This window comes from Haliotis cracherodii, unplaced genomic scaffold (assembly GCF_022045235.1).
Source record: "Haliotis cracherodii isolate W230 unplaced genomic scaffold, xgHalCrac1.p SCAF_20, whole genome shotgun sequence".
NCBI lineage: Eukaryota > Metazoa > Mollusca > Gastropoda > Lepetellida > Haliotidae > Haliotis > Haliotis cracherodii.
The window spans coordinates 1,577,471-1,649,559 of NW_027266276.1; the positions used below are offsets into that span (position 1 = coordinate 1,577,471).

The 72,089-nt window shown below is 42.5% G+C and overlaps 2 protein-coding genes across 2 annotated transcripts in view; both read left to right on the top strand.

Moving 5' to 3' along the window:
* The first annotated feature begins 6,314 nt into the window (after positions 1–6,314).
* Positions 6,315–48,695, top strand: LOC139470186 (telomere-associated protein RIF1-like). Its single transcript, XM_071252498.1, has 33 exons — positions 6,315–6,399; positions 8,277–8,405; positions 9,296–9,460; positions 11,083–11,224; positions 12,396–12,490; positions 14,301–14,487; positions 15,387–15,476; positions 15,800–15,935; positions 17,406–17,557; positions 18,774–18,858; positions 19,821–19,997; positions 20,430–20,540; positions 21,308–21,465; positions 22,273–22,356; positions 23,276–23,349; positions 24,120–24,300; positions 25,111–25,215; positions 26,118–26,267; positions 26,762–26,861; positions 27,107–27,249; positions 28,140–28,328; positions 29,487–29,689; positions 30,228–30,333; positions 31,358–31,543; positions 32,906–32,985; positions 34,088–34,174; positions 34,487–34,574; positions 35,106–39,509; positions 42,957–43,052; positions 44,586–44,776; positions 45,799–46,034; positions 47,111–47,248; positions 47,618–48,695. Exons 2-33 carry the CDS (start codon positions 8,290–8,292, stop codon positions 48,007–48,009), a joined length of 8,847 nt encoding a protein of 2,948 aa, XP_071108599.1. The 5' UTR covers positions 6,315–6,399; positions 8,277–8,289; the 3' UTR covers positions 48,010–48,695.
* Positions 48,696–56,245: 7,550 nt separating this feature from the next.
* The window catches only part of LOC139470009 (dipeptidase 1-like), a 25,775-nt gene continuing 9,931 nt past the window's right edge, over positions 56,246–72,089 (top strand). Inside the window, exons 1-2 of the mRNA XM_071252295.1 lie at positions 56,246–56,757; positions 69,889–70,030. Of these exons, the coding sequence (XP_071108396.1) occupies positions 56,516–56,757; positions 69,889–70,030 (384 nt within the window). The 5' untranslated portion in view covers positions 56,246–56,515. The remainder of the gene's footprint in view (positions 56,758–69,888; positions 70,031–72,089) is intronic.

The following is a 72,089-nucleotide window of genomic DNA, read 5'->3' on the forward strand; positions in this document are numbered from 1 at the left end:
GTTTGTAGACTGAAGAAGTCTCCTTTTTTATTAATATCTGCTACATAATATATCAAATATCCATAAACAAACAAATTAATATAACTCATAAAATACAATTTACAATATTGTTGCAAAAGGTTATAATATTGCTTTTTTAAGCATTCGCGACACCTGGGAAGTGTAAAAATGTATCACGGACTTTTTTATTACATAGTTGTAATTTATATTGGAAACAGAGGCTACCGTCAATCTAGAATATCGGTTGTCATTTAATAGCGGAACATAGTATTGGATCCATAAACTGAAATATCCGACATATTTGTCTATACTCATTTATGAGACCGTTTGTTACGAAAATTATAATAGGATAGAGAAACATAATGAATCAGTTAATCGATATTGTCAATGATTTACCTGGGTCTATCAATATATTTCGAGTCCCGTGGGATCTGTGAGAACAGACATTATTGTAGTTGCAAGATGAAAACGTCGAGCACCAATTAGATCCATAAATATAAATATCCGACATATTTGTCTATAATCGTTTATGCGAGTGAGTGTTACGAAAATGAAATGCGTGTATAATACTTTTTAAGACTTAATTCTTCTGAGTTCACACAACTAAGTAGCTCGTGGGGATTCTAGGTTAGAATACGTCCCCGTTACGAAATGCTTGTTGTGCCAGACGACTAAAAGCATAGGATGGTCGGTCTCGGTGATTGGATTGATTGCGTGTCATCGTACTCCGACAGCGAGGGTCGTTGCTCATAGTATCGATCACTGGATTGTCTGGTTCAGCCTCGATTGATTACAGACCTCCGTCATATAGCTTGAATATTGTTGGATGCGGTGTTAAACAACAAACAAACAATAGTCATGTACATTCAGACAGGGGTACAGTGAGCACGTACGCATTGAATAATTCTCTTCACGGGCTTCGGTCAGTTATTTACAGTTGCTGTAATTGTCATTGATAACATTGATTGGATCACGTGACTTCATACAACTGTCACCATGTCGAAGGAAAATATAGCTCCAAGAATGCAATCCATAGATGCGAAATCGGGATTTCTTTTCTTGCTATAGAAAAAATCACGTTCCATACGCGGAACGTGAAATTGTTTTATTTGTTTTTGTGAAACAAATGTAGATCTAATGTTTTAACAAATTGAAACTGATATCGTGCACGCATTCTTTAAAAATAATAGCACGTGTTCCACAGATGAACACACTGTGATGTCGAAATCTCATAACTTTGTTAATATGTTGCCTAACACTTATTGTATAATATAATTATGTATACTTCCTATGCACTTAAATAAACTGTTCCTGTTCGCACAACTAAAATATAATAATAAAACATGCCCACAGTGAAAGATTCGATTTTACAGGTGCAGAGCGGTTCATACTCAGATACCAGCTCACACAAGAAAACAGCTTCACGGAGCCGGCAATGCAATCGGTTAGTGGTCTAAGGGCAGGTAAATCGTGTCTGATTATTTAAAAGTCGGACAGAGTTACTTCCCTTAGACCATAAGTGTTCGACTACTGTTCGCGTGACAAACAGAACAGTTTTGTTTGTTTAACGTCACACTCAGCAATATTCCAGCTATATGACGGCGGTCAGTAAATCATCGAGTCTGGACCAGACAATCCAGTGATTAATATAATGAGCATCAATCCATGCAATTGGGATTGATGAGATGCATCAACCAAGTCAGCGAGCCTGACCACGCGATCCCGTTAGTCGCCTCTTACTACAAGCATAGTCGCACTTTACGGTAAGCATGGGTTGCTAAAGACTTATTCTACCCCGGATCTTCACGGGTCCTGCAGTTTCACTTTTGGGAATATTCACGGAGATATCTGGCTGAAAGAAGTAAACAAAAACGCAAGAATTATGCAAATCGGAGAATAAAGTTAATAGTTTAATCACGAGAAAAGCAGGTTTTGTCCGAAAAACAGCAACCGAGAACCATACTGACATCACCACAGTTCATCATTCATGCAGACGACCGACACAAAGCAAGAAAATGGTGAAAATAGTCGAATACCATGAAAAGTTAAATCAACAAATTATTTTTAGGAAACATCTTACAAAACAAAACCTGCTTTGTCAAATTGGTGACTTGAAATTATACAACGCGCATAACGTAATGGTTTAATATAGATGTGAAGCGTCCCCCCCCCCCCCCCCCCCCCCCCCCCCCCACAATAATATGTTATTACATAACAGCCTTCGTCTCGTTCCGTCTAACTTCGTTAAGTTTCTTCTAAGCAATGTCGATGCAGCAAGGAGCGTCGTCATGGCGCCAAGGGCGAGTGTTCGGTTTTGCCATAATAATCAATTCAAACGTGCAGGTCGTTTATGACGCACATTCTGAAAATTGTTAGCAATTGTTGTGTGAAATTGTGATTGCTTCTGGTACATGTAATTTATATAATCATGAGATACTTCTACAACTTGGGATCGTCAATTAAATATTCTGTGTGTGTGTGTGGGTGTGCGTGCGTACGTGCGTGCGTGCGTGCGTGCGTGTGGTGTGTCTGTGTGTTCGCGTACGTGCGTGTGTGCATGCGTGCGTGTGGTGTGTGTGTGCGTGCGTGACTATTGCTTGAGACATATGTTAGTCAGTGCTTCAAGACAAACTATTTTCCAGAGAGCTAGTATGTAAGGGTAAGTTGTAAGTATCTAGCGTTAGAACAGTGTGCACACGCCTCCATTTTTCACAATCATATCTACACTTCTGACTAAGAGTATGCACAGGCGTTTTTCGAAAAGGTCAAAATTAAGGGAAAACCAGTTTTGAACCATTGAGGTGAATACTTAAATTTGTTAACGTTTTGGCACATATCTAATAAAATAGACAACTTTTCAGCTGCATTCTCAAAACACAATTATCTACTAATTTCCATGTCTCTTATATCGCATGCCCGCTCCCCCGGAAGCTGAGGCGAGAATCACACAAAATATTATCACGGACAGCCTTTTATATACGTGAACGTTAAAACATTAATATTAAGTTTGTCATCTGTATATGGGAAAAATTCGATATTGATAGAGAGCGTGGAAACATCTCGATGCACTTACACAAAGCTACGTTATTCCATGCATCCTACAGGTTACACACAACCAAATGTTTTCCCATAGACTTCTATAGTAACGTTATATTTTGTTTTTAAATAACTAAGCATTCAACAGCTATTACCTGTACGTGTGTGCACAGTTTGGCCTTAGAGCAGCAATAAAAAAATAAAAAATGACTAGCTTAGCCAGCTCCTTTTCCGAAGACCGGAAGCTAAACACACCACCCCTAGTTTCGCACCAAATGTCACCTACTTGAAAATAGCTGTGGTCACATTCAGCACAAGTCAGTTTTAATAACTGGATGGATGTACATTTGAAAGACATACAAATCTTACACAATATCCTCCATTCACTGCCTGCAGATATCTCTCGATCTGCATTGAAGGCTTCCTACGAAAACCGCACTGTCCAAACTGTTCTGATTTGGTGTAGTAGAGCCTGTATGTATATATATAGGGGTAGTGGGGTAGCCCAGTGGTTAAACCTGTGACCCGTAACGTCGAAGGTCGGTTCAGTTCCCCTATAGTACGATGAGTGAAATCCATTCTTAGTGTACTTGTTGTTACCCTGTCTGGCGCTCGACATTAAGGGGCTAAAACAAGGACTGGTCGGCGCGGAGTCAGTATACTGTGTCTGAATGGGGTATTCATGATAAACTGCGGCATGGTATCTCAGTGGCTAGCACTATCAAAATCGGCATCAGTCCGGACTAGAACAAACAGCCACACACGCTATATAAGAGCAATAATCTTGGACGCGACGTTAAACGTCATTTCACCTCATCTCACCTTTGATGTTAAGTTGAATTTTTCTTGCACTGTTTCAGATGCTCACTCAATATTTCACCTGATTCAGCCCTGAGATCCAAAATAGCCAAGGCGTTTCCCTTGTAAATGTAGCGGCCATAATATTTCCAAGTCCCGTGATGGGATTCGAACGACGGGCCTTCTGACGCCTTGTCCACATGACCAAAGAGGTTAACCCCGTCATCAAGCTGACAAGGTGAGGATGTCATCTGTGGGATGACTCCACGCCCTGCTACATACTCCCCCGTCGACAGAAGGCACGTCCCGGGCCGCATAGTAGGGTACTGAGATTTATTTTGCTCAAATCTAATATGAGCGTGCCGAGACCCACGTTGGGCGCCAATGTAACGGCCAAAAAATTTCCAAGTTCCGTGATGGGATTCGAACCACGGACCTTCTGACGCCTTGTCCACATGACCAAAGAGGTTAACCCCGTCATCAAGCGGACAAGGTGAGGATGTCATCTGTGGGACGACTTTCTTTGGAGCTGCATCTGATTTGATTCTGTTATTATGTGTACTGAAGAGACTGTTGTGGATTTCCGTGCACGTCTTTCATTAGAATACCAGCTTCAACAGAAGACCGATGGTAGTTCATTTGGTCATGAGTAGCCTATTAAGAACTCCATCCTTTTAGCTTTTGAAAATTTCATTGGCTCATGCACGAGGACTCCGGTCTTCATACGCCCATCTTCTGGGGGACACAGGACACAATTCTTATGACGTGCACCCTCCACGGAGGGACTGTAACTTAGCCATTCCTTCAGTCAGCCACGAATGTTGAAACGTGTCTTTTCTCACTTTGTTCGCTTTTGTCAGCAGAGAACTTGTAGGTTGGTCCAGTTTAGAATTTGTCTTCAGCAACACATGCTTGTCAATTCGTTTCGTTTGTTCGTTTGTTTGTTTGTTTGTGGTTAGATTGTTAAAGTTTAATTATAGTCACTGTCACTATGTTTTTACTTGGCGCTACGGAGAGGGTTTCAGAGAGGGTAATATTTCCTTGTGCATGGATGCAATTTATAATCATGCATATTTAAACCAACATTTGTATCATTACATGTAACATATTTTGCACAAGTCACGCAATTGTTTTTTATCAATAACATCAAATTTACAGTGAAGCGGTGCTTGTTCAATAGCCTCACTTTAACGTCAGATCATACGATCAAGATGATTTAAACTAAAATTGTGATTTTTTTTTATTTGTTTATTGTTTAACGCCGCACTCTGCAATATTCCATGCATCTATATGACGGTGGTCTGTAAATAATCGAGTCTGAGCCAGACAATCCAGTGATTGACATCATGAGCATCGATCTACGCAATTGGGACGACATGATTCAACCAAGTCAGTGAGCCTGACCACCCGATCCCGTTTGTCGGACACCCAATGTGTTTCAATATATACCTTTTCGCCTTGAGTTGCATCCCTTGATCTAGCATCATAGGAATATCAGGTTTCGTGTGAGCAAGACAGCTGCCGCGACTGGGACGATGTGTGCTCAAGTTTCATTACTAACGTGAGGACCATAGGCTCAGTTGTTGTGTTTGGAAGTATGGTTTTAAGTATTGTGGATGGATACTAGTAACGTCTACGTCATACACACGTAAACACTTTTTTATGTATAAATCGCTGCTACTCTTTTTCAAAAGGGGTCGGGGGAGGGTGGGGTCGACGGAGGGTGGGGTCGAACCTCCTGATCCCCCCCCCCCCCCCCCCTTCCTGATCCGTCACTGACTTTGTCTCTAAGTGTAGGCTAGTCGTCGCTTGTGAAATGAATTAAAGTGCATGTCTCTATTAACAGTGTATTTTCCTTGTAAAATGGGAATAGATAACAGAAGGGTTATTCAAAACTAGAGAAGATATACCAGCCATGTTAAATGATATTTATACCGGTATTTAAAGTATGGTATACTTTTCATCATCATCAATGTTTTTTAATCATTAAATGGATCGGGTGGCCATGGTGGACTATAAAAATGTAAAATGGTTGACTGGGCGTTGTTCCCGGACGGCATACGGCCTTAAATAAGTCGTACGTTATGAGAGAGGACAATATACAACAAATATTAGTATTTTTATTTTATGCGGCTTTATCCAGCAAACAGCAACAATTATTATTATTATTATTATTATTATTATTATTATTATTATTATTTATTGCATGTCAATTCAGACATACAATGAGTCACTGATTAGAGGCCCACATAATCTTGACCCACTCAACAGCTTATGTAAATCTTTCAAGGGGTATGTACACTTATTAACGCTTACTAATCATATTTAACTATCGCTACTATTTCTCAATTGACGCGAGTTACAGCCTGTCCGATGTAAACACGACCACGTCATTTCCATTTTTGACAGCCAATCCGCTGCTGTTTCCGGCGCGCGCATGACAATTTCCCGCGAAACTCTTTCATGGCGGAGTGTTGAACCGCGAAAGGAAAATAGCAGTAATACGTTGTCAATGGATGATGTTTGGTGAACGAAGATATACAAACGGGTACCTAGGATACTAAGGTATATATCAACTGTCTGCATCGAGAATATTGTTGTCGAACTTTGTCTGAATGTCGAGTTGGTTGCTGACGGTAGCCACCTGATGCTGAGTTTGCGAGTTCTCGTTTTGTTCCCGACATCAGTTTATACGCAACCACGTCTGGCGTGTTCCCGATCACGATGAGCTTGTCAGCATTTCAGACTGAAATGTCGAAGACTTTTAAACTTTTTCTACCAAATAATTCAGAATGACATTGTTTATCTTTTTTATGCCCTGGCCCAAACACCCCAGACAACGTGCTCTTGAATTGTAAAGGGCTCTAAATTAATGTTTTATTTTGTAAAATGTGTTATTTATGACATATTGCGATTGTTTCTGTTTGTCTTTTGTACTGTTGTAGTTGTCGAGATGTAGTCACTTTTTTACATGCCATCACAATAAAACAGTCTTTCACATTACATCATTAGATGTAAAATACATATTTCAATAAATAGCCCAATATAGCATGATATAGCCTACCTGTATTAAACACTGCTCTTACCCCACTCATGAATGATGTAAGTCGTCATGGAGACAGAGAAACAAGGAAAATTTGCATATATTGTCCAGTATGTTCTTTCAAAACGTACAAATATGCAACTTCAGTTATGGTGTTAGTTATTTTCTTAGAATAGGCCTTTTGTAAAAGTAAAAGGCGACTATGGTTTTTGTAAGTGGCGACTAACAGGATTGGGTGGTCAGGCTCGCTGACTTGGTTGATGCATGTCATCATTTCCCAATTGTGTGGATCAATGCTCATTTTGTCAATTACAGGATTGTCTGGTCCAGACTTGATTATTTACAAACAGCTGTCATATAGCTGAAATATTGCTGAGTGCGACGTTTAAACAACAAACAAAACAAACCTCCAAAATGTTTAAATGTGTGAAGGGGGCAGTCGGGTAACCCAGTGGTTAAAGCGTTCACTCGTCACGCCAAAGACCTGGGTTCAATTCACCCACATGGGTACAATGTGTGAAGTCCATTTCTGGTGTCCCCCTCTGTGATATTGCTAGAATATTGCTAAAAGCGGCGTAAAACCATACTCACTCACCTACTCCATCACTCCAAATGTTAAAATGTTTTGGATGCTTCAAATAGGCACAGCCCAGCGTCTGCCTCTGCATCTATGATGATGGATGCTATGATTCAGTTGTTGCCTACATTAGAAATGCTGTGATACCCTGATTTTGTTTTTTTTTATTCCCAGATAAATGGCAGGTTTATTGACACTTCATGATAAACTGAAATAGTGTACAATGATCAGTTAAGCCCTATATTTGCTCTTTGTCATCGTTGAATACCCTGGGTGTGTAAGCTGTCATATATAGCTGGAATATTGCGGAGTGGGGGTTAAACATCAAATAAACTTAAATACACTGTGTGATCATTGTGATTATTAATTGTGAAACTGATTATTATCTAAAATGGTGCAAATTATATAAAAAGAATGCTGATGAAATTCGGAACGTTGTGACTATTTTATGACCGATTGTTTTAGGGGTGAAACGATCCTGCAAGGTAACAATACCATACGTATCACGATTAAACAAATTGCGTGGGAACTTTCATAGCTATAAATATTTCGGAGCATGTTCTAAAGGAAAATCTTGCTGAAGATACATGTTCGTAGCTGCTTATTTTAGTAGTGAACTTTAATCACTAATTACAACACATTTTGTAACATGTGACTGACAAAATCCCTGGGCATCATTGAACAAGTAGTAAGTAATATATATTAGCAAGTGTATGGTCTTGTATCGATACAGAAGAAAACATATTTCGTATCATATCGTCGTATGAAAACTTCCGATGCACCTGCGCACTGATGTATATTTTGACCCCTCTATTGTTCCAGTTAATGTCAGATTATGATGGTAGCTGCTTCCACGCCGAGCAGCATGGATCTGACGGTCCTCTTGACAACGCTCGAGTCCAAGAAAAGCAATCTGGATGATAAGATCGAAGCCTACACAACTCTCTCAACGTAGGTGCCAAGCACATGTTTAAATGACAATAAATTATTCTTCAAAACATTTATGTTGTAGGTTTTGAATTTATATATTCTTGACCCATGAAAATCAGGGTACGTCTTCGGCAACCCATGCTTGTTGTAAGAGGCGAGTAACGGGATCGGGTGGTCAGGCTCGCTGACTTGTTTGATGCATGCCATCGTATTCCAAATGAGTAGATCAATGCTCGTGATGTCAATGACAGGATTGTCTGGTTCAGTCTCAATTATTTACAGACCGCCGTCATATAGCTGGAATATTGCTGAGTGCGGCGTTAAACAACAAACAATTTTGCGTTATTATTCTTAAATACTCGTCGAAGGGAAAGTATGCTATTAAATTCTAATGGTTGTGAGTTCAAGTCCACTGTTTGTTATTAAGAATGAAAATCATGTCATTGTCATAACCCAGATGTTAATGCCCAAAGATGCCTTAACTCTCAAATCCCGGCCACATCATACCAGAGAGCAGGTCTGTGTTTCAATTCACGTCCGCGTCATAACAAAAGACGTTTAAAGATGGTATTTGTTGTTACCATGTCTGGGGCTCGGCACTAAGGGGCTAAAACAAGGACTGGTCGGATCGGAGTCAGTATACTGTGTCTGAGTGGGGTTTTCATGTTAAACTGCGGCATGGTATCTCAATGGGCTAGCACTATAAACCTGCATGAGTGTGGACTAGTACAAGCAGCCACGTGCATGAAAATAGCTTAGTACGTCCAATAACCTAGATTGTGAATTATACCCTGTTTTAATGAGATTTTAGTAGAAGTAATATAAATTATAATGCTGCAGAGCGGGGTGGTCTAGTCATGCTGATTGGATTGCTAAACATGCTAAAATATGAATACACATTGATGTTCCAGACACTTGCGAGAAAATGAGTTGAGTTTTATCAGCCTTGACCTGACAAAACAGACTGACCGAGTGTTGTCAGTGTTGAAGAAGGATGTTCAGAATGAGTCCAACGCTGTCCGCCAGGGGGCGCTGCAGGTGCTCGGCTTCTGTCTCCACGATGCAGAAATAGTCAGGTATGTCTGAAAACTTACACCCTCAAAATATGTTACAGATTTATCAAACTACCTTGGGGCATGGGTGGCCCAAACGTCTTAGGTGCTGTGCAATTTGCTGTGCATGCCAGAAACCTATGATTGTGGGTTCAAATCCTGCTTAGCCCCGATAATGTTTCTAGGTTTGTCAGCACTATACCCGTGCTCGTGGGTTTCGTGAAAGTCGTAAACGTCTGAGACCTGCATCACTTCGGGCTTTCCTCCCACATTAAACTGACACGCTGTGATATAACTGGAATAAGGTTCAAAGCGGCATTAAACCCAACTCACTCACTGCCAACCAACCCTGATGTGTAACCTTCAATTCCAAACCATTCTTCTTCTTTAGTTGTTTATACCATCCTGACATTGTCTGCAGGCCTCCAAGTTTAAATTTTTTCCAAGTAGCCATATGGCTACAAGTATATTTTTTTTCCAGGTCGCCATTGGTAAGATCAAGAAGTCAAGCCAATATTTTGGGTCGCATTGGTGACCGTTTTAGTTGTAAATTTGAGGCCTGGTCTGTGTTAGTTCAGTAGGAGTGTCATTGATTGAATTTTAGTTTTGATATATATTGATTCAAATATCACAATTAATAATAAAATATATTCTTCTGTATGCCTATTGACAGAAAAAATACCTGTATGATCTGACTTATACTTATTACGAACTATCATAATCATGTCTATCTTAAAAAATATGTATGTGCCATTGAATTATTAATTTAGAACTAATGTTTATAAATTTGTATCGAAAGAGTATCAGTAGTACAAATTTATTGATATTGTGAGATACATTGATGTCCCCAGGACTCGGGCTAGCATCCCTGCGTTAACTCTCCCTTGACCATGTTTACCCAACCACAGCCATTGCAATTCACACTGGTCTGCGACTACCAAATATGTGCCTGACAAGTAAAAATCCATTTACAGTGTTCCCGTTCATCAGTAATTACCAGTTTTTTACCGGTAAAATTAGTCTTGGAACGGTAATTCATATTACTGCCAGTCCCTGTGGACTGGCAAATAAAGTACCTTATAAATCTTGTTGAACAAAACATCGGCGATATTCATATAAGATTGTCAGTTGCCATCTGGGTTCCCCTTGTCTATTTTTAGTGCAAGGAAATAACATTTTGCTTTGCTTCAAGGTTAAATATATATTTGCAGCGATTTAGTCTTGAATTTTTTTTTATTTTTATTTTTTAAAAAAGGAGTTGAAAGAATTAAAATGAGGTAATTTTCATACATATTTTCATTTGCTGAAAGTTGGGGATGACAAAAATTGTTGGGAAAGGGGTGGTGGGCTGGTAATTTTAAGAACCTGGTGGAACACTGTAATAGTAGTCATAGACAAGTAGCATTTGAGGGTTATTATTCTGAACCAGTTCTCGATGCTTGAATTTTGCTATAAATTGGAAGGGAATAAACTATATGTAGGAACATGATTGTCTTGTTCAGGCAGGACTTGCTACAAACTCCGAGGAGTAAAATAAAGTTGTCACTAGTCTCCTCGAGTCATCTTCAAAAAATGAAATTCTAAGGCATGGCTTGTTCTGTGCCTGTGATAAACTCTCCCTTTACCCATGTGCCATTGCTTGGTAGGTTCCTGACTCCGGCCACCAGCTGCGAGCTCCTCACACTGCTGCGACAATGTGTGGAGAAGACGGAGGACAAGACGACCGCCACTCGGGCACTGTGGTGTCTCAGCAAACAGACTTTAGCTGAAGCCGTCGTCGTCAAGGAGGTGAGGTGGTCTGATTACACTGTAGCCTCTGTCTGGGTCAGAATAGGTCCCTGGCAGTCAAAGCTGGTCTACATTACAGGGATCTTGTGTTAGAATAGGTCCCCCGGAACCTATGCTGTTCTACATCACAGAGAATCTGGGTTAGAATAGGTCCCCGGCAACCTATGCTGGTCTACAGCACGGGGATTCTGTGTTAGAATAGGTCACCGGCAACCGGTGCTGTTCTACATCACAGAGAATCTGGGTTAGAATAGGTCCCCGGCAATCCATGCTGGTCTACATCAGGGGGATCCTGTGTTAGAATAGGTCCCCCGGAACCTATGCTGTTCTACATCACGGAGAATCTGGGTTAGAATAGGTCCCCGGCAACCTATGCTAGTCTACATCACAGGGATTCTGGGTTAGAATAGGTCCCCCGCAACCAATGCTGGTCTACATCACAGGGATTCTGGGTTAGAATAGGTCCCCGGCAACCTATGCTTGTCTACATCACAGGGATCCTGTGTTAGAATAGGTGCCCAGCAACCTGTGCTGGTCTACATCAGGGGGATCCTGTGTTAGAATAGGTCCCCGGCAACCTATGCTGTTCTACATCACAGGGATTCTGGGTTTGAATAGGTCCCCGGCAACCCATGCTGGTCTTCATCGCAGGGATTCTGGGTTAGAATAGGTCCCGGCAACCTATGCTGGTCTACATCACGGAGAATCTGGGTTAGAATAGGTCCCGGCAACCTATGCTGGTCTACATCACAGGGATTCTGTGTTAGAATAGGTATGAGGCAACCTATGCTGGTCATAAGAGGCATCTCAATGGATTGGATAAAGCTGATGTCAAGCTGGCTAAAAATGCAAATAAATTCGATTTTATCGTACCAGGTCCTTTATTTAGTCTGTATTGGTGCTGACAGCCTCCGTGGTCTAGTGGTAGACGGTCCACCCAGAGAGCGGAAGGTCAGGGATTCAACCACAATGAAAAACTGACAAAGATGAGATGACCATTTGATATTTTCTAAGTGGACACTTTCTAAAATCCATGATATTATTCTGGTCTGATTAGTCCTCTGTATGTTCTTCTAAATGTCGCTCGTGACCCATAGAACTAAATCTGTAGGGTTGGTCCTCAGCAACTATTGACCTGTGATCGCCCTGAATGGCTGGATCCTCGTTTCAGCTGCCGATGTTGCTGGCCACGTGTGACCTTGCCTTCACCAAGTGGAAGAACCAGTCGACTGCCGTGGAATACGAAGCCCTCAATGTTGTCACGAGGTAAGACACTCACCAGGTGAGCCAAGTCTTCAGCTGGCCCGTGAAGAACCGGGGTAGGATAAGTATTCAGCAACCCATGCTTGCTGTAAAAGGCGACTATGCTTGTCTTAAGAGGCGGCTAACGGGATCGGATGGTCAGGCTCGCTGACTGAGTTGATCCCATAGCGTGGATCAATGTTCATAATGTCAATCACTTGATTGTCTAGTCCAGACGCGAATGTTTAAAGACCACCGTCATATAGCTGGAATATTGCTGTGTGCAGCGTTAAACAGCAAACAAAAAAACAAAAATAACAAAAAAGTTTTCAGCTGATGTAAATGTGCACTAAACAGCTGTGCAGAAGGGGCACACAGATGCCTTGTAACAAGAATGGAAGAAGTCTTCAGTGTCACTGATGTTTGAACAAGTTTGTTCACTACCACTTGACCCCCGAAAACAAATTTAACTGTGTTTGGTTTAAATTATTGCACCCCATTGTCACTTTTCTAAGCACCAGGGTGCCTATTATGAGGAATACGGTACATCTTACTGTTGAACTAGAAGACATATTGAACTTTAAACAGAATTACCATTTATTTTTCCTATTTTTTAACTTACCCTGTATTACTCCTTGATGCATTTACTGCTGATTTTTTACAATGAAGAAGCTGTGTGAAGCTGAAGAAGTTGTTCCAACCAGCTTTGTGGCTAATACCTTCACACAGCGCCCACGTGACCACGGAAGAGATGACGTCACAGCTGTGAGGCGCTGATGTCCAGTCAGATGCTTAAGCCTCCCCAGGCTCATCTGACCTCTGTGATGCCTGCGCTTGACCTAAGTATATCGTTTGCCGTCGGCTCCTGCGGTTGTGCCTCTTAGCCTCTACACCATGGCGCCTCCTCGAACTCCTGTCTGCTGCGACACCATATTTGGTCGAGCGCAGATGCCGCTCCAGCACATGCCACCGAAGTCCTTGTAGGCACCATCAGAGGAAGGTTTCTGCGATCAGCTTCCTTCTTTAACCTCACCAAGAAGACTGTTTTCCTCTTTGTTTTGGGGGCGGTCGGGTAGCCTAGTGGTTAAAGCGTTCGCTCGTCACGCCGAAGACCCGGGTTCGATTCCCGACATGGGTACAATGTGTGAAGCCCATTTCTGGTGTCCCCTGCCGTGATATTGCTGGAATATTGCTAAAAGCGGCGTAAAACCTCACTCACTCACTCCCTCACTCACTCACTCTTTGCTCTGGCTATGGCAAGGGTTACCGTTCTTGAAGCACTCGACATCTCCCGGGTTCAGTGTGAGAGCAGGACGCAGAAAACCGTTCACCTTTGGCCTTGGAATCGACTCCCAGGACAGCCTGACAGGTCCTTCACTATCCCACCTCTCTCCTCGATGGTGGGTGCTGAAGATGAGGTGGAACACCTTCTGTGCCCGGGGTTTTATCCGCCGATTTACGACTCAACTTGGTGCCCAAACAGCTATTCATCCTCGGAAACAGGCCATCCACGACAGGAGTCAGTCTTAACGCATCACACTGTGTGATGGGATAAGCCACACTGCTTGGAGCTACTTCTTCTTCAGCTGGACCTCACACGGCTTCATCTTTATCGAACATCAGCAGTAATGCATGAAAGAGTAATGCAGGATAAGCATACAAATGTAAAAAATATTAAGATGTTACTAATATTATTTTTATTCAACCAACCAAGCTTTGGTTTGTATAAGATCTGAAAGTATTTTTTTAAACATTTGACCTTGGTAGCTGTTGGAAAGTGTTGTCTGGTAGTCGTCCTCGGTGTTTTGACGGACATTTGGTATCTTCCCGCCAGGTTTGTGGAGCAGACTCCCTCTGAGATGAAGTCCAGTTGTCCAAAGTGGGCCAAGCTGGTCCTAACTCTTGTTGCTCATCCCGCCATCAAGATCCGCGAGAGAATCCTCCCACTGCTGGACACGTGTCTACCCTGGATGGTCGGCGTTAAGGAGCTGAGGACCGGGCTTGTACAGGACTTCAGAACTGTAAGTTGAATCTTGCGTGAGGCGAATATTTCCCATTAGGGCTGTAACGATTCACTGATACCTACGATATCCTTGATACTTAGGTACACTTGATACTTGAATCATCAGTTTGTGAAATCGTGATGTGCTATAAATAGAACAGGAACTAATAGAGTAACCTCCCATAATGGCAGAAGTAGCATAGCGCCACCTGTAAGCATGGCAGAACACAAGGACGTGGTAGCAGAGGACGTGCCGATTAACTGTTACTTTTAATAACCATCCCTTCATTTAAACTATTTGTTCTTGTGGATTTCTTTAAGATAACAATAAATACATGTATGAAGAAAGAGGTTTTAGAGCTGTATTTCAGTGATGTCATCATTTCTTACTCTTTGATGTGGTGTATCGTGATACCAGTAGTATCATCGGTCTGTATCGTGATACAAATCGTACCGCAAGACACCAGAAGATACTCAGCTCTGGTTCATAACAACAAATACTATTGTCTTTAGTGTTGCGTTGATTTGGTCCTTCTCTTGCCTCCACTATGGAGGCCGAGATCTGATGATATCTATGTTGATATTTCTTAGGCTGGCTGGGCTCAGGGGTGGCCCAGTTGTCTAAGGTGTTGTATTTAGCTGTGCAGAGTTACGGCCCTTGGACATGTCAGGATCCCGGTTATGTTTCTCTGTATGTTGGCACCATATCCGTGCTTATGGGTTTCACTAAAGTGGGAAAGGTCTGAGACGTGGGCCCTTCCTCCCACATTAAGCTGAATACTGGAATACTGTTCAAAATGGCGTCAAACCAAACTCACCCACTTTACAACTGACTTCGGTTTTTCGGGTTATAACTTGAATATTGTTCAGAGCAGCATTAAACCAATCACTCACTCTTTTCATTGATGTCCTACACAGAAACTATGTCTGGAGTTAAAGAAACTTTTCCATGGCAACGAGATATACGTGCTTAAAGTGTGGAGATTCCTGGTGAAGCTTTTCGGAGAAGTAAGTAACAACAACCAGTTCTTGATGGATGCTCATTCATCAAACACTGTCTTTGAATTTACGGCTGTTATAAATGCCAAACTGAAGCCATGACAGTCTGAGTTCCATGTTCTCTTGTAGACTACCTGTGCGATTCTTCAGTTACCATGGTTACAGATATGCTGAATATGTTCTATTTGATTGTGATGTAATAGATGTATGTTTCTATACCTGGAACCATTGTGTGTGTGTTGTTCTTGATCCAACAAGGAATAAACCTGTCTTGTTTGAATTAGCTTTAGTTTTGTGATTTAATAATGCTCCAACTGTATGTCATGTTGCAGGAACTCCATCACGGGAGCTTCATCAACCACATGCTGCCGCTAGCAGAGCTGGGCTTCAAACACGCCCTGGCCGAGGTGAAAATAGAGGCCTTCAAGTCCTGGAAATACCTCATAGACAACTTTGCACTCAATCCAAGTAAGTGTCACTTGTCTCCATCGTCTTGCTCTTTACTATTGTTACCTGCTGCACCTGAAGGGATTCTGGAGAAGTCATCATCCAAAACTGGCCTACACATGAGATAGGGGGCCCAGGGGGCCTAGTTGTCTAAGGAGCCGTGATTCATTATGCAGAGTTGCGTCCCTTGGGCATGCCAGAAACCTATGATTGTGGGTTCGAATCCCGGTTCGCCCCAGTTATGTTTCTAGGTTTGTCAGCACCATACCCGTGCTCGTGGGTTTCACCAAAGTGGTAAACGTCCGAGACCTGCATCACTTTGGGCTTTCCTCCCATGTAAGCTGACACGCCGTGATATAACTGGAATACTGTTAAAAGCGGCGTTAAACCCAACTCACTCCACATGATATATTGTTTGGTTGGTTGTTTGTTGTTTAACGCCGCACTCAGCAATATTCCAGCTTTATGACGGCGGTCTGTTAATAGTCGAGTCATGAACAGACAATCCAGTGATTGACATCGTGACCATCGAGCCACGCAATTAGGATACGATGACATGCATCAACCAAGCCAGCGAGCCAGACCCCCTCAATAGTCGCCTTTAACGACAAGCATAGTCGCCTTTAACGACAAGCATAGTCGCCTTTAACGACAAGCATAGTTGCCTTTAACGACAAGCATAGTCGCCTTTAACGACAAGCATAGTCGCCTCTAACGAAAAGCATAGTCGCCTTTAACGACAAGCATAGTTGCCTTTAACGACAAGCATAGTCGGCTTTAACGACAAGCATAGTTGCCTTTAACGACAAGCATAGTCGCCTTTAACGACAAGCATAGTTGCCTTTAACGACAAGCATAGTCGCCTTTAACGACAAGCATAGTCGCCTTTAACGACAAGCATAGTCGCCTTTAACGACAAGCATAGTCGCCTTTAACGACAAGCATAGTCGCCTTTAACGACAAGCATAGTCGCCTCATATGACAAGCATGGATTGCTTCAGACAATTCTACCCCGGATTTTTGCATGACAGAGTGTTGCAGATCATTATGATGTCATCAGTTACTGCAGGGATATATCTAGGGTTACAAAAATAGGCAAACATCAATGTTTTAAACTTTTATTGATTCATGTTGCTATATTTGATTTGAAAAGACACTCTGGGTGAGACTTTTCTATTGGTCCAGGTAGTCTCTGCTGGTCATAAGATTCGACTTCATGTGCCAGGCTTGGAGGTCTTGGTTGCATGCCATTGTATCCCAGTTGTGTGAATAAATGCTCACGATGTCAGTCACAGGTTCGTCTGGTCCAGTCTTGACTTCTTACACACCACCGCATGTAGCTGAAATATTGCTGAGTGCAACGTTAAACAACATTGATAATAATAATATTTCTCAACTTAATAGTCTTCATGATATAGTTCTAGGGTTTCCATGTTTACTCAATCATTGTCAGGGTCTGTGGGATATGATGTTTGTTTGTTGTTTTTTCAGGCATAATTAGTGACCCAAAGAGGATAAAACTCATAATGCAAGTTTTCAAAATCAATAATGCCAAAGTGGAGAGTGTTGCTATGGAGAAGCTTCAAATATGGTGGCATTTTGTCAAAGCTCTTGGTCCGAAAATATCCCAAAACTTTGACCAGGTACGTACTTACGTTGCATTTCCTTTGTGGTGTCGAAAAATTTAAATATTTATTAATCTGTGTCTTCTGATGAGGATGGATGTATAACTAGAGAATATCAGCAATGTAACATTTTGAAAATATATTCTCACCGACAAAAGAAAAGGGAAAAATGTTCCTTTGGTAATATACGAAGAATTACTCATATTCAAGAGATAATGGATTGGTCCTGTTGTGTGAACCTACACTCATGAACGCATCACATGTGATGTCATGGATCCATTATTCCAGATGAACCATTTGTCTCATGTAGGATTTTTTGACAGTGATTATATTTACTGTACCTGGGCCTACTTTAATTTCAGCGTTTTATTATGAATGATATATATATATATGTATATAGAGAGAGAGAGAGAGAAAGTAAGCAAGCAGGCAAACTCAGTGAAGCGTTCAACCCTCAAGTTGCGACCATTTTGGTGGCCAAATGCGACTTAATTCTGTGACCTAAATTTATCTTCCGCTTGCCACTTGGCTACCTAAAACATAACTGGTGACAATATCTGTGAAAGATATTTGATGGCTCCCAATAACTTAAGTTTGGCTCCTAAAATATTCATGTTAGGAGCCGCTTGGCTATCTATCAAAAAACGAACTTAGAGGGCTGGCGTGTTGTATTTTATCTACATTGATAGGGCTATGTCTTGTAAACACTGCAGATAGGTTATAGAAATACAAGCAGAGGAGAATTATTAGAATGTTTTTGGAATTGAAATTTTAACAGCTCACTCATCCACTCACTCACTCACCCAACCAAACCTACCTGTCCACCCACTCACTCACTCACCCAACCAAACCCACCTGTCCACCCACCCACTCACTCATCCACTTATTCACTCACTCACTCACTCACTCACTCACCAAAACCCACCTGTCCACTCACCCACCCACCCACTCATCCACTCACCCAACCAAACCCACCTGTCCACCCCACTCACTCACTCACCCAACCAAACCCACCTGTCCACCCACTCACTCACTCACTCACTCACTCATTCACTCACCCAAACCCACCTGTCCACTCACCCACTCATTCACTCACCCATCCAAAGACCCACTCACTCACTCACTCACTCATTCACTCACCCAAACCCACCTGTCCACTCACCCACTCATTCACTCACCCATCCAAAGACCCACTCACTCACTCACTCACTCACTCACTCTTCTGTCCCTCCAGGTAGTGGTTCCGCTGCTCCACTTCTGTATTGGGGGCAACAGGAACAGCCCTGCCAGCTCCATGACGCCGACCACACCACACATGGGTTTGTAGCCTTCGTGATGTTCTCTAGATGATGACCACAGCATTCACTGGTCACACATAAGACCCGGGTTTGATTCCCCCCATATGGGTACAATATGTGAAGCTCATATCACCTCAGTGTTCCCAATTACCGGTAATTACCAGATTTGTACCGGTGAAATAAGACTTGGTCCGGTAATTCATGTGACTGCCAGTCCCAGCATTAGAAATTGGCACTAGTCCTGTAGTCCTTACCAAACTGCCCTATAGTAAAGGTATCCTAAGGACTAGTTGACAAAAACTGTAAGTTTCTAACCCTGCAGTCCCTGTGGGCCGGCAAATAAAATACCTTATGAACGTGATGAATCTTTGTTGTTGGACAAAACATTTTGCTTTGCTTAGAGGTTATACATGTGTTGCGACTTAATCTTGGAATATTAAAATAACCAAAAAAAACATTTTGTGACTGAAGTTTGTGTGAAAGACCTGTATATCTTCAGAGATGACGTCATTGCAACAAACATGATGTTGAATGAATTGAAAAAAAAATAATTTGTTGAAAGTTTCGACTGGTTTGGTTTGGTTGTTTGTTTGTTGTTTAACGTCGCACTCGATATTATTTATGACGGCGGTCTGTAAATAATCGAGTCTGGACCAGACAATCCAGTGATTGATATCATGAGCATGGTTCCATGCAACTCGGATACAATGACATGCATCAAGCAAGTCGAGACTAACCACCGGATCCCGTTAGTCGCCTCTTACGACAAGCATAGTCGTCTTTTACAGAAAGAATGGGTTGCTATTCTACCCTGGATCTTCCAACAACAATTAGGAGTCTAATAATGTTTTGCGTTGCCAGTCCACCAGGAACACTGCTCCTGGCATTAGATGGCTGGAATGTTGCTGAAAGAGGCCTAAAACCCAACTCACTCACTCACTCACTCACTCACTCACTCACTCACTCCTTGTGTGATGTTTCAGGTCTGAAGAATGCTTTGTCCAGTCCTGCCACTCCCCGCCTCAATCTGTCTGTCAGCAGCCCCGGCCTGTCCCGCCCCGTCTTCCCCACACTGCAACTCCGGGGCTGCGACATCCTCGCCCACGTCCTGGTGTGTCCTAGCAAAATGTCGGATCTCCCCAGGGTCAGCTTTTCACTCGGTATGTTTGTTTATTTGTTGTTTATTTGTTTGTTTATTTCTTGTTTGTTTGTTTATTTCTTGTTTGTGTTTGTTTATTTATTTATTTGTTATTTATTTATTTATTTGTTTGTTTATTTCTTGTTTAATGCCGCACTTAGAAATCTTACGGCTATATGACGGCAGCTTATAAATAATCCAGTGATTCACGTTGTCCTTGACGTTTTTGAGTAGTTCATGAAGATTTGTTCCCAGATTGAAGCAATGGCGTTAAACTAGTGTATGCCTACAGTCTGAGACTTCAGCCACTAGTCTGAGGGGGGACTGTTTTGTAAGCTCAGCTGCTAATTGTTCAATAATAGCATCCAAATATATGGACTGTAGTTTCTTTGGGCACGCTTTTCCTATTAAATCTTCATGGCTGTTATTTGATGTGACCCTGTTTGTGTTGCAGATGGGCTGGCATGTGAAGTGGTCAGCGGGACGCCCATGTTCCTGAAACATGCCTCTGTGATAGTGTCCAGTAGTCTTGACCTTGTCTGTGCCCAGGGACCCCACATACCGGGTAGGTGTGTCCGCATACAGGATGGGTGTGTCGGTATACAGGGTGGGTGTGTCGGTATACAGGGTGGGTGTGTCGGCATACAGGATGGGTGTGTCAGCACACAGGGTGGGTGTGTCGGCATACAGGGTGGGTGTGTCGGTATACAGGGTGGGTGTGTCTGTATACAGGGTGGGTGTGTCTGTATACAGGGTGGGTGTGTTGGTATACAGGGTGGGTGTGTCAGCATACAGGGTGGGTGTGTCGGCATACAGGATGGGTGTGTCGTTATACAGGGTGGGTGTGTTGGTATACAGGGTGGGTGTGTTGGTATACAGGGTGGGTGTGTCAGCATACAGGGTGGGTGTGTCGGTATACAGGGTGGGTGTGTCGGTATACAGGGTGGGTGTGTCAGCATACAGGGTGGGTATGTCGGTGTACAGGGTGGGTGTGTCAGCATACAGGGTGGGTATGTCGGTGTACAGGGTGGGTGTGTTGGCATACAGGGTGGGTGTGTCGGCATACAGGGTGGGTGTGTCGGCATACAGGGTGGGTATGTCGGCATACAGGGTGGGTGTGTCGGTATACAGGGTGGATGTGTCGGCTCACAGGGTTGGTGTGTCGGCATACAAGGTGGTTGTGTCGGCATACAGGGTGGATGTACAAGACTGGGTAGGTTGATGGTTGGTTAGCACAACACTAAAATGGGCCGTCCAATCCAATTACTATCCCGCAAGTTTTTGAGTTTAAGCTTTAGTGAATAACTCACTCACTCACTCACTCTGTTTCAGAGTCCCACCTGATGTTCATTTGGCAGTGTCTGCTGTTCCACCTCCGTTCCGCCATCGAGTCATCCTCCAGGTCCGAGAATAGAGAAGCTCTGTCCAGCTTCCTCGGACACTTCCAGACACTCGTCTTTAGCCAGAGTCTACCCCCCAAAACTGTCATGGTAGGTGCTGACTTCATCGTGCCCAGCTGGAACCCCCAGTTGAAGCCTTATACCCGGGTTACTCTCATCGCTTGCCTTCATCATTAGCAGTCGGCTGTTGATTGGACGCAGATAAAGAAGATACCGCATGCTGAGGGATGCACAATAATATTGATTGTACCTACAGCGCATCAAGAGCAGTTATGGGCGTCTGTCATGTCATCTATCAATCATGACCACTGTCCCATTATAAAACATACTGTTCACTACACCACTTTTCTGCATTACAGGACTCGCCTGTTGCCTGCAAGGAATATTAATATCAGTAGTTGGGTTCCCACTTTTGTAAGTCATGTTAAAACCTGCATTAAGCTGTTGTGATAAAAGGGGCAAGGGTGGCCCAGTAGTCTAAGGCGCTGCAATTGGCTGTGCAAAGTTGCGTCCCTTGGACACCCCAGAAACCTATGATTGTGGGTTTGAATCCCGGTTGGCCCCGATTATGTTTCTAGGTTTGTCAGCACCATGCCCGTGCTTATGGGTTTTATCAAAGTGGTAAACGTCTTAAGACCTGCATCACTTCTGGCTTTCCTCCCACATTAAGCTGACACGCAGTGATATAACAGGAATATTGTTAAAAGCGACGTTTAACGTAACTCACTCACACATTGATGTGATAACAGTAAAATACTGTTCAAAGATTGCGTTCAACTCAACTCTTTCCCCCATACCACCTTTTTCAGTGGTGGCTCGTCACAAAGGTGTGATTCCCCGTACTTGTACTTGTTGGAACGACAGTTGGAATCAGTTTTCACTATTTTCTGTTTCCAGAAACTATTTCATCCTGTGTGTAACTTGCCCCAAAAGGCACTGGCATCAACAGCGTACAACATCAACAGCGGCAAGGTCGTACGGGTAGGGGACGTTTTTCATAATGCTTACAATCTGTATCGTTCCTGCTAGCCAAGACAAGTAACAATCTAATAATGGCAGTCCTGATGGAAGGTACCATTTAGGAATTGATCAGAGCTCCAGATAACTTTTTGAGCAATTAAGGTTTTACTCGAAGGTTTCTTTTTTTATTGGGTTATTACATTTTTCATTGGGAAACCAATATTTTTTCACTCATCTATTCATCACCCTATTGGGTTTTTCCAAAAATTAGTGAACATTTTGACAAAATGAAACAATGTTTTAGATGTATATAACTGTTCTAAATATATAAGCTTGACTCGGAAAGTAAATTAGCTTGTAATTGTTATTCAGAAATTAGCATGCTGAAATAACTTCATTGGATATTTACGCATGCTGTTTTTTTACATTTGAGTTTTTCATTTAATGCATGCGTTTCTGTATGCAAGTTAATTCAAAGTAATTGGGTTTTGTATATATTGGGGGGTATTTTACACAAATACGCTGCTTATCTGGAGTTTTGCTGATTAAAACTGACAGAAAATATAAACATTGTAAACCTGTTTGTATTGGTCCAGCAGGACTACAAACTCTGAGTAGTAGTGAAATAAATTCTTATACCGCCCCCCCCCCCCCCCCCCCAAATTTCTCAGGTGTGATATATTCAGCTGAAAACAAAAGAAGCAGCCTCGTCTTTGTTATATATGAGCAAGCTGACATGGTCAGGATGTCATCTGAAGGATGACTCCATGCTCAGTACATGCAGCTGAAATATTGCTGAATGGGCTGTTAAATAAATAGCAAGTAAAATACTGTGTAAATGTCCTTGGCCTTCTCCTTGCAACAATGCTTCATGAGTTTGTGTCCGCCATGTTGGTCTGCTTGCTGGGCTGTGTGTGATAGTGTCTAGCTTCTGCTGCAGGGAACACCGGCTCTGTTCCTGTGTGAAGTTCTGCTGGCGCCAACCCTTCTCAAAGATTTGGCCAGTTCAGAAAAGTGAGTTGAATAACTGCTGACGCATTGTTTAAAATGGGAAAAAGAATGTCCAAATATGGCCATTTTGGCTTCCATTAACTTCCCTCTGATGAGGTATTGGGTGTTCAGCAAATGAGAAAATTTTAAGAAATATTACTTGTATCATATTGCAACATTCCATCTCTATACATCAGTAAGCTGTCACAATTTAGATAAAATCATATATATTAGTTGTAAGACCTTACAAGCAGTATGGGGGGCGGTCGGGTAGCCAAGTGGTTAAATCGTTCGCTCGTGACGCTGAAGACCTGGGTTCGATTCCCGACATGGTTACAATGTGTGAAGCCCATTTCTGGTGTCCCCCGCTGTGATATTGCTGGAATATCGCTAAAAGCGGCGTAAAACCATACTCACTCACTCACTCACTATAAGCAGTATGGACATAAGGCATATGTCATTTTGTACACATTCAAGACTCTAAAAGAAATTTTTGGTAATTATCAAGGGGTGTGTGTGTGTGTGTGGGGGTAACCGATGCAATCAGACAGAATTCCAATGCCATTGAAAATCAAGTTGAAATATCAAATCCCTCGCCTCGAAAGGGCTACACTCAAACAAGAGAGAAGAAGAGACAACAAAAACTCAATTGACCCTAGCAGCTCTTAAAACACAATAGTGCTGGATTATAAAACATATGGACAGACTAAGGCTAAAAAGTAAAACCCCAACTAAAAAGGCCTGGAAAATTAGTGTTCCATATCTGTATGAACCCTGCCATTCCACCATTCCAGTTTCATCAGCCTGTTTTCGACTCTGATCAACTGTGGAACCAGTACTGTGACCGGAGTTCTGGAGTTCTGCCAGGCAGTAACCAACGTCGTCAACGAACAGGCTTCCTTCATCACCAACCCTGACGCTCTCTGGAGGCTGTGGAGCATCCTCGCCAACACGTTGCAGGAACATATAGTCAAGGTAGGTCTTGATGATCGGCCAACACATTGCGGGAACATATAGTCAAGGTAGGTCTTGATGATCGGCCAACACGTTGCGGGAACATATAGTCAAGGTAGGTCTTGATGATCTGCCAACACTTTGCGGGAACATATAGTCAAGGTAGGTCTTGATGATCGGCCAACACGTTGCAGGAACATATAGTCAAGGTAGGTCTTGATGACCGGCCAACACATTGTGGGAACATATAGTCAAGGTAGGTCTTGATGATCGGCCAACACGTTGCAGGAACATATAGTCAAGGTAGGTCTTGATGATCTGCCAACACGTTGCAGGAACATATAGTCAAGGTAGGTTTTGATGATCGGCCAACACTTTGTGGGAACATATAGTCAAGGTAGGTCTTGATGATCGGCCAACACGTTGTGGGAACATATAGTCAAGGTAGGTCTTGATGACCGGCCAATTTGTTGTGGGAACCTCTCAAGCACTGTGATCATGAAGATAATGTTGAGTCCACCAGTCCAAACGTTTTTTCTTAGCTTTATTTTCTGTAGATTTTAGTGTTATTATTTGGACTAGTATTAGCTGAGCTTACTAGACTGAGCAGAATTTGACTAGAGTCTGGCTTCTGACTAGTGGCTAAACACACAGTCGTGTAGATGATAATATAGGATGAGAATGGAGTGTAGGCTTCTATCTCCCCCACAAGTTTAAAATGTCCAACCCATGTTCAAGGTATCATGATGTACGATTGCTGTGGACAGTGAAAAACCATTCATTCCTCAACTGCTGGTGATGTAGACTGATCGTGGTGAGTTGTATTTCCAGACAAACGAAGTGAATCAAGGCGACGCCCTGGAGTACAACTTCGACTCTTTGTACACAGTCTTGTTGTTCCCCGTCAAAAACAAACTGGGGACCCGACTGTCACAGGTGAGAATTACTGCAGCTTCATCGTGTATACTGATTTTGAGTTTGCCTGGAGGTTACACACAACCCAATGTTTTCACACAGACTTCTGTAGTAACGTTATGTTTTTTCCAAAGATAACAAAGCATTTAATAGCTATTTTCAGTATGTGTGTGTACATTTTGGCCTTAGAGTAGCAATAAGAACAAAAAATATTACAGCTTTGCCCCATCCTTTTCTGAGTACAGGAAGCTACACACACCAACCCTAGTTCCGCACCAAGTGTCACTTGCTTGAAATTATCTGTGGCCACATTCAGCATAAGTCATCATGTAGATAAAGACAGCACTAAATATAGAAAAACATGTTCAGTTTTAATAACTGGATGGATGTACATTTAAAAGACATAAAAATCGTAGACAATATCCTCCAATCACAGCTGTCAGATGATTCAGTCTTTTCTTCTGAAAACTGCTTGTTGAATGACTGATTCTGATTTGGTGTAGTAGTACATGTTAAAGTGTGACAAATACTCCATCTTCCCAGGGCAAGGGAGTTAACTGACTATAAAAGTCAAGTTTTATTACAATATAGATCTTGATCATCGATCAGATCATCTTCACTGGGCGCCACCATTTCGTGAAGCAAATGCAAGAGCTATGAGAGGTGGAATCTGATTGGTTAAGGAGGGACATAAAAGGGACTCAACTTGTAATAGCCACTGGTGGCGCTACGATTGAGCCCAGAAATTCCAGCGTAGTTCGGCATGGGTGGAAACTGGACTTTTACAGTCAGTTAACTCCCTTGCCTTGGAAAGATGAATGACTCTGAATTAACAAGATGTTAATCAGGAACATTAAAAAAAAAGAAAAAAAGTTCATTTCTAGTCGAAAATATCGTGATTTTCCTCTGTGTGTGGTCCCCAGCCTATCTGCAAGTCACTGCTGAAGACGTGGGGAGAGTTGTACCGGAGCTTTGCCCGTCTCTCGGCCCTTGTGACAACTGCAGAGGCCAACATTGCTTGTGAAGAATTTTGCCAAAAAGTCCTCCAGTGTCTTGAAGACGAGTCGTGGAAGGTAAGGAAGCCCAGATGTCTGTTATACTCTGAGATTCCCAGGATACAGAGCATGGTGACGGTCGTCACAGTGACTTCCTGGCCGTGTTCTCCAGATCTGGTTGTGGTTTTTCTATGGGGCTAGTGTGCTGTTGTGTTGCTCTAATTTTAGTATCAAGTAGATATATACTTGTTGTATATTCCCCAGGGAGCTGAGAATGAAAATCGTGTGCAAACGGAACTATTGAATGCTCATCATTTATTTATTTATTTATTTATTTATTTATGATCGTGACAAATGGTGGCCATATTAATTTACAGATGATATTCTCTTCAAAAACTCATGGGAATATTTCTATACAATATAATGACTGACGTCTTAATGTTTGACTAGCCTAGTGGTTAAACATTCCAAATTTACAGCTTTAATTCCCTACACAACTCATTCAGTTGTTCAGATATCCTATCCACTAAGCCAGATTAAACATAATCTAAAACTGTGCTTGTTTCTGACAGGAGAGTGGAGTGTTGGAGTTCGTGGCTCAGATGTGTCAGGTTGTGATTGACAATGTCGACTTCTCGTCACTTGGGACCGGCAGCGGATTTGCTCACGGAGGTAGGAGGACGTTTATTAAAAGCAAATGTTTTAACTGTACCATGCATCACTTTTTAATGCATCTGCTGCTGTTTTTGTACTTAAAAGATGAAGCTGTGAGAGGTCTGGCTACAGATGTTGAAACAACTAGTTTTGATAAGATCAGGGTGTCTAGCGTGACTTGTATACTTGACGATGCATTTGAAATTGATGATTTTGTGTGCAAATTGGTGTTTGTTTTGAGAGCCATCTTCCATCCTCCATAGCTTCTCTGAGTCCGTCAAAATGGATCAAGCGGAAGAACAAGCCAATGGAGAATCTCCAGTCCTTCATTAAGTTGCTGGTCCACCTGGTGGAGAATCTCGCCGAGTTGACAGAGTCAGGGGAGATAACTCTCACTGCCAAGCAGGTACACACCATTACTACTTTCGTCCACATGTTCTGCCATGCTTACAGATGGCGCTATGCTACTTCTGCCATTGTGGGAGGTTCGATTACCCACATGGGTACAATGTGTGAAGCACATTTCTGGTGTTCCCCGCCGTGATATTGCTGGAATATTGCTAAAAGCAGCGTAAAACCATACTCACTCAAGCTGTAAACTAGATAGCCTCTTTCTTTCAGCTCAAATCGTATGTTTTCAATATTGGTCATAAAACATTGATCAAACTGAAATTTTAAGAGAATGGATAATTAATTTTATGAACTTTCAGTTCCTGTTCTTTTTGTTATCCCCCACCCAAAAAAGTTGGCGGGGGGGTGAGGGGAGGGGATATAGTAACGGGCTCCGTCCATCCATCATGTTTCGTTTCCGGAGCATAACTCAGAAACCGTTAAATATTTTTTCATCAAACTTTGCAGGTCTGTAGGGTACATGCTGAACTGGTGCCTTTTGCTATTTAGAAATTTTAATTTTTTTATGTTTCCATGGCAGCAAGATGGACTTAATTTCCAAACTCTTCTTTTTTTTACAATTTCCATGACAAGTTCCACCTCGATTAAAAAAGGTTAGGGTTTGTTTAGATTTAATTTTGTCATAAATTCTGCAACAGGGGCGGGGGATAAAGCCACGATAGTGGCAAACTCTTGTTGTGTATAACGATCTCACAAACAGATGATGTAAGTATCGTGTGTAGCTAGGAATCGATGATATAGGTAACTGTGAATCGTTACAGCCCTATTCACTAGTCATCATGGTACACCCAGTCTGATGTTTCACCTTCCAGCATGTCATCCTGTTCCAGGAACATCCTCAACAGCTTGAATAGTTTACTTGTATACCATACAATGTTATTGCAGAGACCGGCAAATGTGACCGCAGGTGCCACGCTGCTGGTGGACGTGTTGGCGACGTTGTTCACACACATCAACGTGTCAACTATCATCGCACGGATGCTGGGGCAGCTGGCCACGCCCACTTCCTGGTTCTTCTCCGCATCCAGCAGGAAGACGTGCAGTAGGCTCTTTAACGCACCGTTCATGCAGAAGGTAGGAGGGAAGCTTCAAGAGCACTTTGCTCAACTTACTTTTTTTTCCACAAAATAACTGCAAGCCAATAGGTTAAAAGAAGGAAACAGAGCTACAGATAAGCAGTGTATTTACGTAAAATACCCCCAAATAATATTCATACCCAATGAAGCTTTTTCAGCATGCGTACAAAGGAGCTAATTCCCGAAACACAATTACGAGCTAATTTACTTTCCAAGCGAAGCCTATATATTTAGAACAGTTATATACATCTGAAACATTATTTCATTTCTTTATAATCTTCAAATGTTCACTAATTTTGGGGAAAACCCAATAGAGAGATAAATAGATGAATGAAAAAATATTGGTTACCCAATGAAAAATGTAATAACCCAATTAAAATAGAAACCCTAGAGTAAAAACTCAATTGCTAAAAGTTATCTGGAGCTCTGACAAAATAAGACTAATTAACACTCACGGCAGCATGGAAGAAAGTATGTCCTGAGCATTTTTTTCTGTATTTTTTAATGGGGAGTGAACTAGCTGATATCTGGAGGTCCAATGGTTCAAGCTGTAAACTGGGGCGTTGGGGTGGCCTAGTGGTTAAAGCGTTCGCTCGTCATGCCAAAAGCCGGGCTTGGTTCTCCACATGGGTACAATGTGTGAAGCCCATTTCTGGTGTCCCCCGTCATGATATTGCTGGAATGTTGCTAAAAGCAGCGTAAAACCATTCTAGTTAGCCTCTTTCTTTCAACTCAAATCATATGTTTTCGTAATTGGTCATAAAACATGATGACACTGAAATTTTGAGAGAATGGATAATTAATTTTATGAATCTGTTGCAAAAGCCTAGCTTTTCTTAAAACTATGATTTTGAATACATTGACATAGATCATTTTTCGGGAAGGGAAAATGTTCACCTGACTTTCAAGCTAAGTTAGACTTTCAGCTGGATAGTGATATGTGTGCTCAGTTTGCTGTGCAGAGTTGCTTCCCTTCTCCAGCCATGATCCCATGATCGTTAGTTCAAATCTTTAACTTGATTTAGTTTTGCTCTTGGGTTTGTCAGCACCATACCCATGGGATTCACCAAAGTGGCTGATGGCTGAGGTGTCTGTATTTTCTCCCACGTTTACCTACTTTGATGACACTCAGCTGACCGGCCACTCCATGTTTCAGGTGGAGAAGCTGTGGCTGGATATCTCCACCTGCATCCAGAGTCGCTACACCATGCAGTATGACACGGAGTTCCTGGCGTGTGTGTCGCCGCTGCTGCAGGAGACGTTGTTGCACCCGCGCCGACAGATCAAGAACCAGTCTCTCATTCTGTGGAAGGCCACGTTCAGTCACGCAGCCCCGCTTACCTACCCAGAAGATCTCAAGTGAGTGGCGCAAGCAGAGTTGTCTCCCTTTGCTGGGATCTACTCAAGTACCTTCGTTACAATGTCGGTAACATCGCTTCCACCAGTGTGGGCGGCGCCTTTACAAGAATTTTGAAATTGCCCTCGAACCCCGATTGTAGTAACGTTTATACTTTGTTTATGTCTTTGGGATTGCCATCATATTAAATTTTGAAAAGGTTTACAACTGTCCATATTTCCCTTTTTGTTCGTTTGATCAGATTGGTTCGAGATTGCAGATCAACAAGAAATTATGTTGGTCCATTGCTGTTTGTAATCAAATGATGGTCCATGGCAGTTAGTAAACAAATGATGTTTGTCCATGGCAGTTAGTAAACAAATGATGTGGGTCCATGGCAGTTAGTAAACAAATGATGTGGGTCCATGACAGTTAGTAAACAAATGTTGTGGGTCCATGGCAGTTAGTAAACAAATGATGTGGGTCCATGGCGGTTAGTAAACAAATGATGTGGGTCCATGGCAGTTGCATCTGGTGATTGTTGGTTGGTGTGTATTGCAGGCCTGTGTTGATGAAGGTGAAGGAGAAGACGCCTATCATGCTGCCGGGGTGGGTGCAGACGGACACCAACGTCATTGAGGAGACGCCCTTCAGCCAGTACAGCCAGGTAGTCCTCTAGTGTTGTACCCCTTTGAAGACCTGGGGTAGAATTTATTTGCTGACTTGGTTGATGCATATCATCGTGTCCCAACTGAAGGATTGATGCTCATATCAATCACTGGATTGTTTGACCAGACGTGATTGTTTACAAATGACCGTCATGAAGCTAGAATATTGCTGAGTGCAACGTTAAACAACAAGGACGACAGTGGTCATGTTGTCCGGCTCTTGCTGTTGTTATCGACCTGCTTGTGTTTACTCTGCACAGAACTAGCAGAACAAACCTAAATTAACCAGTCATGCAGGACCCGTGAAGACCCGGGGTAGAATAGGTCTTCAGCAACCCATGCTTGTCGTAAAAGGCGACGCTGCTTATGCTTGTCGTAAAAGGCGACTAACGGGATCGGGTGGCCAGGCTTGCTGACCGGCTCGCCAATTGTGTGGATCGATGCTCATGATGTCAATCACTGTATTTTCTGGTCCAGACTTGATTATTTACAGTCCGCTGTCATATAGCTGTAATATTGCTGAGTGTAGCGTTAAACAACAAACCAACCAACCAGTCATGCAGTCTGAGTTAGCACTTTGTTTTGTGACGCACAGTAAGTTAGCACTCGCCCAAGTTGTTATCAGTTATCACAAATCATTATGATACATTGCGCCAAATTCTGTCAATACAATAAAGTTGAGTAAGTTACAAAATTCACCAGTTAGTGTGACTAGTTCTTGATTTTACTTTCTGTCGTGGTGGTTGTGGTCACCATGGTTACTGATTTCACAACATGGTGATGTGTTTCCCATGGTTACTGATTCCACGATCTGTCATGGCAGATGAGGTTACCATGGTTACTGATTTCATTATCAGTCATGTGGTTCTTGTAGATGGAGTGTTGGTCCCAAAACAAAGACAATATGTCAATCTCCTAATGCTGGGAAATAAGTGATGTGATCAGGCAAACAGTTCTATTTGACTTCATTGCAGTATATGAATGTTTGCAATTTTATGTCAAAATGCCAATGTTTGTTTGTAGATGGACTCATTCGCCCCCGATGCCCGTCTCCCTGGGCTCCCCTCCCCACACAAGATCGTGGGCAGCTTCATGCATAAGGCTGTGTCCCCCAATATAAAGAAGTCCCCCGCCAAACTGCCACCTCCTGATGTCCGGCCTGTCGGTTCCGCCAAGAAGAAGCTCTCTGTCAACGACTTCAAAGAGGAGGTAATGACAAGTGCAAAATGACACTGTGGGGAGTCTGCGTCAGAATGTCACTGTGGGGAGTCTGCGTCAGAATGTCACTGTGGGGAGTCTGCGTCAGAATGTCACTGTGGGGAGTCCGGGTCAGAATGTCACTGTGGGGAGTCCGGGTCAGAATGTCACTGTGGGGAGTCTGGGTCAGAACATCACTGTGGGGAATCCGGGTCAGAATGTCACTGTGGGGGGTCCGAGTCAGAACGTCACTGTGGGGAGTCCGGGTCAGAATGTCACTGTATGGAGTCCGGGTCAGAATGTCACTGTGGGGAGTCCGGGTCAGAATGTCACTGTGGGAAGTCCGGGTCAGAATATCACTGTGGGGAGTCCGGGTCAGAATATCACTGTGGGGAGTCTGGGTCAGAACATCACTGTGGGGAGTCCGGGTCAGAATGTCACTGTGGGGAGTCCGGGTCAGAATGTCACTGTGGGGAGTTCGGGTCAGAATGTAGCCGTGGGGAGACCGGGTCAGAATGTCACTCTGGGGAGTCCGGGTCAGAATGTAGCCGTGGGGAGACCGGGTCAGAATGTCACTGTGGGGAGTCCGGGTCAGAATGTCACTGTGGGAAGTCCGGGTCAGAATATCACTGTGGGGAGTCCGGGTCAGAATGTCACTGTGGGGAGTCCGGGTCAGAATGTCACTGTTTGGAGTCCGGGTCAGAATGTCACTGTGGGGAGTCCGGGTCAGACTATCACTGTGGGGAGTCCGGGTCAGAACGTCACTGTGGGGAGTCCGGGTCAGAATGTCACTGTGGGGAGTCCGGGTCAGAATGTCACTGTGGGGAGTTCGGGTCAGAATGACACTGTGGGGAGTCCGGGTCAGAATGTCACTGTGGGGAGTCCGAGTCAGAATGACACTTGCAACCTATGCTAGTTGTAAGAAGCGAACTTGTGGATTGGTTGGTCAGACTTAGTGACTTGGTTGATAGCGTGTCCTCATTCCCCAAGGCATGTTGATCACAAAATTGATCATTGGATTGACTGGTCCAGACTTCATTATTGACAGGCCACCGTGATATTTCTGTAGTAATGGTGATTACGGCGTAAAACCGCAAACAGTAGGTTATAGTGATATAGATGTATAGATTCTGGTTGTCAAACATTCTGGTTGTCATTGATTCTTGTTGGCTGTTGATTGTGATTGGCTGTTGATTCTGGTTGATGATTGTGATCGGCTGTTGATTCTGGCTGTTGATTCTGGTTGTTGATTGTGATTTGCTGTTGATTCTGGTTGTTGATTGTGATTGGTTGTTGATTGTGATTGGCTGCTGATTGTTATTGTGATTGGCTGTTGATTCCGATTGGTTGTTGATTCTGGTTGGTTGTTTTCAGGACTTTGTGATCATCAAGACGTCTCCCAAGAAGAAGCGAGTTTTAACAGAACACCAGAAGGAGGTGATGAAGGAGAGGAGGTGAGTTATCTCATCACATTCATTGATGGTAGTTTTACCCAACACATATATTACACCCTGTTGTGATAATGACGGATGGATGCAGATGCGAGTCTCGAGTGATGCACAAAATTGTGTCAGCTTGAATCATGAAAGTATGTCCCAGTCAAGCTGTCGTAACATGCACATTTTGCTGTCCACGTCAGATTTCTACACAAAGCAATCATTTTTGTTTCAAACAAGGGAATTCTCCAGTAACGTTAGACTTCACTTTATATTGTGTTTGTTGATAGAACAAGTTGTGTCCATTCTGGGCGCCCCATTGTCAGGCCTTGGAACCCAATTCAGTGAGAGCTCCCATAAACTGGCCGAGGTAGCACCATGGTGGTAGCAATTCCCTGTATTCTGTGCTCATGGAGATCTGATTTACAGTCGTCAAGATATGGCTGTAATACTGCCGATGTGACGTTAAATCTTAACTAACTCCCTCTAATTTACAGTCTTGTTGAGTGTGTGTGTTTGTTTCCAAATGAGTGGATTTTTGCTATTAAATTTTGTCGGTTCAGCTTGAAACAATTTTTTGTAAAATATTTGTTTCGGTTTCCCCAACAACCCTTATCTGGAGCCCCGGATCTTGGACCTCACGTCTTGGTTTTCTGGAGTTCCACCCTACCTTTTTTCAAATTAGATGCCAATAGTGTATATTTTTGCGCTTCTGTAGATATATCACTCATTATGTTCCATATGGTGACACTGTTGTCATTTGAAACAAGGCTTTCACTGACACTGCAATTGCCATTTTTCGAAACGGGCGGATGGGTAGCCTAGTGGTTAAAGCGTTCGCTCATCACACCAAAGACCTGGGTTCGATTCCCAACATAGGTACAATGTGTGAAGCCAATTCTGATGTACCCCAACGTGATATAGCTGGAATATTGCTAAAAAAAAGCGGTGTAAAACCATACTCACTCTCATTTTTCGAAACAAAGAAGTGTGAGAAAAACGAACCGGAGGGGCTGGTGTATTCAGGAAACACACATAGTTTATTTTGTGGCCTTACTATTGATCCTGACAGAAATGTTTCCCTCACTCACTGATTCCCTCACTCATTCGTCCTCCCCAGGACAATCCCGGTGATGTACAACAACCTTGACCTCTCCCAGGACGTGTCGCTGATGGCCTCGCAGTTCAATACAGACACACAGCAGGAGTGAGTACATCTGTACAGCACACAGGATAATAATCGGTTTTTAGAATCCATATTCTTGATCTAAATTTAAAGTTTTCCGATTTTATATATGTTTCTCATTTTATGGAGGCACCCGGCTTTTTACGTAAATATGTCTATATATCTATTTATTTTTTCAATAAATTGCGTCGATTACCCCAGTAACTTATTATTTTATCCATTCTTTTTAGGCCACTATCATATAGCTAGAATAGTGCAGGGTTAAATAATAAACAAACAAACTAATATGTGTGGGTTGGAGTGTGTAAAGTAAGGTAATGTTGTTCTCCTCAGTTCCATCATGATGCAGTCACAGCCACCGTCGGAAGATTCAGTCATAGTCATAAATTCAAGCCAGTCACAAAACCTTGAACAAGACAAGGTAAGAAGTCAGGCATAATCAGAAACTTGTCAGGAATATACAAATTGCGTTTTGATGGGATATAATTTTCCAAGCTGAAGTCGAAGTCATCTATGCTGTGCAGAGTTGTCTCCCCTAGGAGTGCTGGGATCCTATGTCTGAGGGTTCAGATCTTGATTTGCCCTGATTATGATTGTCAGCATCATACCTTTGCTCGTTTTCACACAGCTGACACACAGTTTACACAGTATAACTTAAATACTGTTCACTCACTCACTTGACGCAGGGGCTATAAAATTCGTCTTCAGCAACGCACACTTGCCGTAAAAGGCGACTTTGCTTGTCGTAAGAGGTGACTTAACAGAATGGTTGGTCAGGCTCGATGACTTGGTTGATGCATGTCATTGTATCGCAATTGTATGGATCAGTGTTAAAGATGTCAATCACTGGATTTTCTGGTCCAGACTTGATTATTTACAGACCGCCGTCTGAAGCGTTAAACAACAAACAAACAAACAAACTCACTGACTCCAATGTGGTCTTTGCTTTCAGGTTAAATCCTCTGTGCCCAAATCTTCAAGCACAGAGTCTCTTGCGGATGATGCCACGGCTGATGTGAAGAGAGGACGCAGGCGACGGTCAGTCCGATTCAGCAACGATGACAGCCAGGAGAAGGAGGGAGAGAAGGCGGAGATGAAGAGTCCCCCCAGTGCAACCCCAACTCTCCGGTCACTCAGGTCAAGGAAGGATACAAGACAGTCTGACGAGGATCAGAAGTCAAATGAGAAAGAACTGACATCAATAGAAAAGAAGTCCACCAAGAATGAATGTGAAAGCTCAAAAGATAAGGAGGCTGATTCAAGATCAAAAGTGAACAAAGATGCCGAGTCGGTCAGTTCAAGCGTTAATATCGACTCCAGCGACCCCTCACCAAGTCCCTCCTTGAAGCAGAACCTCATGCACGCGCTCGGAGATCAGTGGTTGAATACCCTGAAAAGTACATCAAGTTCGTCCCTGGGGAAAAGTGATTCTTCAGAGGAGAGCAAATGTGGGGAAGAATCGGTGAAAGAATCGGGGAATTCTACAAGCAGCTCCCAGAATTCACAGGAAGGAAGTGGGGAACATTTCACTCCATTCAAGTCAATCAGTCAGTCGCCACCTGAACGGAAGTCAAGGTCACCGGGGAGGAAGTCTCTCAGCCAGGAGGTGACAAGTTCCGCAAAATCACCCACTAGGAGCCGGGATCGTAGTAAAAGTTCTCAAGCTGGTAGCTTAGATAAATGGTTGGTGAAGTCGCCAGCCAAAGGTAAAAGTTGTGTGTTAGATGCCAAGTCTCCGGAGGACTCCTTCGTTCCTGATACTCAGTTGTCGACCACAATGGAGGTGTCCCTGTTACACTCTGTAGTTGAAGACACAATGTCTCCTTCGAAGGGCAAGCATATGGGAAGCAAGTCGTCCCACTCATTCGTTGAAGACACACAGTCCCCCTCAAAGTTTAGTCAAAAGAATTTGTTCTCCCCAGATATTAACGCTTCGATTGAGGAGACTCCAGTAAAAGATTCATCCAATATTCTGCCCGGTCCGTTATCACTACCCTCAAGTCGCAACTTGTTCGGGGAATGTGACAAGGTTGCAAGTCAGGACCATGAATCGGATGACATGGAGACAGACGTTAAGCTTGGCACGCCTGTTTTGAAAATCAAGAAGCTGACAACTGAAGAAATCAGCGTGCTGTCCCATGGATCTCCCGAAAAGGCAGTGTCAAAAGCTCTGTTCAAAGAACCGTTGTCAGTTTGTGAAGGTGGCACGTCGGGAGGCACGGATGTTCCATGTTCTCAAGGGTTTCCGACAGCAGAGACGAGTGAGGATCAGGAAAATATGGAATCCCAGTTCAGTCCTGTGTTTCCAAGGATATCCAGCGAGAGACCGGACTCTCAGATATCTATAAATTCGGATCCTGAGCCTGGCATTTTGAGCTTTGGACAAAGAGAGGAGTTGATAAATGCCTCAAGTTCATCCTCAAACTACAGCGTCAGTGTCCTCAATGCGGATTCGGTTAAAAGTAGTTCTCAAGATTCTTCTTCTCAAAATTCTGGGTTATACAAAGAGGTGGGTCTGGACACAGGGGACAAATTTACAGAAGAGCTGTTCGAAACATGTCCAACTGACACAGTGGATGCATACAACCCGGACTCGGTATCCACTTTGAAGGAAGGGTCATCCCAGAGTACGACAGATTCAAGCAGCTCTCAGAGCACCAGCTCGAGCCAGAGCTCACAAGCAAGTGCAGTGGAGACCGTTCTGTCTGAAGGGTCGTACAAGGTTGACCTTGTGTCCACTCTGGCTGAAGAGCCTGCGTCAAGGAGGAGGAAGCAGGATACGCCGAAGAAGATGGGTCTGGAAGATTTGAGGAGGACTCCGAGACAGCGGAAGAAGAAGACGTTCGATGGTTTTGAGGTTGATGGAATCTCCAAGTCTGAGAGTTCGACTGAGAGTACTGCTTCCAGAAAGGTCGGTAGACCACCTAGTGCGAAGAAGAGGCTGGAGAAGTCTTCTGAGGATAATGAGAGCTCTCAGGAGAAGGGTGCTGAGAAGGAAGAAGATATGTTGGTAAATGGAAAAGAGGAAGTTAAGAAGAAGGTTGGACGACAAAGAAAAGGATTGAAAGAAACTGACCAGAGTGACAGTTCTCAGGAGAAGATCGTTGAGAAAGAGGAAGATCTGTTGCATATTGGGAATGAGGAGAAGGGGAAGAAGAAGGGTGGACGACGAAAAGTTGATATTTCTAATTCACAGTCAGGGGAGGACAGTCAGGAAAAGAATGAGCCCAGAAGAGGAAGAAAACGAAAAGCTGATGAGGATGAGGAAGAAGATGATCTTCCTCTTTCTCAACTTAGTCAATCAAAGTCCGCATCGAAGAGGCAAGGAAGAAGTAAAACAGATTTAGAGGAAGCTAAAGAGAAGACAAAAGAAGCACCCAAGAGGAAGAGAACGAGGAAGAGCCTTGCTGCTGAGATGACAGAGTCCGAAAACCTTGAGTCTCAAACGAGGAAGTCACAGAGTAGCCAGGAGTCCGTGGATGTATTGGATCAGGAGAAAGCCGATTTGGGCCAGGACTGTAAGCAGAAGGAAGGGGTCGATTCTATAGCTGATGTTGTTGATGTTGAGACCAAATCTGATTCCCAGTTGAAGCAGACTAGGAATCCAGTTCAGGCTGTGACTGCAGCCTGTCTAGGAAGCTCTAGTTCCAGTTCTGGAGGTGATGCTTCTGCTCCCTCTCAAGGAAAGAAACCGAGAAGGATTCAACCCCAGATGGTTGAACCGAGTCAGGAAATGATTCATCCTGCATTTAAAGGTGCTCCAGAAGACTCACCAATTATTTTGGAAGAAAACCTGAGCGAGAATCCTGAGAGTACTGATTCAAAGGAGAGTGATAGACAGACAGAGGAAAGTCAACAAGGGACAGAAGTTATTATTGTAGGAATGGAGTTTGACAGTTCTAAATCTCTAAATGAGCAGACACCAGAAGAATGCCAGATGTCTAGTGAGGACATTTCTAAGGAGGGAGAGCAGACGCCATCTACCAAGCCGTCCCCAGCCCCTGTAAGGCGGAGTACCACCAAACAGAAGATTGAAGCCGCAAGGAAAAGGTCAATTTCCAAAATGTCAGACAAAAATTCAGAGGATTTGAGTGTTGAAGATTCAAATGAATGGACGGAGAGCAAATGCAGCGCTGCAAAAACAGCTCTGATACAGGAAAAGAAGAATAAGGATATCAAAGAAAGTGATAAACTTGACAGTCAGATGGATGTTATTGAGCCGTCACAGGCTCAGAATAAGTCCCTGTTTGTTAATCTGGACCTGTCGTTTTGTAAGGACTCGCCTCGGGCAGCAGAGCATGACAAAATCAAGGGGAAGGTTGATGAAATAATAAGTAGTTTGGCAAGCCCAGTAGCCCCCGGCAAGGCTGCTCCTCGGGGCAGTAAACGAAAGAGGAACATGTCGAAGATGAAAGTGTCCTCCCCGGTGAGTGTACGACTGCGGTCCTCGAAACTGGTTCTACGAGCAAGAGCCAAATTAGCAGGTAAAACTGTGACCAGGGTTTCACCTTTAACTGTGATTAGAACAAGGAACAGAGCATCTCCCAGACCGAAGAGAATTTTGGAAGAAATAGATTCAAAAATAGGAATGGAAGTTGAGGACACAAAACGTACAGTTAAAACAGAGGATGCAGATGGTGTGACTAGCAATTGTGATGTGGTTGCCATGGCAACAGTTGATAATTCTGGTAGTGCTGTAGAAACTGAAAGTGGTTTGGAACAAATTGAAACTGGTTCAGAAAAAAATGAAATTGGTTTAGAGCAAGATAAAACTGTTTCCCCCAAAAAATTAACTGGTTTAGAGCAAAATGAAACTAGTTTAGAAAAAGAAACTAGTTTAGAAAAAGAAACTGGTTTAGAAAAAGAAACTGATTTCGAAAAAGAAACTGATTTCGAAAAAGAAACTGGTTTAGAAAAAGAAACTGGTTTAGAAAACAATGATATTGGTTGTGGTGCAACTGAAACCGGTGGTGATATAACAAGTCATGCTAGTGCTCCTGTTCGACCCAAGATTGATTCGCTAAATGATACCCCAAGGAAATCAGCCGAAAAACCCAAACGCAAAGTGATCCATGCCCATCGAGGCTTCTCCGATTCCAAAGTGCTGAGCTTGAATAAAATCCGGGCAAGGAACCGGTTGGCTGATCGCGGAATGAGTATCGTGAGGCGCAGTATACTGAAGCAGAAGAACTCGAGCGACAACAGCAGCCCCTCAAAGAGGCCATGTGAAACTGACTTTCAGCCAATCAAAGTGTTCCAGTTTCATTCACCGAGTGCCTCCCCGAGTGCTGGGATTCTGAAGAAGCGGCGCCTGAACTCGGACATCCCAGTCAACTCTCCCTCCCCACCTTCCAAGGTGAGTGCTAGCAGCGTAGAAATCCATCATTTTTATACCCGGGGCCGGGGGGGGACTGCGATTTTTCAGAAATTACAATCTGTTCCCCAAAATCCGGGGAGGTGAGGAATAATTTGAATTGTTGATAGGCATTACTTGGAGCGGGTGGATGACAAAATAGAGACACTCTTTAAATAAAGATGTTGTTATCCATAAAATGTGTCTAGTTGAAAAATGAATTGTTTCCGCTTTTTTCAAGAAAAAATATATCATGGACATGCTTGATGTTCTGAAAATTAATTGTAGCTTGGAAGGGATTGTTTGGGGCCTGCTTTTGCAAAAGATGTGTATGCCTTGAACTGGATGCAAGAATATTCAGTGTCAGTCTCAAACATATAATCTCTAATATATAATGGTCGGTTCCCTGACCTCAGCATGGTAATCATGAACCTTGTCCTTAACCACTGACCGCAGCATGGTAATCATGAACCTCGTCCTTAACCACTGACCATAGCATGGTAATCATGAACCTCGTCCTCAACCACTGACCGCAGCATGGTAATCATGAACCTTGTCCTTAACCACTGACCGCAGCATGGTAATCATGAACCTCGTCCTTAACCACTGACTGCAGCATGGTAATCATGAACCTCGTCCTTAACCACTGACCACAGCATGGTAATCATGAACCTCGTCCTCAACCACTGACCGCAGCATGGTAATCATGAACCTCGTCCTTAACCACTGACCGCAGCATGGTAATCATGAACCTTGTCTTGAACCACTGACCGCAGCATGGTAATCATGAACCTCGTCCTTAACCACTGACCGCAGCATGGTAATCATAAACCTCGTCCTCAACCACTGACCTCAGCATGGTAATCATGAACCTTGTCCTTAACCACTGACTGCAGCATGGTAATCATGAACCTGGTCCTTAACCACTGACCTCAGCATGGTAATCATGAACCTTGTCCTTAACCACTGACTGCAGCATGGTAATCATGAACCTTGTCCTCAACCACTGACCGCAGCATGGTAATCATGAACCTTGTCCTTAACCACTGACCGCAGCATGGTAATCATGAACCTTGTCCTTAACCACTGACCGCAGCATGGTAATCATGAACCTTGTCCTTAACCACTGACCGCAGCATGGTAATCATGAACCTTGTCCTTAACCACTGACTGCAGCATGGTAATCATGAACCTTGTCCTTAACCACTGACTGCAGCATGGTAATCATGAACCTGGTCCTTAACCACTGACCTCAGCATGGTAATCATGAACCTTGTCCTTAACCACTGACTGCAGCATGGTAATCATGAACCTTGTCCTCAACCACTGACCGCAGCATGGTAATCATGAACCTTGTCCTTAACCACTGACTGCAGCATGGTAATCATGAACCTCGTCCTTAACCACTGACCACAGCATGGTAATCATGAACCTCGTCCTCAACCACTGACCGCAGCATGGTAATCATGAACCTCGTCCTTAACCACTGACCGCAGCATGGTAATCATGAACCTTGTCTTGAACCACTGACCGCAGCATGGTAATCATGAACCTCGTCCTTAACCACTGACCGCAGCATGGTAATCATAAACCTCGTCCTCAACCACTGACCTCAGCATGGTAATCATGAACCTTGTCCTTAACCACTGACTGCAGCATGGTAATCATGAACCTGGTCCTTAACCACTGACCTCAGCATGGTAATCATGAACCTTGTCCTTAACCACTGACTGCAGCATGGTAATCATGAACCTTGTCCTCAACCACTGACCGCAGCATGGTAATCATGAACCTTGTCCTTAACCACTGACCGCAGCATGGTAATCATGAACCTTGTCCTTAACCACTGACCGCAGCATGGTAATCATGAACCTTGTCCTTAACCACTGACCGCAGCATGGTAATCATGAACCTTGTCCTTAACCACTGACTGCAGCATGGTAATCATGAACCTTGTCCTTAACCACTGACCGCAGCCGTGGTCCAGTGGTAGAGTGTCTGCCCAGAGAGCGGAAAGTCCAGGGTTTCATCCCCAGCCACGCCATACCAAAAGATGTTAAAAGATGGTACTTGTTTTTACCCTGTCTGGTGCCCGGCACTAAGGGGCTAAAACAAGGACTGGTCCGCTCGGAGTCAGTATACTTTGTCTGAGTGGAGTATTCATGTTAACCTGCAGCATGGTATCTCAGTGAGCTAGCACCATAAATCGTCATGAGTCCAGACTTTTACAAGCAGCCACATACATACATACACGTGCATGCATGTCGCTATATAAGTGCAATAATCTTGGCTGCAACATTAAACCCCATTTCACCCCACCTCAACTTAACAACAGTTTGATCTTAAAAAGATTAAAGCGTTCGCTCGCCGCGCCGAAGGCCCGGGTTCGATTCCCAACATGAGTACAATGTGTGAGGCCCATTTCTGGTGTACTGCCCCGTGATATTGCTGGAATATTGCTAAAAAAGTGGTGTAAAACCAAACTCACCCACTTAATGTCATTGACTGGATTTTCTCGTCCACACTTAATTATTCAGCAGCCACTGTCATATATATATTGCTGAATATACAATACACAATAAACAAATATGAACATGAACCTTGTCTTCACCAAAAGTGTGATTGTAATCTAACCTTAATCCTTAATCGTATCCAGACTTACTATAAGTTGTAGCAAGATCACGCGGGGTTCATGGGGTGTTATGCGTGGAGGCGAGTAGTATAAAACCTAACTAGGGACACAAAAAACTCCATGAACCCTGAGTGATCCTGCTACAACAAACTTATCTTAATGACGTTTTAATATGACATTGTAAAAGAATTCAAACAAATTCAAAATTGATAGAAAACAGCTGTTAGATTGAGCTGAGGTTAGCTGCGACTTCCATTGCATACGGCTTTTTGCTTTGGAGCGGGTTACAAGGGATTTATTCTGTTCTCAGAAATCCACATGCAGCCTGACTTGTTTGTCGCGGGGTTTAAGGGATTTATTCGCCAACTGCTAAACTTATTCCCATCCAAGGCGGGGTATATCATATTTTATCATGATCACGTGGCCCAATCAGATCTCATCATTCTGACATGGAGGTATAAGAAAATGTTCACGTTTCACATCTGTGCTTACTCACGGACATCAGTTTAGATCTTCAGCAACCCATGCTTGCAGTAAATGGCGACTATGCTTGTCGTAAAAGACGACTAACGGGATCGGGTGGTCAGGCTTGCTGACTTCGTTGATGCATGTCATCGATCCCAATTGCTTGGATTGATGCTCATGATATTAATCACTCGATTGTCTGGTCCAGACTCAATTATTTACAGACCGCCGTCATATAGCTGGAATATTGCTGAGTGTGGCGTTAAACAACCAACCAACCAACCCTTCTAAACAATACACACGTCTGTGGGGAAGGAGCAAGAGCGCTGTATTAACCTGCTTGTTCCTTGCAGCGGCGGGTTTCGTTTGCCGAGCCTATCATCAGCGGAGAAAGCCCTCATCGTGCTGTCAGCCTTGACCTCATCAAGTCCCGGAGTGCAGCAGGAAAGGTAAGCAGTCAGGCGACACATGTCACCTGTACACTGTCACATATATAGGACTTCAGTCAGTCCCGCTTTGGCGACACTTTGTGTCAGCAGACAGTGGCTTCGTCTTGTCTGGCTGTTGGTTTCCTTGCCTCTGTGTAGATCCTTCATTCATCAGTTGTGTCTGCTTGCATGTTCTGCTAGTTATGCCATGGCTCATCTCCTTGGCCTCTGTTCTGTTTATGATACAAAGTTCAGAGTGGCGTCCCTTGCCAGAATTCTATAGGTTCCCGGAATCATCCTGATTAAGAATATTCGTGTCAGCACTGTACCTGTGCTTGTGGGTTTTGCTAAAAGGTAACCAACAGTAGCTCAGCATTTAATATATCTTTGTGAGGCTTTGCTTTGCTTTGCTTTGCTTTGCTTGAGGATTGCTTTGCTTTGCTTGAGGATTGCTTTGCTTTGCTTGAGGATTACTTTGCTTTGCTTTGCTTGAGGTTTGCTTTGCTTGAGATTTGCTTTCTTTTGCTTGAGGATTGCTTTGCTTTGCTTGAGGTTTGCTTTGTTTGAGGATTGCTTTGCTTGAGGTTTGCTTTGCTTTGCTTGAGGCTTGCTTTGCTTTGCTTGAGGATTGCTTTGCTTGAGGATTGCTTTGCTTGAGGCTTTCTTTGCTTTGCTTGAGGCTTGCTTTGCTTTGCTTGAGGATTGCTTTGCTTGAGGCTTTCTTTGCTTTGCTTGAGGCTTTCTTTGCTTTGCTTGAGGATTGCTTTGCTTGAGGCTTTCTTTGCTTTGCTTGAGGTTTGCTTTGCTCTGCTTGAGGATTGCTTTGCTTTGCTTGTTTCATGCCTTTAGTTTGCTTTCCATTTGTTCACAGCAACTGTTCACTTTCCCCCGAAGACCTGGCAGCAGCCTGCGTGTCATCGCCCCACTCAGCAGACCCAAGAAGGTTCATCTTCCAAATCCCATCTTCCACATCCCAGCTTATTCACCGACATGAACTTAATACTTTTGTCCTTACAACCAATAAAATGATCTGTTAGGGCATGAAAACTCAAATCAACATCCCTTAGGTCAATTGGCCTTAATTTCACTATTGGTGTAAACAGTAAAGATCGACCAGTCATTTGGCCCTGACTAAAGAGAGTGGGTTTCTTCCTGTGTAGCCCATGCTAGTCCATTGTGTCACAGGGCGGTCGGGTTGCCTAGTGGTTAAAGTGTTGGCTCGTCACGCCGAAGACCTGGGTTCGATTCCCGACATGGGTACAATGTGTGAAGCCCATTTCTGGTGTCCCCCGCCGTGATATTCTTGGAATATTGCTAAAAGCGGCGTAAAACCATACTCACTCACTCACTCATTGTGTCACATTGCTCAAATATTGCTTCTATCGAGGGAGCATCCATTTCATTGGGAGTTGGACAAACTATTCATTTGAAACATCTTTCCCCCATAAAAATCAAATGGATGCTCCCTAAATGATGTCAGTTACCACCTGACTTGTCAGATCTGCTACATGTTCAATTGTTTTCCTTCAATACTCAACCAAACTTTTTGTGCAGACGGTTGTGGACAGTGGAGACTCACAGCCCAGCCAGTCACCAGTCAGCCAGTCACCGGTCAGCCAATCACAAGCAAGCTACCGGAGCACGCAGGAGTCGCAACTGAACAGCTCTGACCCCGTCTACCCGGATTTGATTGGCTGCACCGAGTCCGTCACAAAGGTTCTGCCCCAACTGACTTCATCTGTCTGGTGAGATGAACTGTGACACCTCATAACCCTTGAACAGTTTCATATGCTGCAAACCTGTCAAATTCTCCTGTTGGGGGGGTTCTAGGTTAGAATAGGTCCCCAGCAAACTATGCTGGATGTAAGAGGCCAACAAATGAATCTGGTGGTCAAGCTCGGTGATTTGGTTGAATGGTAACCAAATGGTGTGGCTGCCATCATGTACCTGAAATTTTGCTTCGTGTAGCGATAAACAACAAACAAACAAACAAAACCTGTCCAACTCACTGGAACCCAAGAGTCAGGACCGACTCCATGGTCTTGTGGTAGAGCGTCCGCCCGGAGAGCGGAAGTTCCGGGGTTCGATCCCCGGCCGCGTCATACAAAAAGACTATAAAAGATTGTACTTGTTGTTACCCTGTCTGGCACTCGGCATTAAGGGGCTAAAGCAAAGACTGGTCGGCTCGGAGTCAGTATACTGTGTCTGAGTGGGGCATTCATGTTAAACTGCGGCATGGTATCTCAGTGAGCTAGCACTATAAATCGGCATCAGTCCGGAGCCACACACATATACATGTGCATGCACGTCTCTATATAAGTGCAATAATGATTTGGTCGAAACAATCACAATTTTCTGCCCAATGATACTGAGGTTCAAATTGCTAAGGCACCGGTGACATGAAGCATTCTACAGAGAGACTGCTGACCAATGACAGCCATGCTTTCAATTCACATAGTGTTAACTATTCATTACTCAGTGATACAAGATCTCTGATTGGCTGCTTTGTTAAAACAGACTCAAGTCATTTTGTTACCATGGTACTTTTATCATTACACTTTTCACATGAAATTACTCTTTTTTTACCCCAAAGCGTCAATTCCAAAGCTTTTATTATACCAAAGCTTCAAATAGGGTTGTGTATGAAGCTCATTTCTGGTGATATTGCTTTAATATTGCTCAAACTCACTCACTCAATTTGGGTTGGCCTCATTATAGAGGATATTTTGGTTGAATTTTCACTTTGCAATGCATTTTAACTGTTCAGGTCGCGCGGTCTGGGGCAGCTCGTGATGGCACGCAACATCCACACTGTTGGAGATCTGAGCAAACTGACAGAGGTCGACATCCACAATCTCCCTATCAGGTCACCAAAGGTCGTCACTGTGCGCAGAGTTCTGCATGACCTTGAACAGCACCTTGAGGTCAAAAGGTCAAAGGATGTCAAGGCCACAGATTCTGAGTCGGATCAAGAGGACAAGGCTGAAAGTGCAGTTTTCAAAGGTAAACGCTGGTGTATATTTTTCAAACTGTACCTGTTAAGAATTAAGCCTGGTTTTTCAAAGGGATTTTACCTCTATGGTTCTCTCCATTTGTACCATCAGTGTTGACATAGTTTTGGTGAAGGTGTTTTTCTCATCACACCTATGGCCTGGGTTTGATTCCTAAAATGGTACAATGTGTGAAGCCCATTTTGAGTGTACCTCATCATAATATTGCCAGAATATTGCCAACAGTGGTGTAGAACCCATCTCGCACACTCTCACATATATTTTTATGGTGTTGATTGTATTCCATTGAAATATAAATAGGCCTGAACATGTTTGTTGCGATCAACTTGTAGTGTCATAAGCTTCAAAGGCTGGAGTAGCAACTTTATCAGGTTGAATTCTGCAGCTATTTTCTTAAGGACAGTTTTGTGCCTCTTCCTTAGGCTAATTTTGTAGTTATTTTCTTTAGGATTATTTTGTAGTTATTTTCTTTAGGATTATTTTGTAGTTATTTTCTTTAGGATTATTTTGTAGTTATTTTCTCTAGGATAATTTTGTAGTTATTTACTTTAGGATAATTTTGTGTCCACCTTCTCAAGGCTAATTTTGTAGCCACTGTCTTAAGACTAATTTTGTAATTATTTTCTTAGCATAATTTGTTGTAATATATTTTTAGGCTGATTTTGTAGTAATTTTCTTGAGGTTGATTTTGTGGAAACTTTCTTGAGGCTTACTTTGTAGTAATTTTCTTGATGCTAATGGAGTAGTAGTTTCGAGACCTGTGAACATTCGGGAACAGAATAGGTCTTCAGTAACCCATGCTTTCAGTAACAGGCGACTGAGAGTCTAACATGTCGTAAGAGCCAACTAAAGGGATCGGGTGGTCAGGCTCGCAGACTTGGTTGATGCATGTTATCGTCTTCCAATTGCGTGGATCGATAGTCATGATGTCAGTCACTAGATTGTCTGGCCCAGACTCGATTATTTACAGACCGCTGTCATATAGCTGGATTATTGCTGAGTGCAGTGTTAAACAACAAACTAGCAAAAGTAATTTCAAACTGTATTTCTGCAACTGTTTGTTGATAGTACCGAGCGTCACCCCCATGCAGTCACTGGATACAATAGAGGAGGACGGCGAGACGGAAGCGAAGGAGACCCGTGAGGAGGAGCCCGACTCCCTCCCTGACATGGAGGTCGCTCTTGATGAACTCGTGCCCAGAAATGGTAAGAATCTTTGGTTCATTTGGATTAACAGGGATTGATAGTGTTTAGCATATTTTCCACCCATCAACCTATGCTTGTCACCCCAACTGGATTATGGTCGCCAGCAACCCATGCTTGTCGTAAGAGGCAACTAACAGGATCGATTTGTCCAGCTCGCTGACTTGGTTCATGCATGTCATCATGTCCAATTGCATAGATGCTGATGATATCAATCACTGGATTGTGTGGTCCAGACTCAATTATTTACAGACCGCCGTCATATCGCTGGAAACTTGCTGAGTGCAGCGTTAAACAACAAACAAACTTACCAACTTCTAAAACTGCATTTGATATATCTGACATTTCATTTCTTCAATTTCAATTTTTCAGCGGATGACGAACTTAACAGCAGTATTGAGGCGGAGCCTGAAGGGACAGTTGAGAGTGCAATTGAGTCAAGTAACCAACCAAACAGCCAATCACAGAGCACAGCCAGTTCTAGCCAATCAGATTCAGTGTTTCTAACAGACTCAGCAGCCGATGCCCAAGGAGGGCCTACACAGACTGTGGAACTCGTTTCAACTGCTTCTGTCAGCGCTGAAGATCATGGTGCCAATCTTGCAAAGGTTCTGGAATCTCTTGTGAAAGAAAATGACTATAAGCGTCTCCAGAAGATGAGGACTGGGGACCTGTTCCAGGTCCATCAGCACCTCACACATCTGTCAAACATTGTTGTCACGGCGATGAAGAGTCGATGCCATTCGCCGACTAATTCCCAGTGAGGGTTAAGATGACCGACTTCGTATCACCAACCTGTCTTCAGATGACCGGATGGTTTGATGGACAACGAGCTCAACTATCGTATTATATTACAGCAAGATCTTTCACCAAAGTACACATGGAGTGGCGACCAAGGTTACAAGAATTGTATCAGAACAGAATTAACTGGTTATTATGTTGAAAGTAGTTCTAAAGTGATTTTCTTACGGAGCAAGATTCAAAATATGTTTATATATATTTTTGTGAGATTGGTCATTGACTGTTGTTGAAATGCAAGACCCAACAAAGGACAACCTGGATATTCAGTTCTATACGTGGACCCATTCGTTACCACATGTTTGTTTGAAAGTGACAACACCGTTACCATCTTTCTAATCTGTGGCAGATTATCCCTAGCTCAGGAGTGTAAGTTGATGCAGGGCTATTTCAAGGATGGCGTGACAGTATATAGGTCAAATGATTGAAACTGGCATGACAGTATATAGGTCAAATGATTGAAACACTGGTACATAGTGCTGAAGGGGGCACCTGTTGCCCACTCATCTAAGGCACTTGTTTTCACTGTGCAGAGTTGCATCCCTTTGGTGTGCCAGGAACCTATGATAATTTGCCCTAAGGTTTGTTGCACCATGTGGGTGATTGTGTGTTTAACCAAAGTGTAAATGTGTAAGACCTGCATCACTTTGGCTTTCCATCCACATTTAGCTGACACGCTGTGACAAAGCAGCCGTAAAACACCCATCACTCTTTCGTTTTAGCAGTGTAGATTGGTGCTCACACTATCAACCACTGGTTTTGTCAGAATCTAGTCTCCTCAGTGGATTGATTCACCAGACGTTTACTCACTGTTCAGTGTTAGAACTAAACTCAAAACGTTTTACTAGCCCGGTAAATATAACTTGCACTGTTAAAACAAGGTGGAAATTGTGAATTTGTACTAGCCGACAGGAATTTGTGCTAGCTTCGGACTAGCGGGTAGTGTTTAATCTGACCCGGCAGTATCGATGATATTTTAAGATTTAATGTACCGTTATTTATTGAATTGATTTTAATAGTTTTAATTTAAGTTCTGTGGTCGGCATGAAAAGTCTGTCAGTCAGATGAAGGATGACTTTTCAGTTGCATGTCTTTGTCAATCATGATTCTTGAGACATAAGTGGCTTTAAGAATTTTTTACATCCTGTTTTTTCTATCAATTTTGATACAGATTAAGAGGAATAAATATGCTTCCTTAGAAATATTTATTAGATGTGTGGGCGATAACTTCAATGCTTCTCTGGTTACTAAGCACCATGTTCCTCCATCGCCAGTGAAGACATGGGCGCTGTGAAGAGTGGTCGTGGTAAGCATACTTGACTTTAGTGTCGTAATGAAATCAGACCACATACAGTGTATAGCCTCTACTGGTGTGAGTGCCATTTCCTGCCATGAAAGACCGACCAGGTCATATTCTGGGGAGGGCTGGGTATGGGGGAATTTTATCAGGAAGAAGAATTTGTCTGCCACAGAAAGTACATTGTTACAAGAGGATCATAAATGAAAACATTAATCAGCTGTTGATGAATAACTATCTGGTCGAAATCCCTAGCCCAAGGATATCAAATAGTCGGTCCCTTAAGTACTGTATTGAGCAGACGGCTGTAAGGCTTGGCACATATTGCTCAGTTGTTGATTGATTGATTGATTGATTGATCGAAGTACATGCTGGGTCCAGGACTTGATTGATTGATCGAAGTACATGCTGGGTCCAGGTGTTGATTGATTGATTGATTGACTGACCGAAGTACATGCTGGGTCCAGGACTTGATTGATTGATTGTAGTACATGCTGGGTCCAGGTGTTGATTGATTGATTCAAGTACATGCTGGGTCCAGGTGTTGATTGATTGAAGTACATGCTGGGTCCAGGACTTGATTGATTGATTGATTGAAGTACATGCTGGGTCCAGGACTTGATTGAATCTTAATTGAATTGTGATTGAATCTTTTCTTATTCTTTTGTGAGATTCCATGTTCCTGAAAGAGGACGGGTGATAAGGAACAGTGTATACAAACCTGTGAAGTGCTGACCATATGTGGCCAAGTCCGTTTTGAACATGGACTGGCCCTTGTTGGCGTTGGATCTAGGTGGAGACATGAGACATTTCCTTCAGAATCAAGTGGAAAACTTCATGGAATAACTAAAGAAAACCCGCTCTGAACTTCTTTTCACTATGGAAAACAAATATATTTGCAGCCACATGTGCAAGTTAATTATTCACTGATTCCCAGAGGAATTAATGCGGTGCTGTGTCATGGTGTCAGGGTGTGAAGACTGTTGGTCAGGGTGTGAAGATGCAATAAGTGTCCAATTATCCATGAACGTTTTTGTTCACACTTTTCATTGTTTTATCATTTTCATTGTTTATAATCACAAAAGTCATAATTTCAGAGAAAATCAACTTTTACAGATCAACATACATCGATAGTGATTTTGCTTGTGACGAATAGCACAAGGACATTCTTTTGATTTTATCAACTTTGCACAGGCCATTCTGTAGGACTATGAACTGATCTGAAACCCTGTATTAATATCAAATTTAAGCTTAACTACATCAACTCTGTGATGAAGTCTTTCACGGGCAGGGGGCACGGGTGACCCAGTCGTCTAAGGCGCCGTGATTCGCTGTGCAGAGTTGCGTCCCTTGGGCACGCCAGAAACCTATGATTGTGGGATCGAATCCCGGTTCGCCCCGATTATGTTTCTAGGTTTGTCAGCACCATACCCGTGCTCGTGGGTTTCACCGAGGTGGTAAACGTCTGAGACCTGCATCACTTTTGGCTTTCCTCCCACATTAAGTTGACACGCCGCGATATAACTGGAATACTGTTAACAGCGGGGTAAAACCCAACTCACTCACTCACTTTCACGGGCATTTAGAAGTTGGAAGTCCAGGAATACATGCCATGTTTTCATGGATGACAACTTCCTTGTTCCTGGTCCCAGATGGTGTCCAAAGTTTTGGGCAAGATACACTAAGAAAGTATTATGCTGTCCATAGCCACAATCAATCATTTAGTGAGGAAGAACCACCATATTTTATTACCATTCATCCTCCTAGAACTTGATTTTACCCATTTCACAGCATTGAAGCGCTGAGTATTGACTTGAGTGCTGATTATATCAACATATTCACATTTCTTTCAGTGATGGTAACCTCAATAAGTGAGTTTGGGATACTGAAACGTTTCATTGTGTGATGTTTTGGTTTGGGTAGTTGTTTAAAGCACTCAGCAATATTCCAGCTATATGACGGCGGTCTGTAAATAATCGAGTCTGGACCAGACAATACAGTGATTGACATCATGAGCATCGATCCATGTAATTGGGATACGATGACATGCATCAACCAAGTCAGCGAGTCTAACCACCCGATCCTGTTAGTCGCCTCTTACGACAAGCATAGTCGCCTTTTAGTAGTAAGAGGCGACATGTGGCTCGTGAGGTCAGGCTTGGTGACTTGTTTTAATGGGTGTCGTCGAACGCTGAGGGTATAGATCGTTATTCTCAATGTCAATCATTGGATTGTTTGCTCCACACTCAATCATTTACAGACCGCTGTCATATAGCTGGAATATTTCTGAGTGCGTCGTTAAACAATATAGAAACTAATTTCAGAACTATGCTATTTCTCATCAATGTGTTTGTAGGCGTGTAGTAATCACGATACATCAGTTATTGGGCTGTACTCGTCAATTCTTTAGGAGAGTCAGGTGTGACTGCTATACCCCTGGAGTTCTTTTGTGACTAACAACAAATTGGTTGGCAAAAATCTGAAAACCATGATATTCTTTCACATTTCAATGTTTGGGAATCTGCAGTTTCGTTGTTTTAAAGGAGAGCCTTGCCTAATACACAAGTGTGGCCTAATGTTTTTTGTCTTGATGCCGCTGAGTGCGGGCATGGTGCTGAAGGTCAAGTCAGATGTTACTCCATTGGGATGAATGCTTGTAGTACGTGACGAGAACGAGTCCATGTGCAAGTATTTATCACGTTTGTGTCCTGAGAATGTACATAAGTTTGTGCTTAATCCTGTTGATAGGTTTGTGGTCATGTTTGCATACTATATATAGATACAAATAACAGTTTCAATATATATGTAGATATTTCTTGTATTTCATGAATTTGATAAATAAACGAGATAAATATTCATTGTCTGTGGTCATCTTTCTGTAAATTGGCTGCTCTGTCCAGAGAGGAAGGTATGTGGTCACCCTTCAGTAAATTGGCTGCCCTGTCCAGAGAGGAAGGTCTGTGGTCATCCTTCAGTAAATAGGCTGCTCTCTGTCCAGAGAGGAAGGTCTGTGGTCACCCTTCAGTAAATTGTCTGCTCTGCCCAGAGAGGAAGGTCTGTGGTCACCCTTCAGTAAATTGTCTGCTCTGCCCAGAGAGGAAGGTCTGTGGTCATCCTTCAGTAAATTGTCTGCTCTGCCCAGAGAGGAAGGTCTGTGGTCATCCTTCAGTAAATTGGCTGCCCTCTGCCTAGAGAGGAAGGTCTGTGGTCATCCTTCAGTAAATTGGCTGCTCTCTGCCCAGAGAGGAAGGTGATTTTTAACTATCAGTAACCCGTTATATTCAGTAAACCCCTGATATCGTGATAATCAGCTAAGTCAGCAAGCCTGACCACTCGATCTCGTTTGTCTCCTCTTACGACAATCGTTCAACAGTGGTGAAAAAGCAACTGAATTACCCAGCTGAAATAGAAGTTAAAAGAGACCCGCACATCTTCCTCAGTGTCTCATATATGCAAAAAGATTTAGAGTGATAAAAAGACTATCCACAAAACAGTATGACAAGAGGGATGTCATCAACTTTCTATGTTTGTCCAGCAATATTCAAGCAGCTCCAGCCCATGGTGTCTACACTTCACAACTCTTGAGGTACAATCGATATATGAATAATGGCGTTTTTACGCTGAAAGCATCTAGTTTTCGACTCGTTGCTATCGCATCAGATGAGACCAAGAGTTCATTTAGAAATATTGAATTTATTGTTGAATGTATGTAAATACTATAACGATTGTGGCCAGGAAGCTTTGGGTGCATGATATAAGTTAGATTAAGTTCAAATTATTAAGTAAAAGTGCAATATACTTGCCCAAATCTTGCTTTATGTGCTCCAGTGAAATCACAATTTTTATTTATTGTCCAGCGAGAAAATGGTAGTTGCGACTTACCAACATCTGGTTTGCCATGGACAGCCTTACCCCCTGTGTAAAAGCTGATATCGCATCTGAGCCAGACAACCCAGTGGTTGATAGCGTAAGCAGTCTACCCAGCCGGCTACAGTTCGGCGCCAATGGGAAATTTCCAGCAATGTCACGGCGATCTGTAAAAAAGTGAGTATGCTTGGCAATCAAGGGTTTATATATAGCCCTAGTGACTATCAACGACGTCAAGATGTGTATTTGTTTGTTTGTTGTTTAACGCCACACAGCAGTATTCCAGCTATATGACGGCGGTCTACAAATACTCAAGTCTGGACCAACGATCCAGTGATTGACATCACGAGCATCGATGTTACCCCTGTGAAGGGACATACACCGTCCTCTGGTTGATGGCGTGTTGAGGACAAAGACACGTGTGTCTGTGGTGTTCGTACCTAAAGTCGACACAGTTAAGCGTGGTATAAGCTGTGTTTGCCACAGGACGGCATATTTGTTACCGCTAAGACAACCTGTACAAACACATCTGGTCTATACACCACGAACAAAGACCCAGGACACAAGTGACATTAGTAACGCGAGCAAAGCTTCACTTTCAACGCTGTATTCTGCAATGTGTGTATTCAGCGCTTTCCTTTGCAAATATCAAATTTGTTTGTCGTTATGTGTTTCCTCCAACAGCAACGGACACGCCCTGTTGTGTAACTGGAATACAGTTTAACCAGAGTCCCTCACTCACTCATGGTCGGTGCCTTATTAACTGACGTATGTGTGCAACTGACATCACATTTGCCCTGATGACGATCGCCAAAGTTGAACAGGTCTTGACCTGCGTCCCTTCAGGCTTTCGTCCCACATCAAGCTGACACGCCGTGATATAACTGAAATATTGTTCAAAGCGGTGTTATACCAAACTCACTCACTCCCACATCAAGCTGACACGCCGTGATATAACTGAAATATTGTTCAAAGCGGTGTTATACCAAACTCACTCACTCCCACATCAAGCTGACACGCCGTGATATAACTGAAATATTGTTCAAAGCGGTGTTATACCAAACTCACTCACTCCCACATCAAGCTGACATGTCGTGATATAACTGAAATATTGTTCAAAGCGGCGTTATACCAAACTCACTCCCACATCAAGCTGACACGCTGTGGTATAACTGAAATATTGTTCAAAGCGGCGTTATACCAAACTCACTCCCACATCAAGCTGACACGCCGTGATCTAACTGAAATATCGTTCAAAGCGGCGTTATACCAAACTCGCTCACCCCCACATCAAGCTGACACGCCGTGATGTAAATGAAATATTGTTCAAAGCGGCGTTATACCTCACCAACTCCCACATCAAGCTGACACGCCGCGATATAACTGAAAGTAGGTGTAGCTCAGTACAACCAGAGTACGTCAGTACAACCAGAGTACGTCAGTACAGCCAGAGTACGTCAGTACAACCAGAATACGTTAGTACTAGAATAAGACTGCCCCGTAATTGCTTAGGAACGAAACCTGAGTTTCGAATGACAACCCAGTAGCAAGACGACTACACCCTGGGTGCGGTCTCCTGGCAGACGCTCCATTCAGTGCATTTCGGCTACAGTAAAGCTGTTTAGTGCACTTTGCCTACACTCTCAAAAATCCACCCCTTACATTAATCGAGACTAGCTGTATGTTATTATTAATGCACTCTCTACTGACAAACACTGTATGTACCTGCATGGCCCTTATTGCCAGTGTATGGTACCTGTCTCGAATTACAGAGAGCTCGATATTTTTCTAGGACATCGAGCTAACAAGGTGTAGGGTTTTACCTTTATTTCACACGATATTTTCGTTTTAATTGTTAAACTTTAAAGATGCTCTATCTTAATTCTTAATACAAGTTAATTAACACAGCAAGGGATCTCTCTCTCTCTCTCTCTCTCTCTCTCTCTCTCTCTCTCTCTCTCTCATCGGGTTAGGGGGGTATTCTCAGGCCGTAGACGTCATGGTCATCAACGTATAATCGTGGAGTGCTTTTCCATCCACCCCTTACATTAATCGAGACTAGCTGTATGTTAGCATTACTTTACTCTCTACTGACAAACATTGCGTTGCTTTGAAGCATATTTATCCCCTCGACACCCAGTAGATGAATGGGGAACTCGATACGTTTTCCTGAGTTAAACCTGTGTAGAATGGAAGAATATAGGTGTGTTCACAGTCAAGCTATTGCCATATAAATCCCACGAGCAGACCGTGAGAAACCCAGTTATGGAAAAGATTGAACACGAGTAAGAGGAACTCAAAACTTAGTAAGAGTAAAATATTTAGTAAATATGTTGTTTTGAAAAGTTCAGAGTTTTTACAACAAAAATATGTGTTCATGGTGTTATTAATATCTCATTAGCAGCCAACGAGCAAAACAATTATGTTCAATATTGGACTAGCTACACTACAACCGTAATAGATATATATAAATATGGGGGTGGGTTGGTGTTGGTGTGGGTTGGTTATTCCAGTTATATCACGGCGTGCCAGCTTAATGTGGGAGGAAAGCCCGATGTGATGCAGGTCTCAGACGTTTACCACTTCGGTGAAACCAACGAGCACGGGTATGGTGCTGACAAACCTAGAAACATAACCGGGGCGAACCGGAATACAAACCCACAATCATAGGTGTCTGGCGTGCCCAAGGGACGCGACTCTGCACGCGACGCCTCAGACGACTGGGCCATCCGTGCCCCCGAATCAAGAAGTTACTTTGATAACACTGTAGGCAATAGACGTTATCGTTAGTGTGGTAACGGGACGTAGGTTGACATCAAGGGAATAATGCCCCCAACCGCTCTGCAAAATCAAATCTTGTGCAGCAATGAGACGTAAAGAAACTGCTGTATGTCCGTTTTACTTACTTACTTTGGAGATTTAACGTGCGCTTTCCGACTGATGCCGTATTTTACACAATGCCTTTTTGTAGCGAGGAATGCAAGCGACACCACGCATGCGCATGTAACTGTCGTCTGCCCGCTCAAGTAACGAGCATATATACCTGAGGTCGCGCTGTGCGGTGAGGTGAGACGACTGCGGTGGAAGTTTGTTAAAACATTGCACAAAGTCCTCCAGCTGGTTGTCAACGTTTCTCAACCCAAACTGTACCTAACTCGCCGATTTCATTGACAGTTTTTAATAGCCAGAGAATAACGTTTTCGATTTGGAGCAACATCGTTCTCAGTTCAAAACAGTTCTTCAAACTAATTTGAGAATCTTATATCTTCAAAGAAGACTTTATTTTTGATTGGGATTAATTCGTCAATATGGAGATAGGCGGATCAAAGTCGTCGTTGACGTCAACAAAAGCATCGTCAGCCCAGGGATGTGGTGGTATCAGCAGTAAGCGGCTCATGTGGGGAGCTGTGGTAGGCGTGGTCGTCTTGGCAGTTGTCATCGGAATTGCCGTGGGGGTGCCTCTGTCTCAATCCAAAAACAAGCGACAGGCGGACGCCACACCCTTGGCTAGGGCTAAACGAGTTCTGGGACAATATCCACTGATTGATGGGTGAGTAAATCAATTCTTACTTAGACTTGAAATTAAAAGCTTATTAGTATGTATAACATATTTGAGAAAATATTGCTGCTTTGTACAAGTTATGTACGAAAACAATGGAGACACTATTATCACAGTGTATGTATTACGTATTATACATTGCAGTTAAAACCCGTTAACGCGGATTTCTTTGTTGTATATGGTTAAAGACTGAATGTATGTACCTGCATGGCCCTTATTGCCAGTGTATGGTACCTGTCTCGAATTACAGAGAGCTCGATTTTTTTCTAGGACATCGAGCTAACGAGGTGTAGGGTTTTACCTATATTTCACACGTTCAACGAAAACGGTATTTTCGTTTTAATTGTTAAACTTTACAGATGCTCCATCTTAGTTCTGAATACAAGTGAATTAACACAGCAAGGGATCTCTCTCTCTCTCTCTCTCTCTCTCTCTCTCTCTCTCTCTCTCTCTCTCTCTCTCTCTCATCGGGTTAAGGGGGTATTCTCAGGCCGTAGACGTCATGGTCATCAACGTATAATCGTGGAGTGCTATTCCATCCACGCTCACCGATTCCTGGCCGATAAAGGTATGGAACAGATACATAAATCGACATGGCTTGGGGTCTGTTGCAAGGGTACGCATCTCCTACACCCACCCACCCCACTCCCTTTGAAACATTAAAGCATTCACACAACTGGACAATTTAGGTGACAGAGTACGCTAAATATATACGTCTAACAACACTATACTGGGTATTTATTTTCAACAAATTTAAACTTCACTAAAGGCAGCCCAGCGTTGCGAGACCCGCCACCACAGGGACACCGTGCCCCCAGACACACAGTAATACACAGCCATGTGACATCTCGTACCCCTCAGGACATTCCGTTGGTACAAAAGTATCAGTGTTTGTAGTGTCACGTCTTTGTTTGGGTCACGGTATTACATTAGCTGGGACACTGGAGAGATTTATACTTGTCCGTGAGCCCTTGATGACCCAGGAACGCTGACAAAACGTTTTTGTATACATGCCATACATGTCAGATTTTGTGTAGTGGTGAGGTTAGGTGAAATGGGGTTTAACGTCTCGTTCAATATGTTTGCCTTTATACAGAGACGTGCATGCATGCATGTGTGTGTGTGCGTGTGTGTGTGTGTGTGCTAGCCCACTGAAAAACCATGCAACAGTTTAACAGGGATACCCCACTCAGACACAGTTTATTGACTCCAAGCCGACCAGTCCCTGTTCTATTCCTAAAAGGGGCACTGATCTAACGCAATTCCCCGGCCTGGTTGTTGCCTTTGTTATTGTTTTTCCCCCCGTGAGTACCCGGATGATACGCAACGCAACTGAGCGTGACCAGAGACTGGGCTACCGTCTGCAAGGACAGCTAAATAAACTTGGAGGCTAGAGGCAATATTCGTTTTATGCATTTTTGCATAAACACTGATTGGTTAACTGTGATCTATAAAGATTTCGACAAAGGGCGCATGTTAATTAATTTCTTCAGCCTAAACAAACAGACAAAAAGAACGGCGGAGCTCATCGGATGTCGTCATTTGGAAATACCCCAGATGGTTATAGTTTAATACTAAAAAAAGTATCCATGCAGTGAAAGCATTTTCGGATTTCGGCTTGCGTCGATAATACGATTACTACTCCCTTGTTGTCATCCACGTTTTCTCGTATAACCCTACACTTGTGTATTTGTCGTCATTCACTTGATGCTCAGTTAATGAACTTATTACAGGTAACAAAATGAAATACAGTTTTCGAGATAATAAGGAAATGTAGGCATCTTTGTGGGTAGCATCGGTAATGGTGACGAAGTTTTGATAAGTCACTTGCTTGGTAATTTTGCGATTTTCGTTTACACTATTTTGACTTGCAACACAAAGTAAATATTTCACCTGAGCATTGCTTTTTTTATAGTGTGTATATTTTTTTACTGTCAAAATGTGTAACATATTTATTAAACGTCTAAATATTCAGTTATTTTACAAAGTGACTGAAAAACATTTCCATCTGTATTATTATGATAACGAATTCCAAACATTTTGATGTTTAATGTCATCACCAAGAGACTGAAAATGTTACGCTGAAAAGTACATTTCTATGTTGTTTGGCTTCTAATCCTACATAATAATCTGTTGTGATGTTTGTAGGCCCTTTTGATCGTCTTAATCAATCTGGACAGATTTTTTAGTCAAAATGACTGAAATATTTACACATTTAAAAAATTGCCTGAGAGAATCACATTTTACAAATTGACGGTAATCTATACTCGCTTTCAAAGGAAATGACCTGTGAAAACAACGTCTATCGCGCATTGAAGAATTTCCCAACCAAGACGTAGAAAAACAAGAACGAATCGGTTCAAATGAAGGAAAACAAAATGCAAATAACATAATTACAACTTGCCAAATTAATGTGTATAAATAGGCAGCTTCCTTATTCGAGGAATGTATCCGTGAATATCCACACAAAGGAACAATATCCCACTCGTCTGCAGCTGTACAAAGAAACTTATTCGATGTCACGTGTCTCTGTAACTATCAAATATTCTAAAACACATATATCGTTTCGGGATATTATAACCCGTGTTCGTTTCTCAAGTGATCACTTAGATTGTTTCAGGTGTTTCACATAGGTGTCAAGTCTCAAGGGTCGGCTGAGAAAGCCCACGTGTCAACTATTCCTAAATATTCCCACGGTTCCTAAAAAAATCCATTGAGTGATAGATAACAATGAGCAATCAATCACCATATTATTAGGTAACCCTTTGAACAAAGTATGTTGTTTGAACAAAGTATGTTGTTTTTACATAGACACTTCACGCCATGATATGAGTGTGTCCTATTTTGAGTTTAGTGATTCCTCTGTCGATTTTTTTTTGATGGATGGAGAATTTTTGTATTTTTTGTATTTTTGTTTTGGAGGGCTTGCAGTCCACTTAGGGAGTCGGTAATATCCTAATACTTACCGACTAGGTATCCGATTAGGATACTTACCGACTCCCTAAGTGGACTGCAAGCCCTCCAGTGGACTGCAAGCCCTCCAAAACGAAAATACCAAAAACCGACCTAAATTAATAAATCAAATACTTAAAAGCTCCAACGACCTAACAAAGGCAGACAAACAAATAACCTTCTTGTGGATACCCGCCCACGTAGGAATATACGGTAATGAAAACTCCGATAAGGCAGCCAAACTATCCCTCAAAATCCCAGAAATAAGCTTAAACTTACCCATCTCAAAATCAGAAATTAAAAGCGTAAACAAGCAAAACATCAGAAAAAATGGCATAACCTATATCTAAACTCAAATAGCCAAATCAAAAAAGTACTCAGCAAACCCCTAACCAAACCAAAAATTCTCCATCCATCAAAAAAAAATCGACAGGGTAATCACTAAACTCCAAACAGGACACACCAACCTAAATAACCACCTAAAAAAATAAATAAAAAAACACACTACAGGTAACTGCCCACACTGAAAAACAACTAGAAACCCTAGAACACGCACTCATCCACTGCACACACTACCTAACACATCGAACCGCATTACAAACCACCCTCAATCTAAACAAGGCTCTCACTCTAGTAGCAATACTTAACCCACAAAATAAACTAGAAAACTTCAAGGCCTTAGGCGTATTCTTAATCAAAACGGAACTAATAAAACGCATCTTAAAAACACTATAATCTACCAAATCAAAATCACATAAACAAACAAACATCCACCATACCCAGCTCCCTTAGTTCTACTCCATAACCCCATCGGCATCTATTCCAAATCTCAAAATTCCCAAATTCTATATAAGCAACCCCTAAAGCCCCCTCTTGGGTTGCACACACCACTTTCGCCCCTTTCGGAAACACATTAAATGGCCTGGCCGGGCCCGTGTACGAAATGCGCATCAGTCGGAAAGCGCACGTTAAATCTCCAAAGTAAGTAAGTAAGTAAGTAAGATGCCTTACAACATATTATGTGGACCGTATCACCTCAGTCCCTCTGAAAAGGAATGTGTTTTTATTCCTGGAAAGTTCATTGACTCGAAACTAGGAATATAATGAACTTTTTGACTGAATACATGTCCATTACGTCAACAGTCGACACTCCGCATTAGTCACCATTTTTTCCTGACGTAAACAAAAGTAACAATAAATATTTAGAGTCACTCAAATTCTTAATCATATATTTTGATATGATGACATACCAAATCAACTTCAGCAAAAGACATTCTTAAAATCTGTGAGATTTGGTAGCTAAAGAATACACGCTGGTCAAGTAACAAAAAAACCGGCGAGAAGTGTCGATTGATAAATTTACGGTTTATAACGAAACATTTTGAAGAGAATAAGAAAGAACAAGAAGCGATATCAACCCCATAACTGACCATCTGTCATTGTTTTGCCTTGTCAATGTAAAAATGATGTCAACAGTTTGTGTACAAGCCAAACACTTATGATAAAGGGAAACAATTTGCGGGGAGGTAACTCTTATATGAAAATATGTTCACTACAGCGTTTGCAAAATGTAACAAATATAAACAAAAGTAACCAAAAATATCTTACGTCACTAAAATTCTTTAACGTACATTTGGATATGATTATATACAAAAATCGACTTAAACAAAACATATTCTTGAAGCTACGAGACCGCTGTTGGAAGCGAAGGAATACATGCCATTTGTTATATGTTTTAAAGCACTGTAAAGAAATAACGTTTCAAATCAAATGTAATTTTTGCGCCGTATTTCGACTTTTTGTACACAGCATGCATAGTGTGTTAAAATGTTAAACTGTGACACGGTAGTACATCAATGTGCCCAACGTCACCTAGGTCGTCTCTTTATACTCCGAGCCATGTAGACGGTGCTAAATGAGGCCACATGGTACGTTAAACTCAGGTTTACATTGATAGATTTACAGCCTACTAATTATTATTACTAGTAATTTTTTTCCCCGTCCTCGTGACAGCCCTCTGTGGTGTCGCTGACTTTACGTGATCATGCAGCTGATTTAATTAAACCTGATGAATACACAAATGTTCAGAGAGAAGGCCGTGACATGGAACATGATATCGACACTGGGACCCGCCAGGACACTGCAGGAGGCTCCGCTGGGCACATTGGTTTAACCCGAGGCACACGGCGTTGTCCGTGACACTGAATACATTTTCGACACGGGAACAATGGGTCACAACATGCCTTTACACGAACCGTAGCTGGACGGGAAGAATAAACCAGGACAGTCATTAACACTACCGAAACAGTGGCTTTAAGTGAATGTTGTTTGATGCCGCACCCGGCAATACGTACCACGATGGAATGTTAATAATCGAATCTGGACCAAGCAAAAAGTTATGGGGTGTGGAGAATATGTGTAGAGAATGAATATTGCGTTATGTGTTGATGGGATACGGACGAAAACCTCCCAGCTTTTATGTTAATATTATCTTTAAGAGGCCATATTTAAAGTCGAAGCAGCCCTGACCTATCACCGACTGTCAGGGTAGTGTTTAGTTTATACTTATGATGGTGTACCTTCTTTACAAGTGTCGCATAACAATGAAAGGATAATAAGTTTCTCAGTTGACCTACTCAACTTTCCATTGTGTGTAAAAGGGGACCGAGAAGTGGAATATTTACGTAGGGTGTATATGCGATGAAGGTTGAAGACACGAGGTAGAAAACAGCTTCATAATGGCATGCTAGGTACATCGGAATACACCAGGTGTCACTGGGTACACACGTGTCTAAGGCGTGGCATTTCACTGTGCGGATTTTCGTCCCTTAGCCATGCCAGGATCCGCTTATCCTAGATGTAAAACCGAGATTCGCCCCGATTTAGAAACTTGGTGTGTCTCTGCTTGGTGCAAGCTGTGAAGGGTTGCTGGGAGAAGCGAAACCTTCGCGTGTGTTGGGTTGTTGTTGTGGGGACTCGTGGTCCAGTGGTGCAGGTGTCGGCTCAGTCCTGGTTTCCTGATAGTGATGGTGTACATGTGTAGCTGAAGGCGGCGTGAAACAGTATCCATGCAATGGGTGCTCAATTCGTAGCTGCGCAGTCTTTTCCAAATTCACTTTTTAAATCTACAATAACCTAGATGTACACTGACTATTGTAGGCCTATGTTAAAGTATAGGAGTCAAGATCATCTCAGCGCTAAGATCGCATTGGGCAAGTGGGCGTTTGACGTTCAAAGGGTTGCAATTTGTAACAATTCCATGGGGGCAGTACATATCGCAACTGCTAGACTGAATATTCTTTGATCTGTTGCGAGACGCTTAAGGGAGGTAGAAGACTTATATTCAGCATGAACTACAGCGTCATAAACTAACACACGGTTGCTTCAACATTGCATGTAGTCTCTTAAAGGTCATGACATTTTGATCCGAGTTCTCTCCCTTCAGAACTGACTGGGCAGAATAAAAGCGTTCGCTCGTCACGCCGAAGGCCCAGTTTCGATTCCCTAATTCTGGGCGTTCTCGTATGACGAGATGGAGCTCAGCTTGAATCTTCCGCTTGCATGTTATTCGACTGGTCCCCGGTCCTCCCAACGTAAACTCTCGGAGTACGGGTTTCTCACTCATGGCGGAATCTGTGCTGACACCTATCTGACACGATCTTCTACGAACGTGTACAACGTTTTCAACATATTTGCAAAAAGGATCGTATAGACCCGATCGGTTTCAAAATGAGTACCCTAGACGTGACTGTGTACATTGGATAAATAGCGGAGTGGGTCAAGTAGTAAGCTTCTTTTTGTGGTTGCAGTCTGATGTATACTTGTAGACGTGACTCTTTTGGTGACACTTTATTACACGCTCGACCTAAAACGTCGGATGCATACAGTTATACCAAGGAATTCTGTGCCTCCGTCCGCCCGACCTATCACTTGAAAACTACAACATAGATTTCTTTCAAACTTGGTGAACACTTTTTATACCTCTTAAGAGAGAAGTGTAGTTTGATTTCAATATTTGGATTTTCTGATACAATACAGCTTTGCAAACATTTGTGCGACCTATAATCTTGAAAACGTCAACGTGGATTCTTTTCAAACTTAGGGAACAGTTTTCATGCCAATAGGAGGGATGCAGTGCAAAGTTTGATTTTGATATATGAATTTCCTGAAAAATATGAGGTTTTTCATGTTGTGAACTTAGATTTATTTTTAGTTCAACATATGTGCCACCTATGAATTGAAAACTGCTTCATGAATTCTTTTCCAATTGGGGATACAGTTTCTATACCAATATAAGAGGTGCAGTGTGAAGTTTGTTTTCAATATTTGTATTTTCTGAGAAAATATTGCTTTTTTCATATTTTGAACTTGGAAATATGTGGGAGTCGAAGTCGGGGTTTTAAGTGAGCCTTGCTCACTTTTTGTTTTGTTTTGTTTGGTTTCATAATCCTCGCACGACGATATTCATACTAACATTTACAACCCACAATCTCATTAAAATCGGATCTAAGTTCTCGCTACCGCCAAATAGGGAAACAACCTTTCATCCGACCAATCAGAGCGTCTCTTACTAGATCGGGAAAGTGAAGTCGGAATGTGTTTTCTTTTCAACCTTGGAATTGATAACATGAGATAGTCGAAGGACATTTACGAGCTGAACGACTGAATCCGTCAAAATCATCGTCTATCGGTCGCTTCAATGGGATAAACATTAAAGGGAAGAGACTCCGAGCACGGATGTGCAAATGACAAAGCAAGAATATAGTCAGGGTGACTGAGATTCTGGCCGCTGTAATGTTTTGCAGAAAAGGAATCCAAACAACGGAAAACAATTTACAGAATTACACAAGCGTCACGACTGCCGCCATGTTTTTCATGTTCAGATGAAAGTCACGTGCACGCAACTAGATCCAACATGGCTTCCTACAGTGCTGACAGAGGTCCTTCTGGCATGAGACGATTTAACAGCAGATTTAAATGACCATGACACAGAACGTTTCACCAGGAGGCATATAACATTCTTGACGTCCTTTATCGCAAACCTAACCTATTTTGTATAGAAGCATAGGTCGTTTTGTTGGTTGAAGGAATGAAGGGTCTTAACATGACACTTCACAAAGTATAGCTTGATTTCATGTCTCAATAAAATTGTGAATACCGCTGTATCTCATTAAACCAGGTGTTACCCTTACGTCTCCGTACATGCAGTCTAGGTCAGGCCACACGAACCAAATCTTGTTTCTCATCACTTTCATGACAGAATAGGTTGAACTTATATTTAAAAATGGTTTTGCGATTTTTCCTCCGTTCTAACGCGGTTCTCAAGTTCGGTCACATAAAAACCTTACTACTCTTGCGATCTTATTTTTCATCTCCTGCCACAATCAGAAAGATAGCGGGCGGGCGCAATAATATGTAAAAAAATAAGAAGAAAACTATGTTTTTCCCTGATTGTGTGACTGATTTTATTACATATTAAAGCTGTACCAGTTAATGACGTAGATCGAGTCGCTTTGCTTCGGAAACGACTTTTAGATAACACTTCTCCCGCCCGATGTGTCCCGACTTTGGTGAAACCCACGATCAAGGGTGTGTTGCTGACAAACCTAGAAACATAATAGTATTTGTATTCTTGGTGCCATTTGTGGCTACAGGGTGGTCGAGTGGTTTTATCGTTAGCTCACTTCGCCCTAGACTCAAGTTTGACTCCCATATGCATGGTCATATTAATTTGTCCATTCCCGGTGCCCCCGTATAGAAAAAGGTTACATAATTAATAACAGAAGTCACATGACGGTAATATACATGTACTATAAATAAAGATCTTTATTAATATAGGAAACATAGACAGGCTTTCTTATTAACAACAAAGGGTATCAACGTTCCAAAGACAGCCTCTTTAAAACGAACCCAGGACAACCCAATGTCCATTTTAGTCATTCTGTGACCCCAATGTATTCTTATTTTCAATCTTAATTTCCAATTCTGTGATATATTTCGTCGTAACAAGTCAGTCTTACTCTTATTTTCAATCTTAATTTCCAACTCTGTGATATATTTCGTTGTAAAATGTCAGTCATATTCTTATTTTCAATCTTAATTTCCAACTCTGAAAGATTTCCTTCGCTCATATCGTGCCCTAAGTTTCCCATCTAAACCCTAAATCCGACCATACACGTTCTTCTTAAATTATGTCCGGTTCACATCACATATTATTCACCGAACATATGATAAATGAATGTAAGTATGTTGTAAAAGCTAGGTTGAAATGAAACATCCCAAGTTCTTATTAAGGATACATGAACAGTTTCAGAATAGTCTTTTCTCACCGATAGTGTTTTCCAAATCCTGTTAAAATTCACAAAACACATATCTTCAGTGTAGCATGTATCCCTTATTCCACACGGCTTTATTAAGAACTTTTACCGTCCTCAACCCTACACTGTGATATACCACCGTAAATGGTCTTATAGAAATAACCGCTGCCCCCCTTATGGTAGCCCATGTTTGAGTTACAGTACCCTGTTCAGAGATAATACGCGTTGTACTGATTGACCTAGATAGATACATTACCTCAGGCATTGCTAAACCGAGTGTGAATACAGGCTGCCGCTTTGGGAGACGATGTGGGTCACCCGTGTGTGGGTCACCCGTGTCGAACAAATGTTTTATCATTTTGAAAATGGTTTTCATTATATGAATTGGAATGTCGCTCTGAATAGTTTATCCAAAATTCCAACTGAAACTTAGGGCACGATATGAGCGAAGGAAATCTTTCAGAGTTGGAAATTAAGATTGAAAATAAGAATAAGACTGACATTTTACGACGAAATATATCACAGAGTTGTAAATTAAGATTGAAAATAAGAGTAAGACTGACTTTTTACGACGAAATATATCACAGAGTTGAAAATTAAGATTAGAAATAAGAATAAGACTGACTTTTTACAACGAAATATATCATGGCGTGAATAAAGTAGAGAAATGTTTTTTTAAAACTATACTATTTTTTATTCATTTTTTATTCGAGTACATATCGCTACAACTCTGTTCGAGTGTTATATTCCATGGCATGTAGGTTTTCACTGATGAGCGTAGTAAACTTCGAGTACTTTCTTCTTCTTTTCATCGTCTTTTAGTCCATTGTTGATAGCCTAAATATGTAATTTTAAATTATTCGTGGAGATCATTCTGCCAGTGTTCTTTTATTCGTTGTCCGTTCATTCATGGATCTGATTTGTGCAGGGATGAAAGGTTTCAGACGTTATCATTTTCCATTCGCCCTGTGTAAGCGTTATACCTTGTATTGTTGGTTTTTCATTCACAAAATGTCACACGTCAAGTACGGTGCGATTTTCGCTAGGACACACGACAGCTCGTGTTAAATAGGATAAGACTAACTGTGTGTGCGAGCACAGTGAAGAAGCGTTGATAGACTGCAGACTGAGGGTTGGTTCAATAGGTGGGTCGTCCAAAAATAGTTCACTGTCTATTTGCTGTGAAGTTTTATTTTTTCCAATTCGAAATAGTAACCGTATTAACGACAGTTAAAATGGTGATTGCTAACATCAGTAAACCAACCAGAGTTCCGACTACAGCGTCCTCCTTGTGAAAGGGTCTGATACACATTCCTTCTACGTTCGTTAGCGACTTGACGATTAACATCATATCTCCCAAATAAATCTTGAGCGCACTTTCCATTGGGGATGACATGTTGTACAATTTTCGTTCAGTTACAAAAAAACAACAAAAAAACTGGAAGTAAAAATGAACTTCAACGGAAGACGGTGAATATTGCTTCCACTTTAAGCCAAGAACCAAGTGGATCGATGCTCATGATATTGATCACTGGATTGTCTGGTCCAGACTCGTTTATTTACAGACCGCCGTCATATAGCTGGAATATTGCTGAGTGCGGCGTTAAACAACAAACAAACCAACCAACCAACCAAGAACCAAACTGGAATGATCGTTCACTTTTAAACATAGTTTATTTCAATGTTCGATTGGCGCTGTAGTATGTTTACTTCGCAACGAAACGATAAAGTTGTTTCTACCTCGGCGATTGAATACGTACTTAACGGTCCATCAGCTGTATAGCGTAGACGTTCGAGTGAGTAAGCTGCTTTTAAATGAAACAGGAAATATATAATAATTCAAAGATCTGAAAGAAAACTATTGCTTCTACCCCCAAGCGCAAATCAGTGACTCTTGATTAAATGACGAGAGAGGCTTGTGGACGTTTAAATATGGTATAATAGATATTGTCGACGATTCCCCGAGACGTCGTGGAAACTGTGCGCCACTGTTCACCATGTGCTACATTCCGCCAGCTGTGGTGATGGTGTACTTCACATTTGAATCTAACATTTTTGTCGACACGCGTTTCCTTGTTGTTGCAATACAATTGCAGTAATTCCTTTCAAAGCCATATTTTTTTCTACTCCTAGCGTAACATGCTCGTTGAGATAGGGGCAGTGTTGCATGTGATGGAAAAGGAAGATGATAGACAAATACTTAGATAACTGCTCGATCTCTTCATCAGCTTATGATGAGGTTTACGTTTTCTTCACGTACATAGCTTTTGTTGAATATATCTGTGTAATGAAACTGGGGATACACATTCCCGACATTCTATAATAAATCAGGTGCGTTATAAACTTTCAGACGTTCCATACTCATTCTCAACATTCCATAACAGAGCAGACGTACCATACGATTCCAGACATTCTACAACATTCCAAACATGCCAATACTCATTCTCAACATTCCATAACAGAGCAGACGTACCATACGATTCCAGACATTCTACAACATTCCAAACATGCCAATACTCATTCTCAACATTCCATAACAGAGCAGACGTACCATACGATTCCAGAAATTCTACAACATTCCTAACATTCCATAATAGACCAGACGTGCCATACCATTCCCCACATTCCAGACATTCCTATTACCACAAAGGGAGGTTTTGGGCTTTGTTCTGACCACATACTAGTTTTCTTACTACTACTTTAAAGTAGAATTTTTTTTTAATAAAACTATACTATTTTTTATTGCTGAAGGTATTAATTTACTCCTACTGGTATGTTTCAGGCACAATATGATCACACAACGTGTATCTTTCAGACACGATGAGGTCACACAACGTGTATGTTTCAGACACAATGAGGTCACACAACGTGTATGTTTCAGAGACAATGAGGTCACACAACAAGTATGTTTCAGGCACAATGAGGTCAAACAACAAGCATGTTTCAGACAAAATGAGGTAAACACACGCACGTAACACAACATGTATGTTTCGGACACAATGAGGCCACACAACAAGTATGTTTCAGGCACAGTGAGATCTAACAACACGTATGTTTCAGACACAATGAGGTCAAACAACAAGTATGTTTCAGAAACAATGAGGTCAAACAACAAGTATGTTTCAGACACAATGAGGTTAAAAACACGCACGTAACACAACATGTATGTTTCGGACAAAATGAGGCCACACAACAAGTATGTTTCAGAAACAATGAGGTCAAACAACATGTATGTTTCAGACACAGTGAGGTCAAACAACAAGTATGTTTCAGGCACAATGAGGTCACACAAGTATGTTTCAGGCACAATGTGGTCAAGCAACACGTATGTTTCAGACACAATGAGGTCAAACAACAAGCATGTTTCAGACACAATGAGGTAAAAACACGCACGTAACACAACATGTATGTTTCGGACACAATTAGGTCAAACAAGAAGTATGTTTCAGGCACAACGAGGTCACACAAGTATGTTTCAGACACAATGAGGTCACACAACGTGTATGTTTCAGACACAATGAGGTCACACAACGTGTATGTTTCAGAGACAATGAGGTCACACAACAAGTATGTTTCAGGCACAATGAGGTCAAACAACAAGCATGTTTCAGACAAAATGAGGTAAACACACGCACGTAACACAACATGTATGTTTCGGACACAATGAGGCCACACAACAAGTATGTTTCAGGCACAGTGAGATCTAACAACACGTATGTTTCAGACACATTGAGGTCAAATAACAAGTATGTTTCAGACACAATGAGGTCACACAAGTATGTTTCAGACACAATGAGGTCACACAACGTGTATGTTTCAGAGACAATGAGGTCACACAACGTGTTTGTTTCAGACACAACGACCTGTCATGGCAGTACCGGAAGTACGCCCAAAACAAAGTGTACCAGGTGAACCTGAACATGGACTTGGCGCTCAGGTGGAACACCACTCACACGGACATCAAGAGGATACGGGACGGGAAGCTGGGGGCGCAGGTAAATAAATATACACGTGCATGCACGTCGCTTTATAAGTTCAATAATCTTGGACGCGATGTTAAACCCAATTTCACCTCACAAAAATGGGGCGTTGATGGCCTTACTGGCAAAGAAATCGACACTGAAAAAACATTCGCCACACCGAAGAGGGTTGGTTTCACAATGGGTGTCCCATTCTTGGTGTCCAAACTGTGGTGTTGTTCAAACATAGTTGACTCGAACCTAGCGGGGATACTTCGAGATATCCGGACATTCGAGATAACGAGACATAGGCATCCAGATAGATCGAGTAACAGCATTATAGATACACAGTCCGGACTAGTGCATGCACGTCGCTTTATAAGTGCAATAATCTTGGACGCGATGTTAAACCCAATTTCACCTCACAAAAATGGGGCGTTGATGGCCTTACTGGCAAAGAAATCGACACTGAAAAAACATTCGCCACACCGAAGAGGGTTGGTTTCACAATGGGTGTCCCATTCTTGGTGTCCAAACTGTGGTGTTGTTCAAACATAGTTGACTCGAACCTAGCGGGGATACTTCGAGATATCCGGACATTCGAGATAACGAGACATAGGCATCCAGATAGATCGAGTAACAGCATTATAGATACACAGTCCGGACTAGTACAAGCAGCCACACACACACACACACACACACACACACACACACACACACACACACACACACAGCCACGTGCATGCAACAATCTTGGACGCGACGTTAAACCCCATTTCACCTCACACCTTGCTGTAAAAGGCGACTATGCTTGTCGTAAGAAGCTAGTCACCGTATCCCAACTGTGTAGATGATGATGTCCATCACCTGATTGCCTGGTCCAGACTTGATTATTTACAGACTGCCGTCATGTTGCTGGAATATTGCCGAGTGTGGCGTTAAAGAACAAACAAACAATGATGTGTCTTGGCTTTTAATTGCAGTGTACGGTCGGGCCAGTCGCTTAAGGTGGCAAAATGTACTGTGCAGGGTTACTTGTGCTGGAATCGTATCCCTAAATCGCCTCGATTATGATTCTTGGTTTGGTGTGTTTCACCAAAGGGGAAAACGGCCTTAGCCCGCACCACTTCGTGATTTTCGTTGACATCGATCTGACACCTGAACATCTGAACATAACGGAAACACTGTTCAATGTGCGTGCGTGCTTGAGTGCGTGCGCGTGTGTGTGTGTACGTTGGGATTTTGTATCGGGATAACATATTTGTTCATCTACAGCTACCAAACCAGATACCTTTATACTTAAAACTATGAAACTTATTAAGCAAGACACCTTGGAACAATGTAATTGTTGTGGCAGGCAACTTTTTATTCAACTGTTTGAAACATTATTATTATTTTCAAGAATTTTCGGGGACAATAATTTTCCTCGATAAAATCAATAGTGATAAAATACCCGTGCTCGTGGGTTTCACTAAAGTAGTAAACATCTATAGGACCTTCATTACTTCGGAGTTTCTTCCCACATTAAGCTGACATGCCGTGATATGACTGGAATACTGTTACAAATGGCTCATTCATCCTTGGTGGAATCCATGGTCTTTAACACCTAACACACACTTGCTGTTGGACATTTGGAATATTTAACACACGTTAGTAAGTGCCGCTTTTTACCAACATCCCAACACAACACGGAACACGTCATTATTTCCAGCTTGGGAATCTAACCGACCTTTTCGATGTGACGAGCGAACGCTTTACCAACTACCCAACTCCCCTTTAACATGCATACTAAGATTGATGGTGTAATGTGTCATGTTGATAAATCAATTTCTACTTGTGGGATCGTGTATATGAGCGAGTGAGTGAGTATGGTTTTACGCCGCTTTTAGCAATATTCCAGCAATATCACGAAGGGGGACACCAGAAATGGGCTTCACACATTGTACCCATATCGGGAATCGAACCCGGGTCTTCGGCCTGACGAGCGAACGCTTTAACCACTGGGCTACCCGACCGCCCCTTTGTGTATACGGCATGTATATAAGAAGTTGTATAAGAAGCTTTGAACATTGTTCTATTCGCCGAAGGAGGTTAT

Bases quoted from the DNA above. Each gene is read 5' to 3' on its own strand.
- LOC139470186 (XM_071252498.1), top strand. From the start codon at position 8,290: ATGATGGTAGCTGCTTCCACGCCGAGCAGCATGGATCTGACGGTCCTC. The intron at 17,558-18,773 runs GTACGTACTTAC...CTGTCCCTCCAG, and splicing joins TATCCCAAAACTTTGACCAG to GTAGTGGTTCCGCTGCTCCA. The intron at 18,859-19,820 runs GTTTGTAGCCTT...GTGATGTTTCAG, and splicing joins GCCGACCACACCACACATGG to GTCTGAAGAATGCTTTGTCC.